We start from the raw sequence: 59,733 nt of genomic DNA on the forward strand, positions 1-59,733 counted from the left end.
TGGTGTTACGACCTGACTGAATGTCCCTAACCGTCTGAAGAGCTTTTGTCCTGGGCTTCTATATATATGATTGTGTCCTTTGGAGTGGGTGGTTGTAGTAGTGGCTAAGCTCGGTCATGAGACAGAGTTCGGGTCTCGTATTTGGTATGCTGGTCGACTCGTGTCCTGCGTATTGGCGTTGGCTTTCCAGAAAAGATACGTATGTGACGGCACCTTCTATGGTTTAATTGTTTTCTCTACGACCTCCGCATGTTATACTATACTAATTGCCTTATTAGTTATAGTGTCAAATATTATTAGAAACGTGCGGCGCGCTGTATATAGTTAATATATGACTACTTAAGGGTCGGGCCACACTATCCGTTTTCACCGGTCCGTTGGTAACCGGTGAAAACGGATACGTTAGCTGATAAAAACGAAACACATTGATATGAATATAATTGGCCACACTGTCCGGTGCGCAACGTTCCGTCGTCCGTCAGCCGGATCGCAACGCAACATGCTGCGTTGAAAACGGATACCGGATAACGTTTTATTTATTGAAACACGTTGTTTTTGATGATAGTGGACACATTATCCGTTTTTAACGCATCCCGCGCGAAAAGTTCCTAGGCGCCAGGCCACATATACATTGGAACGAAAAAGAGCAACAGGAAAAAGATGAAACAGGTAATTATACAATTTTTTATTGAACAAATATAATTATATTTATTTTTTACCAACTAACACAATTAATGTTTAGGGGAGAGGGTATTAGGTAATTTGATGAAAAAAATTAACTTAAGCGAACTTAAGTGACCTACCTATTAACATAAGTGTATATAACTCTAAAAGTTTAATGCTAATGTGGAGACAAATATTAATTCGACTTAGCTAAGGAAAAGTTAGTTATTAATATTTTTTTTTATATCTTACACCTGTTTTAGGTCACACATTTAGTGATAATACATTTTTTTCTAAATTATATTTTCCTTGGTACCTTACTACCAGGGGCGGACTGGCAGGGCGGGTAAGTGGCCATACCCACCCAGGCCCTCTAGAAATTTTATGTTTGGGCCTCGAGCTATAATTGTTATTTTAAATAATTTTTCAATTCCACACCGTAATCGTAATCATTACCTCGAAAACGAAAAATACAATATTACAATAGGTACTATTTACAAAAGTTAAAGAACTGGAATAGTCAGACTGCAATTGCGAAGGCTATGAAAGTTATTTTAGATTCATTTTTGGAATTTATTGTGTAACGAATATGTGTAATTTATTAATTTTTTAAAACAATAATAGTAATAAGTATTAAAAATAGTATTTAAATTAAAAACAATACAATATTTATTTTTGAATTTTTTTATTTTATTTGTATTGAAAAAAATTTAAGATTTAAATATTGAAGTAACTTGTTTTTTTATTATGTGGAACTTGGTTACATAAAAAAAATTTTTAATTAATTTTATTTGTATAATAATGTTTAAAAAATTTAATATTGAAGTAATTTGTTTTATTTTATTATGTTAAATTTAGTTAAGTATAAACCTACAGAATTTTTTTCATTTTGTTATAAGTTCCTTAAAAAGTTATTTTATTTAAAACAAACATTGTAACATGGAGTCTCTTGTTTGGTAGTTTTAAAACTTATACCCACCTGAGCCTTCAGGGCCTCAGTCCACCCCTGCTTACTACATTATTATTCTTTTTAGTATTTTATATGAATATTGAAAATGCATACAAAAATGCATATTTTTTTAATTAATTATACATTAGACCCAATAATGAATACAATTTAAACATTCTTTGTTTTCAAAAACTCAATTTGAAAAATAACAATATCTTCTTACATCCGCAGTACGGTTGAACATGGAACCATGCCTTAAAAAATCTTAATTTGCAAAGTGTGTTGTAGTGCACAAAAACATAGTCACTGGTTATAATACATTAGTGTATACTATAAATACTTATATAAATTGAATGCACTTATAAATAGGTAGGTACTTACCTCAAAGTAACTGATAACCTTTCTTCTACACTGATAGGCATTCTGAGTACAGTAATTTTCTTTGTAATACTTTCACGTATTCGTCCCAATAATTCATCAAAAGTTTTTATACTCATACGAAAATATTCGAAAAACTTTTCAGGGTATTGCCGTATGTTTGAATAAAAATATTGAAATTGTGTTTCACGTTGCAGATTTAATGGATGCACCCAATGTCGTCTGTTTATAGGAGACTTGTCTTCATTTAAAAAACCTTGTGCTTCCAATAAGCAAATGATTTTAATTTTATTTTGTTTATTCATGTTAAAAGATGTTCAAACTAGGTTTAATTTGTTTTTTGAAACAATATGTACGTTAATAATAAAAAAAAAAGACGATGAAGTACCTACAGTGCATAGCACAAAATATCATGACAAATTAAATTAAATTTGTCATGCAAAATATGTTGTGTGATATGTGGTACAACGCTATCACTAACATAATTTTGGTGGGAAATGGGAATAATGTTTTGAAATTTGGCGGGAAAACTTTACGACAATAAAAACGGATTACAAAAACGGATGGTCTGGCCGCCAAACCACAATCCGGTAAAAAAAATGCATCCGTTGATCAACGCGACAAACGGACCGGTGAAAACGGATAGTGTGGCCCGGCCCTAATACGTGGATACGTAACACCTATATCGCAAATCGATAGCGCAGTGTTGCCAGTATGACAACACAGCAGTTAATTATTTATAAAAATCAATTTTTCGGTAGTTCTGTGGAAATCATATTGTTAATCCAATATTTAAAATGTATTATGTAACCTTTACATTTTAGCGGATTTTCGGGGCGATCAGGGCGTGCAGCTGCATACCCTGCACGCCCTGTGGCTACGCCTATGCCCAATATATATCGAATCCGATGAACGAGACGATTTTCAACTTACGACTAGGTATGCACGATTGAACACGAATAAACGCGCATACGCACATTCGGTTAAATTGACGGCACGCGCGATCGAACGCGTTGACGTTTATTTACTCACGAAGGCGACGTTACAACAAACGGCGTCGGGCCCGCGGAAATGCCGTACACAATGCCGAAAGCAACGGCGGACGATGACCACACGTCACAAGTAGTGACTAAATACGGGGGAAATACGTTTGGGCGCTTTTACCCAAAACAGAACACTTTAGGGCGTAAATCCATAACACGTTTGGGCGTAATATTTCCCTTTATAATAGTACGTTTGGGCGCATTTATTTCTTTTCATATATTAACATATTTTACTAAATCTGAGCCTATTAGCGTTACCCAGAAGACACCGCGAGGAGGTTGGCTCAATAGTCTTCCAAAAATAATTAAAGACTTTTTTAAAAAATCTAGTTTAATTTTTTTATTCATTTTTTATTAGTTAATATTGTTCTATATTCTATATTATATTATTCTATATATTCTATATTTTTTTCCCCGCAAAACGTGGTCCTAATTTTTTTATATAATTAAATATATTTTGTTCGACTTTATAAGTCTCCCAACATTGATGGACAAACTTATGTTTTTCTACAGTTTATTTTTTTAATTTATTAGTAATTTTTCTGTCAATGCTGTTTATTTTTAAATTGGTCTCGGTTTGAATTTCGATCAATACGTTTATAACACTTTGATGATTTGGATGTTGTTTATAAAATTGTTGGTTATAATTTGAATGGAAAGATTCCGGGCCATTAGTTGTTCTTGGGTATGTTTGTGGCTCTTCAGCCCAAAGAAAAGGTGGAAATTGTGAATCTTCAGATATATAATTGTCAAGTATATAATTAGTAAAGTCTGTTATACCGGGTGACGCTATAGACATAAGCTCAACAAAACCACATTCAACCTCATCAAATAGTAAAAAACTCAAGCCAAAAAAATATTGAAGCCAAACCCCTGTCTCTGTTTTCTCGGTGTAATATTTCAACAATAATTTGCTACTTTGTATTTTACGAAACCAACTTTGGTGTAAGTGAAATCGGCAACCAATTATTCGACAATTCGGGAAAACATTTTTGGCCGATATATGAGCTGATTTTTCAAAATCCAAGTGGAGAAATTTAACTTCTAAACTTTGACTAAGAAGTTCAAGACATAAATTCTTAATTGTAGTCCAAAATGTTGAATACATTTCAGTTGATTTTGATTTTAAAAATGCATAAATTACCGGTACATAAAATTCATTTTTCCAAATATGCACAGTATACATTTGTAAAAAAAATTTCGGTGCGTACGAAAATGTACCATCCGCAAATACATGACTTGATTCAATAAGCAATTTTAAATTAGAAATACACGTAAAGGCGTTAGAGCCGGCGCAAATTGGACCCAGCCCATGTACACGCCACGCGCAGCACACGCGTGGACTATTTTGTAGAACGTTGATTGAGACGGAGTGGCGCATATTAAACCTATCCCACGTCCAGTACAGTTACAGCCTGTGTTCGCATGGGTGAAGTTGTGCTTTCAACACAGTTTCGTGGATCGTGGGTTCCTATATTTGGATTATATTATAATATAATATTATATTAATATATATTTTCCTATATTTCCTATATTTTGTAAGATGGAAAAATTAATTGAAATTGTTAGAGGCTTTCCTGTTTTGTATGATACTTTTCATGAAGATTATATTAGATCAAAACTGAAAGATGATTTGTGGGATAAGATAGCTAAAGAATTAAATACGTCAGAAATACCATCAGGTGAGTAATCTTATTTGTAATATTTTGTAGAAATAATAATTTCTAATAATAGTTATGTTGTGCGTTTCACATGGACGTATGGACGTCTATGAACTATAAATAGCCAAATAGATATACGATATACGGGAAATATTATTTTTAACCGTCATGTCTTTTCATCGACGATAGGCAATTTCTTCATAATCGATAAACGAAACTAAATAGTAAATAATAATATCTTGTTTGAAAATGTTGTATTTAATATTTTTAAAAACAAAATATAATATTATGTATTTAAAATACAGAAAAAGTATTTAAATATTTAACAAGTATGTATAAAGATAATAATTTTAAGATTTAGCGTGGCATCACAGTTTATTATTTTTATTTTTTATTTATAATATTAAACAATATTATTTTTTCGATTTTACATGTAATTTATTTTTTATATTACATTGTAGTAAATTACATTTTATATTGTATCAACAACATTTTTAACTAACAACATCTTAATTTATATTTTATTAATTAATAACATCCTAATTTAAATATTCTTAAATAATGACATCTTAATTTACATATTTTTTATTCAAAACTGTCCCCTTTGTACTGCTCTTCTTTGCCAGTCAACAGATCCGTAGTTAGAATTAAAACATTCAGTGAAGTTTTGTCGAATTGAAAATGCTTCATTAGAACTTCTACTTCGATTTGGTGCTAATGAACTAAAATTACTTTCATCAAAGCTGTATGCTATTTCATCATCTTCGTCCTGTATACTGGAATTTGAAAGAACATCAGTTCTCAAATAATTATGAAGCACAATTGTGGCCAACACTACTTTATCTATGGTGTCCAATTTGCATTCAAAAGGTCTTTTGTACACACGAAATCTTGCTGTTAATATTCCAAAGCTACTTTCTACTGTTTGTCTTGCTTGGGATAATCGATAATTAAAAACCTTGTTTTCATAATTGCCAGTCACTCTCGCTCTAGGATATGGACGCATTAAATTTGGCATTAGAGGAAATGCTTCTTCTCCGACAAAGACATACGGTGTTCCTGTATTTTGCCCGGGTAACGGTTTTGGTTCGGGCAATTGTAAAGACCCACTGTTTAGCATTTTCCCTAACGAGGAATTGGCGAAAATGTTTCCATCGCTAAACCTACCCATAGAACCCACATTTATAGTTGTAAAACGATAATTTGCATCCACAGTCGCCATCAAAACAATGGAAAAATATTGCTTATAGTTGTAGAAAGAAGACCCACTAAGAAGTGGTTTCCGAATGGTGATATGTTTTCCATCAACTGCACCCAAACAGTTATAAAACTGCCATTTTCTCTCATAATCCAAGGCAATATTTTTCCAAGTTTCCACTGTTGGTGCAGGTATGTAGAAGGGTTGTAAACGATGCCACAGAGCTGCACATACTTCATTTACAATATTTGATACTGTTCTCTCCCCCAATCTATAGCTTAATGCTATAGTTTTAAACATGTCACCAGTGGCCAAATACCTAAAAAAGTATGAAAAAAAATGATATAGTTTCTAAACGGAGTGATAAATGTATTGATTTTACAATGATGTGTGTTTTTTTGTTTATTTTTTTATAATTGACGATTGAATTTGTATTTTATTTTATACGACTATTTTTAATTACAGCCCAAGTTGCTAAGGATCAATGGCGAAAGCTAAGAGGATGTCATAGAGAAGCTCTTCGGAGACAACAAAAAAAAAGTGGGCAACAGGCAACACATGTTAGGCTATGGACGTATCAAAAACAAATGGAGTTTCTCCAACCTTTTATGAAAAACAGAAATACTGTTGGAAATCCCACTTCACTCCTTGAAGAAAGTCAATTGGCCACTTTACCCTGTGAAGAAAGTCAGTTGGAAGAGTTTGATATTCCACCATCTGATGAACCCAGAATTGAAGGCGAACCAACCGAATCTTCTGAAATTGTCGCCCGTAAAAGATTTAAAAAATCCACGATTTCTAATGATCCTGTCATGCGAAAGTTTATTGAGGAAAGTGACAAGAGAGCGAAAAAGAGGGATGAATTACGTCAGAGTCTTGTTGCAGAAACACAAAAGCAAGAAGAATTAAAAAATGATGCTTTGTATCAGTTTTTTATGTCTATGTACAACATCACTAAAGGTCTTCCAACAAAATACCAAAGAGAAGTCAGAAGAAATTTGTTTCAAGCTGTTTCTGATGCCGAAGATAAAGCTGAGGATGAAATCACAGACAAACGTGAAGTTAACCAAACTTATCAGATGAACACACAACGTGCTATTTCAATAACACCCCAGCCTACTAGTTCATTATCTTGTGCCTTAACGCAAGGATACCCTGAATTTTTTTCTGCATCGAATTCAACTTCGATTAGCTCAGTTGACACAAATGAAAGAAACTGCTCAAGACATGAAGACGATTCTTCAAGAACATTTTTTGATTTGTTATAACATGGTGTAATTGAATAATATAATAATATAATAATAATATTTTACAAAAAAAAACATTTTTCTTTACATTTTTTTCGTTTTTAGTTTTAAAGTAACAGCCAAATAAAAAAATTGATTTTGTCGAAAACTAGTGAATTACGAGTACCTACTTTGTAATTTGTTATATTTATATAAAAATCTTAAAATAAAGTTTCAAATTTCGTATCCAAAATCTTTAAAAATGCTACAAAACTGTAAAATGTTCTAAAAAATTAAGAAAATAACCTAAAACCTAAAAATTGTCAAGAAATGCAAAATAAATTTTCCTATTTTCATTAAAAGTACATAAAACAGATAAAAACAAAAACCAAATATATTATTAGATTCTTGAAACCGTACATGATCGCCTACGATTTATTTCAAAACACTAATTTATCGCCAGTCATAATTATTAGTAACCATCAAATGTAATCGTGGTATTAAACGCTTACCTCAGGCATACTGCTAGTTTTTCTTCACTTCCAATAGGTTTTTGTGCATTGCACTCTTGACCAGTGATATCCATTTTAATTAATTCATGAATTTCACTAAACTGTTTTCTGTTTAATCTAAACGACTCTTTGAACACACTATCTGGAACTTCACTGGATAACTTAAACTCTCCATGACTCTCTCTTTTTCGTAAATATTCATTCGTTTTACTTTTTTTTCTTTTTTTGCCGAGTAGGTGTGAAACTATATACCTTTCATCGTCCTCAGATTCAGATTCTAAATCGAGAAGAAGTTGCTGCTGGCTTGTTGTCATCTTATGAGCTATACTGGGAGAAATGATGGAGATTTTGGTATATGTAGGGTAATGGGTATGGGTAAGGCATGGGCGTGGGCTGAGTTCAATATGCGTTACTATTAAAAACGTGTACTTGGACTGGGTTTCGGTCACACGTGTGCTGCGCGTGGCGTGTACATGGGCTGGGTCCAATTTGCGCCGGCTCTTAAAGGCGCGATCGCATGGTCACGGAAACCCGTAACAAAAGTGGTGTGTATATAATATTATTAAAGTCTTTAAAAGTTACTATATGACATAAATTAGAGGGAGTCGTGTAAGATGTTGCCAATAGCAATTAGGACACCGAATTTTTGTTTATTTTTAAATAACATTTGCATCATAATATATAAGTATGCTCTTTTTAACTCAAATATGATGTGTTTTTTCCTTCTGTAATAATTTTTTGGGGCACTAAAATGTTTTCGATTTTCAACTTTAACGTATAATTTCTGGTAGGTAGTTAATACTGGAACTAAAAAGTAATTTGGGCGGTAAAAAGTAAAATCTTCCCAGTAATTTTCAAAGTAACCAGGAAAAACGTGAATTTTACGTAAAACCAGTATTAAAAATTTGTTTTATTTTTTTCTTGTACCTAACTCAAAAAAAAATTTACTAGAAAAGTACATTTAAAAATAAGAAATATTGTGTATTATTGAAATGCATAGTTTAGCTTGTAAAATTATTATTTTGAAAATGAGGCTTTGATCTAAACCTGTAAAATTTTCTCCTTAAAAAAAAATATTGAAATCCGTTTATTCTACAGGGCGTGAAAATATTTTTTGTTTAGACATGTTTCTATACTAAAAACTCACCAGCTCTGACACCCTTAACATCTATCTACAAGATTATCTTTCTTATTCATATAAATAATTTCTTCCATGGTGTCATGAAAAATTAAATACAAAAAATTGTTTGATATCATTAAAAAATAATTTACTTTTAAAGTCTTGTGTTTTCCAATGTTAAACCACGATAAATAGCTTTATGCTTTTTTCATTCTTTACTTTTTATGGATAAGTAAATGATAGGTTGTTTTACTACATCAGTGTTTAATTCTGCAGACCACCTGGTTGAGAAACAGTGAGGTCTAGATTTTTGAAATGTTAACAAAATATATATATTAGTATTTTCTCTACATTGTTTTCAAAATATTATGACTCTACCTGAACTATTTGTAGACATTTGAAATTAAATTTTCTTCCTATAAAATATGACTAAAATAATTTTCGTATAGGTACAATTAATTGTCATTGAATTTATATTTAACACATGCGTCATACATCACAGTGACTTACTCCTCAATGATAAGGTACACCGAATACACTCGACACTAACAGTCACTGTTCAGCAGAGGAATTAACTATTTCCCCCCCCCCACCATTTTTTTTTTTTTTTTTGATTGAGATAGTTAAAATGATAGAAGAGATTATTTTTGAATTAATATACTTTTTGACTAGTAATATTTATTGTATATGCTAACAAACTGATCCGGCGTTATCGAGATCACAGTAACCATTCTAATAAGAATTTTTATCATGTCTTTAAAATCGCATACATCCCTCGACTTGTCATGTAAAACCACCTTGCGGAAATAGATCCACAATACATTCTTACCATATCGACCCGGGTCCTATTTGTTCATAGTTTCTTACACAGAACTATCAGAAATTTGAATATTAACAAATTAAATAATGATATAAAAATCCACGGAAAAATACAATATAATTTTAAATTGACTAGTAGATTACAGGATTGAATACAATTTGAACTAATAAAACTAATAACAGTTTACTGAGGTACAACACAATTTACATTAATGTATTGTATAGAAGTAAAGATATTTTTTATTATATTATTTTCTTATTATAACATCAAACATGATTCGGTAGTTGATAATATTATTATATATACAAATAATAGTAGCAAGTCATGTTATATGTTAATAACATATTTGTATCAACATAATCATCGTAATATTCTTTACACAGAATTAAAACTGAGAGTCAGATCATATGTACCAAACTCGCTAAAATAAATGTTGCAATTTAAGGTCATTTGACGATATGTCTCCTAGCAGTATGCTTTTTCAAATTTTCTGCTAGAGAAAACTCTTTTCTCCAGTATGTGTCCTGGTGACCTTGTATGATGTCTTAAACTTTCTAAAGTAGCAAAGCACTTATCACAGACTTCACATTTATATGGATTTTCACCAGTATGTATCATCCTATGAAGTTTTAAATGTCCTGCTGTATAGAGCCTTTTTTTACAGGTACCACAGTGAAATGGTTTTTCACCAGTGTGTATCCTTCTGTGCACTTTTAAATTTGTTTCTAATGAAAAGTTTTTATCGCAAACATCACATCTATACGAATTTTTTCTAGTATGTGTCGAGGTATGTCAGCTTATACCTTGTGAAAGAGCAAAGCTTTTATCACAGACTTGACATTTATATAGCTTATCAACAGTATGTGTCCTTGTGTGCTTTTTCAAATAAGATGCTTTAGCAAACCCTTTATTACAGAAATCACATATATGTAACCTTTCTTTAGTATGTAATTTCATATGGTTTTTAACAAGATCTTCTTGAGAAAACCTTTTATCACAAATATTACACTTGTAGCACAGAATTCTATTGTTATCGGTATTTTCACGGGTATGACGCAATAATACGTGTATTCTCAAATCTATTTTTTTTGTTATTTGATTTATTACACATTGCACAAATTAATGGCTGTTCCATTTCACTAATATGAATCTTTATATGTCTAGTCAAATTTGCTGTGTTGGATGTTGAAGTATTTTCTCTTAAATTATTGGAATTCAAACGATTAATGATTTCCAAAGAGTAGTCTTCGTTGAGAACTGATCCATCAAATGTACAATGCTCAACAATATCTTCTTCAGTTTTATATTGATATTGGTTGTGTTTACTTCTCTTTCCATTTTCCATATATTTCTAAAATATAAAATTATTTTAAAAATTATGCAAATTATATTATAAAGTTTGTGAATTATTTTATGTTATTCATACAACAATTTTATACTACATTTTAGATGTGTTGACTATTCATTTTTATCTAGTTGTAATTAACCTTCGAGCGGGCGCGCATTTTGCAGTTACACACGCGGGCGCGCGACGGTATTAACACCGCATAATTTAGAGCCACATTTGAATTCATGTTTATTGTTTATATGAATCTTATAGTTTTTTCAATAGACAATATTAATCCGTACGTTAATTTGGAATAAAAAAATAATTGAATGTTGTGAAAATAATGTTGAAGAAACATAACTATTGACTAATATGCAAAGAATATTAAAATAATATGAACATTTATATTAAAAAAAACATATATTTATGAACAAATAAAGTTGAAACCAGTCTTTTATTTTCTATGACGTCCTCTTTTAACACAATAAATTATATAAACATCCTTTTTATACATTTTTGAGTTAATTAAACGATAACTTACTAAAACTTTATAATACATTGGCAAATTATTATACTAACATAAATAAACAAATGATACAATAACAATCTTATTAGACTTTCATATAACATAAGTAGATACAAAACAAAATTACAAAATAAGTGTTTTTGAGAAATAGACTTTAAACTATAACTAAATTTTTTAAATATCACTTTCTTGTGAACAAATAAAATGAGAAATTTTTGTTACGAAAAAATACGAATGAGAAAAAAATATTAGTTATACGTCCTCAAAATATTCTTGGTCGTCACTTTCGGGTTACACACACGAGTTACATCGAATAGTTTTGGTTGAATGATTTTTACAAACGTGATTACCACATTGGCAGCAGGTTGTCGACGTTCTGTTGTTTTTTCTTTTACCACACAAAACGCAAGCTCGACTTTATGATGGAGGAATAGGTTCGGCAGGTGGTTTGTATTTTTCCAAAAATACCTTGATATCTTTAGGAAGGCTTGCAATTTATTGTGGCTCGATAATTCAGATTTTCTCTCATTAGGCTGAGCGCTAGGTTGAATGTGTATATTCTTCGGACAATGGTGGAGTCTGGATTATTGGCTTTAAAAATCTTGTAGGAATTGAATGCTGCTAAATCGAGAAGGCGGAAAAATACTACCATTGGCCACCTACGAGTATTTCTCGACGTGGAACATCTGGCACACATCAAATCTACCGTGTCTACTCCACCTTTAGTAGCGTTATAATCCATTATTTGGTTTGGTTTACCTGTACCTTCATCAGTGAAATTATCATCGTGCATTGAAGACAATACAAGTACAACTTTTTTCTTTTTCGTCACCATAGATACTAGCGTCATGTCTGGTTGGGCACCGAATTGATGTGTACCAGGTTCCAAATTTCTATGCTGAACAATAAATTCGGGAGGTATTTCTTTTTTGTTTTTTTTAGGGTGCCCATAAAAGTTAATCCGTTTTTTAGTAAGTTTTCAGCTAATGGATAACTGCTAAACCAGTTGTCGGTTGTAACGTTTCGCTTTGATTTTTGAATAGGTTCAGTTAGTCTGGTAACTATATTATAGGGCTTGTTCGATGTCGCAAAAGGGCCCGTGTCTTGCTTTCCACAGTAAATTTCTAAATTATACGTATAAAACGTTCGGGCATCGAACAGTGCATACATTTTTAGTCCATATTTCGCCGGTTTTTTGTCCATGTATTGAATGAATCCACAGCGGCCTCGGAAAGCGACTAACATTTCATCAATAGTGGTTAATTCGCCGGGAGAATATTATGACTGTTGGGAGTTAATTACAAAGCAATTCAATAGGTCTCGTATTGGGGCCAATTTATCATTTTTTACCCGATCTGTCCTTGTACTTATATCATCGAAACGTATACACCTCATAAGAAATCTGAAGCGCCTCTCACTGAAATTGGCACGTAAAATCATAAGACCGGTTCCATTTGAGGTAAACAATTCACTCAAATTTGTTCTATTAGCCCTCTTTACGGCAATCAAAAATAAGGCCCCGAAAAAAGCTTGTATTTCTTTTTGATTTGTCAATCTAAAATCACGGTCCCTACTATTAGGGTTTGCAAGTTTTCTCCATTGAATGTAAGTATTTGTGTGTGAAACTATTTTATCGACTATATACAGAGAAAAAAATTGTGAAAAACATTCAATTTCTGTTTTACATTGACGAGCAGCTCCTTTTGGGCCGGGAAAAATCTTGATCATATTTTTTGATTTCGTTTTTGAAATACTTGCTACTGGTTCGTTAGCCCACAAAGTCTCACCATCTTTACCAATAAAAAAACAAAAATTCTCACCTACACTTTCTTCAATTTCATCTGCAGTGGACGGTGAATCTAATTCCTCTTCAGAATCACTGTCATGATCCGAGTTTTCAATTACCTCTAGCTCGAAATCAGGATCATCATCATGATCTGAGCCATAGTCATCAAGTACATCATATTCATTATCCTCATCTTCCAATTCTTGAATAATCCTTTCAATGTCTTCTGGTCTGTTATAGTATTCATTATGCTGTCGATGATACCTGGTAGGTACAAACAATAAACATAATAATATAGTACCTACATAATAATAATAATAATAATAAAATTATAAAATAATAATAAAAAATAAATAATAATTAATTATAATAAAAATAATAATAATAATAGTCATAATAAAATTATAAAATAACACTTACATATTAAAATATTAGCGATGTCAGGCGCAGGTTGAAATAGAAACGGCAATAGGCGCACAACGGTATTTACACCGCAGTTACATATGCATTGGAAGTAATCGTGTTTGAAACTAAATAACAGCGCACCCGAAAATGCTAAAATTATAACAACTGCCTTATCTTACGACTAGATAAGAAATTAGAGATTATCTAATGGATAGGTTCGCTGCATGAAACTTACAACGAATGGGCGCGATTATTTTTAAATGTGCGGTGTAAAAACCGTCCGCGCGCCCGCTCGAAGGTTAATACATTTATTATGAAATGTTTATTGTAATTATCAGTTCATATTAACAAGAATTAATAGTAAAAAGGATATATAATCGTATACAATTTAACATAAGATAACCAAATAATATAGATAGATATTGTGAGAGTTGCTGGAAATTTGTCCGCATCTCAGTATCACCATCATCTACACGGGTACACAACTCCTCAACACGGGTATCAAAAGCTACTAGCCTCTTAGACATAGCGTCAAACTGGAGGGCAAAATTGTCAAACATATCTCTGAGCCTATTGTCTAGGGAGTCGAGAGTGGGGGGGATCTTTTGAGTCAATGAGACATCACATTCTCCGTCGACGGACATGGTTAAATCGAAATCGGTGAGGGGTAAGAGAGGAGATGAATAATTTACTGAAGGGTTATACCGGTTAGGTTGTCGGGTGGTTCTCTTGCCTGCACTTTGCATGAGGGGAAAATGAAATAAGTTTTAAATATTAAAATTTGTACAATCAGGTTCACTGAGTGAATATTAATAATCAGGGAGACAGCTTAGGATATACTAATCAAATAAAAAATATAATGTGGCTAAATAATAGTACTATTGCTCCCAGAGGGGAAATAATATAGGTACTATTGCAACGACAATAGTTATAATAAAGTATTAGTACAGAATAATAAAGAAACTAATTATAATAAGGACCTCAACTGAGGGAGAAAAAAAAACAAAGTTATATATATAGTGACACAAGTCTTAACCCAAAGAGGGGGCAACACAACTGGTCCAAGCACATAAAGCACTATACAGCAAGGTGACTCCCTAGCTAGGAAAGAAATATGTAACACTCACTAAAGAGAGAAAAAAAATAAAATGAAATAAATAATTTAATTTGGTTTGCCCAAAGCAACTTGATAATAATTATGACCTAACGGTACCGATTAATAATAATGATTTAATATTAATATTTAACTGGAATGAGAAATAAATTCAATTTATATTACTATAATATTATATAATAACAGCTGGGATGTCCTCAGACAGTTAATTTAGTTGTAATAAAATAAAATATAGTGATAATCAGCCTCACTGTTATAATAACAAGAAAAAGAAAATTAGAATATTAGTTTATGATACTATGTTAAATTGAACAGAGGCCCTGGTGGACTGGAGCTGCCTACACACACCTTCCACTACAAGCACAGTCTTAGTCGTTTTACATAATTTGAGGGAGTTACAATAAGAATAGGGAATACTATAGGGGAGAATTTTAATTAATCATAATAGGGAAGCACTTTAGTAATTTATAGGGAAACATCTTAATATATTTTTTTTTTTTTTTTAAGGGAAACAATTTTAATATTTAATTTATACAGTGAAAGCAATATAATAAAATTTTTTTTTGTAGGGAAATAACTTAGTGATTTTTTGGTAAAATAAACAATTTAATAGAGGGGAAACAACTTAATCTTCTTGGTAATTGAATTTTATGAGCTTTTTTGCAAGAGAAAAGAAATAATTAGATTTTTTTTTTTGTATTAATATTTAATTTATTATTTTAATAGAGAATATGACAATTTAGTTTATAATAAGTTTTCAGTAATGGATTTTTGTGCCTACCAAGAATAATATATTTTAATTTAATTTATAATAATAATGTGGTTTCACGCATGACAACCAACAGATTTAAGTTAATGTATATAATTTTTTGACCATGGGGTCTTGACAAAATATAAGTAATAATAATATAAAATTGACCATGTGGTCTGGGGAAAAAACAAGAGTTATCGCGTCCTAAGCAGAAACGAACCTAACAGTGTTATGCATGGGAGGAAAAAACGGGTCCAGGGAACATAACAGAGGGGGTTTACAAGGGGAAAAATATTAAAATCATACCAAAGGGAGATAGACGGGTCGTTGCAGTGTCCGGAACTTCGATGCCGCAGCTATCCGCCAAGCCGTCACCGACAAACGCCTCAGCCGCATCCAGAACCAGCACACACCCGCAGGAACAATTTCTGTAAAAAGCATGTTGGATAACAATTGTGTATGGGGGGAAACATAATAAAAATAATAATAATTTAATTTTACCTTGGTAGGGCATCATTTTGCCATATTTAAGGTCCTTTCACACACATCCGATCCGGGGCCGTTCCGAGTCCGATCAGATTTTTTCCATTCCTAGTAGTTTCCGAGGACTTAGTTCATATATACCCGGGCCGTCTCCGTTCCGATTTTAATTTTAGTTGCTGTTTTACACTTCATTTTTACACAGTACACAGTACGCAGTAGTATAGAACAGTTTTCATCAAGAGTTCCTATTCATCATGGTTGAATTTAGCCAAGAAGAGTTAATTATTATAGCACTATTACTTGACGAAGAAGAAGAAGAAGAAAATAAATCTAAAATAAGTATTACAAATAAGCGGAAAAGAACTGTGTGGGTTCATGATCTGTGGAAAAAAAGGAAAACCGAAGGCGAATTTACTTTGTATAACGGTCTAATTGATGATGAACAAAAGTTTTATGAATATTTCCGTATGTCTCAATACAAAAAAAAAGAAAAGTATAAATGTTTATAAATTAGTAATACTCAATTTTGAATCATATTTATGTTAAAATTAGACAGCGTGAATTACATTTTGTTATTAAAAAAACGTGTTATTAACTGATATTAAGTACCTTCTTAATTATTTAAATATTAAAATAAAATAAAATCTGTTAGATAACAAAATAAATCTTACAAATAAAAAAGAAAAATATAAAAAACTATTAATTGAAATTATTAATTTTTTTTTAATGTTAAATATTACGAAATTATTGGTGTTGATTTTCATTTCCAAAGGTCGTAAACGCACTTGGTGTAAATATTGTATTGTCTGGTTGTATAATTTGTGGAGATTGTGACTGAGAATAGTTGCTGTACAATGAGTTAGATGACACTGATGGAGAAGGTTGATTATTAGGAGCACATGATTGTTGTTTGTTTAAAATGTTGGACATTTCAATGTCTTGAACGGTATTAAATATTCTAGATTTTGCCAAATTTAAAGAATAAGGATCAAATGTCTTCAATGTAGCACCAATACCTTTGAGAAACGCATCTACAGGATCAATATCACTTTCTTTACTTGTTTCTTTTTTTTCCAATAAGTATTTCATAAGACTTGTAGAAGCTGTTTCTGGTTGTTGGCAACTTCCAGTAGTCAAGCTTTGTTTCTTTTTTATTGTATTTTGTTTTTTCCAAATGTTATCATTAACACTTTGATTTGTTTTTAAATTGTCATTGTTCATAGAAGTATCGTTTTGGGCATCATGTATTTCTTCTGTGTTTCCATCTTCTTCAGAGCTGTCACTAAGATTACATGATAAATTTGTAATAGTGTCTCGTTCTTGTAAAAACTCTTGTAAAAACTGCAAGTTATCTTCATATTTATATTTCTTAATTTTTTTTGGTGCAGCTTGTCCCGATGTGGTTTTGTTTCGTTTTATTGCTCTCCTATATTGATCTCTTAAATTGTTCCATCGATTTTTGCATGCAATAGCTATTAAACAATTAATATAATTCAAAATCAATAAAAAATGTCGTTTTTGAGAACAAATTAATCTTTAGCTTGGGTGGTCAAAAGTTAAAAATTCCAAGTACTTAAAAAAAAAAATAGGAACTCACTCTGCTATGTAGTAGGATCGTCCTTGAGTAGGTCACTGTGATATATATGAAGGTGTTAAAATTTAATTAAATAAAAAATAACATAATATTTTGAAAAAAAAATCATGCAAAGAAAATGTCACTTTAAACATCTGGTAGAAGTTTCAAGTTATATGACTTATACTTTTTGAATAAAATCAAATATCAAAAATCGTTAGAGGCCTAATCGTTATTTTACTCGACCACTACTATACAGCAGAGTGACTTACCCAGTTTTTTTTATGAGGAACCTTTATTACATTTTCAAGTTCTTTATCTAATAAAAATATTATTTTAAATTATTTTAAAATTATAGGTACTTAGCAACCGGAGATTCGATGAGAAGTATTTCATTTAGTTATCGTTTAGGAGTTTCTACGGTATATACAATTATTATAGAGGTATGTAATGCAATTATTGAAATCATAATGCCCGAAGTCATGGCTGCACCAAATGAACAAAAATGGAAAGAAATAGCTTCAGAATTTTGGACTTCCTGGAATTTTCCAAATTGCTTAGGTGCAATCGATGGGAAGCATGTAACAATTCAAGCACCTCCTAACAGCGGCTCACAGTATTTTTGTTACAAAAAAACATTTTCTGTTGTATTATTAGCACTGGTCGACGCGCATTACAATTTTATAGCTGTAGATGTAGGAAGCTATGGCAAAAATAGCGATGGTGGTATTTTAAACCACTCAATGTTGGGAAAAGCTTTAGAGCAAAATAAACTGGATATACCAGAAAAAGCAGCATTGCCAGGTACAACAAATGAAGTACCATTCGTTATAATTGGGGACGAAGCATTCCCCTTAAAAACTTATTTGTTAAGACCCTATCCTGGCAAAAATCTTGATTGCAATGAAAAAAGAATATATAATTATCGAATTTGTCGTGCTAGGAGAGTCGTAGAGAACGCTTTTGGAATATTATCACAAAAATTTCGAATATATAATAGGCGAATTCAAGCCAATCCTAAAAATGTTGATGTCATAATAATATCTACATGCATACTGCATAATTTTATTAAAAAGTACGATGGTAAACTAACCTATATACGTGATAATCAGCAATTCAATGCAGATCAATTAAGTGTAACTACATTAACAAATATTCCTATTCGAGGAGGAAATGCAACTCGGGAAGCATTTTTTATAAGAAACACTTTTAAGGATTTTTTTAACTCGTCCATAGGGTCAATCCCATGGCAAAATAATGTTTAATTTTTTTTTTAAATTTTTTTTAAATTTGTTATTCAATAAAACAATTAATGTTAAGTATTAGTTAAGATTATAATAGGGTTCATTTCAGTATACAAATTGAAATTGTAATAAATACTACTACACATTTATATAAATTTCTTAAATTAGTAACTATAAATAATAATAATTAATAATATAATTTATATTATGTTACTTCTATTTCTAATTTCTACTTAAATATATATTATATATTATATATTATTATTATATATTATATATATTAATTATATCTATTATATTATGTTACTTCTACTTTAATAAATTACTTATTTAATATTTTAAAACTTACTGGTTTGATTTAGTTCATCAGCAATACTTTTCCAAACTTTATCCTTACATGTACTGTCACTATATTTTGAATGACTCAAGTCATATAGTTCGGTATGCGTTCTTACGAGTTCAATTAATTTTTCGTTGTTCATCTTGAGATTTGTAAAGAAAATTTAGTGAATAGTGTCTTAAAAAAACGAGTATATACTGACAATTGAATGTACTAATTGACGTATACAAAATAATAAAAATTAAAAACTTCTCAATGATAGGTGCCGAACATACACAATCATGCACATTGACTTCGGATGCCTGTTCAGGCATATTCATACATGCATATTCATGGATATGCATGTTCCTACAGGTTCGATTCGGCACCGTTCCGTATCCAAACTTGTCCGAGCTCGGACGGAAAATCGGTCAGCGACAAATTTTTTTTGATCGGATAGAACTCGGAAAGCTCGGATCGGACTCGGATCGGACGTTTGTGAACATATGCACTAGAATACATCAAGTCTATATTTCCGAGTACACGGATGCCCTGACGGATCGGACTCGGAACGGACACGGATCGGATGTGTGTGAAAGGACCTTTAGTTGTTACAATATATTTTTTTTTTTCTTACCACAGGTAAAGTGAGAATTTTAATTTTACCTTTCTCTTGCACAAGAGTAATAGAGAAAAAAAAAAAATTAATTTTAATTGAAAAAATGTGTGGGTTTGGGGGAAAGTTGCTAAGAGGGACGTGAGGGATTGATTTAAGATGTTTAATTATTATAGGGGACTTTTAGATTTGGAGATGGAAATAGATGAAAATTTGCCATGTGTTTGCCATATTTATTTTGTTAATTATTAAGTTTTTATAAATGAATTTTGCCATTTTTGAAGAGATTTTATTATTTAAATTTTAGTTATTTTTACGGGGCAAAGAGAAGAGAGAGAGAAAAAAAACAGTTTATGAATTATAAGGGGAATTTTAGGACAAGTCCTGTCACGGTCGCCATATGTGAGAGTTCGTCGCTTTTTAGAGCTCCGAAAACCACCCATGACGAAAGGGGAACACTTTCGTCATGACCTGTGAGCCGCACCGCGTGAGACCCGAGGGTCAAGTCGGTGGAACTCACAGGCTTTGATACACGCAACTACAAATGAATGTAGAGGATTTATGTTGGGAGAGAAAAAAGAATATGAGTTAATTAAAATAAATAATAATAGTATTAGGGTAATTATGTGGGTATATTTTACATGTCGGTTATAAAATAATAATATAAGGGCACAGGGCAAATACAATAAGTATATAAGTTTGGCAAATACAATAAGTATATAATGGCACATGGCAAATACAATAAGTATATAAGTTTGGCGCATACTTCCCCGGCCCACGGGAGGCGACACGCCATATCACTCATGGTATGCCCTCACAGGGTTACCGGGAAAGCGTGCGGGGTTTACATTAGTCGGGAAACAGGGGGAATACATTTTGTAGGGAATTGTCTTGCGACGCCTCCTCCGGCACACACGTTATACGAACGTGAATTTCGCATAACGTGTGGCCCACGTGCTGGTAAAGGGGGGGGAATAAGGGGAAAGATATGACATATTACGACTGGTTGACTGCGTGGTTGACGTGGTTGACGTGTCCGCTCCGGCCGCCGCCCGGGCCCTCGTGGTTAGTCTTAGCCCATCATTTTGTTGTGGACAGCGTGGTTGACTCTTTTAAGACGGATCCGGGTCGATGCCAGGTGGAATCGGCAGACGGACTGTGTCGGCAGACGAAAACTGTATCGGCGGACGAAAACTGTGTCGGCAGACGAAAAACTGTGTCGGCAGACGAAAAACTGTGTCGGCAGACGATAAACTGTGTCGGCAGACGATAAGTGCCTTAAGTGGTGACCAGTCGACAGACAGAAAAGAATTTTAATAGCCAGCGATGAGATGGTGAGCTGATCGTCCGGCCGTTGCTGGTGTCGTAGCTTTTGTCGTGGTAGTAGGGTGGATCAGTGTCGTCGTTTTGCGGGATTGTACATATTATCGTGGGAGTACAGTATTGTCTGCGGGCCGTACCGGCGGACGCGACGAAAGCGCCGGAGGCGACGGGTGACGGGCAACCGCGACACGTCGGCGACGGACACTGCATGATGACGGGGGGATCGGGGAGCATTTATTGCATAACACTGCGGTCGTTTGTGCATTAGCGCGCGATATCTACTTTTATTACTAATGGTTATAAGAATAACGGTGCGTTGACTTGTCAACAACGTTAGCAATAGGTATGTTCAGGGATGGTTATCATAATTTATGAGGCTGAAAATTCCGTGACGTTACAATATATATATATCAATTATTATGATAATTGTTATGGGATTGCAATTTGGAACCAGCGATTTTTTACCCGTAGACGTATGAAATCGTATGTCAATCGTCAATCTCGTCAATCTCAAATCGCGATCCATCTCAAACGTTCAACCAATTTAACTAGTTATGTGATAAGAATTCCGAAATAAAAATGAATTTATCTTACGAGAACACTATACAGACATGTGTTGTCTCGGTCATACAATTGCGTTCCATACCAAAATGTATGCTTAGATAATCATATTTAGCTCCGTTAATTTCAAAATTAAAAATTTGGTATGTTACGCACTTATAAGACGGAGACAACAAATGTTTGTGTAGGGTACTCTTAAGTCTACTTGAGATATATTTCCCAAATTATTAATTTTAATTTAAATTTCTACTTTTCTAGGTTTTTAGGGAATAAAATCAAGTATAAGAAAGCTTATCTCAAATAGACTTAAATGCAAAATCGAATTGGTTTTTATAGTACACGATGGAAACTATATGATATAACGGTGTACAACATGTTAAGAATTATTATATATTTTGACAATTATTTATTCTATATTGATATGCGAAAATAATAAATGTAAATGCAATAAACATAAAACATAACATTCAATTAACTTAATAAAAATTAAAAGTATATAAACACCTTAATGGTCATAGCGGTCTTTGGATTTTAGTTTCGATTCGATTTGTTGTTTGGTTACCATTTGATGAGTTTCCTGCATCTGTCTTTTCATTTCAAATTGATAATCTTGGTAATTATACTGAGGTTCTGGGGTGCGTGTTAGAGAATTTGGAACGACGATATCCATAAACCACCTCGTGAGGCTGGTATCCCGTTGATGAATGTACTGATGAGTTGTGGCAATACATTGCATAGGGGATGTAAGTGTCCCAATTCTTCGGATTTTTATTAGAGTAGTTTCTTAGATATTCACCTAGAGTTCGACGACTACGTTCTAAGCTTCCGTTGCTCTGTGGGCGATATGGTGTAGTAGATATCTGTGAGATTTAGAGAAGTTTGCAAATTTATTTGAAAATTTTGCTGAGGAATTCCTTTCCGCAGTCTGTTACTAGTGATTGTGGTTGCCCATGCAGGCATACGAATTGCGTTACAAAATGCTGTGATATAGTGTTGGCTTCTTGGTCCTTCATAGGTGAAACCCATGCAAACTTAGAGAAATCATCTAACAAGGTGACAAGATATATGAATTTCCACTGTAAGATTGAGGTAGTGGTCCAACTATATCCATGAATACCTTTTCAAAAGGTTTCGACGCTGTGGTCGTTATAACCATTGGTTCCTTGGGTGTCTTATTTACTTAGCAGTCGGACATTTTTGGATGTACTGCCTGATCTGAGCTCTCATGCCTTCCCATTGGTGCTGTTGCGATATTCTGTTGTAAGTACGGGTGTTTCCTTGATGTCCTCCAAAAGGATTCTCATGAAACTCTTTGATAATCTGCTCTTTGTTGTCTTCGGTTAACTCGTCCTTGATGTATACTTGAATATACACAGAAGAATCACGGAAGATGAATCTCATAATTTTTCGTACTGTTTCCCACTTAAGTCTATCTAAGCCGCAGCATAAACGAGGACTAGCTAGTTTGGTAACTTGAAGTTTTTTGCAGCGTACCTTGAGATTCTGAAGACTTTTAAACAGGTTTTCATATGATGGTCTTTGCCGTTGAAGTTTTTTGGTCAACAAATAGAAGATGTACCGGTTTCCTTCCCGTATGGAAGCGATCTCCGTGACTGAATGGTTTTGGAGTCAGAGTTCGTCGAGTCGTCCATATTTGCGACTGAATTCCAAAGCTATTCCCTTCTTTATTTTTATGTCAACTGACACGCAATGAGCTAAAGAAGTTCCTAACTCCGTGTCCAATATGTCTACTATCAGCTCAACGACGTTCAGCGTTGGGCCTAGCTGTGCTGTGTCGGCTTTCAGAAATTCTGGGTAAGTCTCTGGAAACTCTGTTTCTTCTAGATGTGTTTGATTTTCTTGAGAATCTGTAGGTTCTTGAGGTTCTGGTAAATCTGATTATTCTTGAGTTTCTGGTAAATCTGATGGTTCTTGAGTTTCTGGTAATTCTGATGACCTGGTATGCCCCCTTGTAGAGATAACATGTATACGGCTCAGTGCATCTGCGTTTGTGTTATTTACTCCGAGTTTGAAATGAATAGTATACTGGTACTCTTCCAACTTCAAATGCCATCGAGTTAAACGTGATCCCGGATCTGTTATGTTGAATAACCAAACTAATGCACGATGGTCCGTTATTATGTTAAAATGTTGTCAAAATAGGTACGGCCTAAATACCTTTATTCCCCATACAATACTGGTCAATTCTTTTTCCGTAGTACTGTAATTGATTTCAGCCTTGTTTAGTGTCCGTGATGCGAAAGCTATTGGTAAATCCTTTCCAATAGGTCCTTGAGACAGTTAACAGCCTATGGCGTAGTTGCTTGCATAACACGTTAGATTAAATGGCTTCTGGAAGTCTGGGTATCGTAGAATCGGAGCTTGAGTGAGGAGGTTCTTCAATCTTTCAAACGATGTCTGACATAAATCGCTCCACCTATAAGGAACGTCCTTCTTGAGTAACGTCGTTTATGGTTTAGAAAGTTGTCTATAGTTGTGTATAAATCGTCTGTAATAGCCTGATAGTCCAAGGAACGACTTCACTTCCTTGACATTCTTTGGAACTGGAAAGGATTGAACACATTCAACCTTTTGAGGATCTGGTTTAACCCCTTCATCAGTTATTCTGTGACCTAGGTAAGTGACCTCTTTCCTAAGAAATTCGCACTTAAGTGGTTGTAATATCAAATTATACTGACGAAGTCTGTTAAAGATTTCTGAGAGTTTCTGAGAATGATCTTTGAGGTCTTTTACATAGATTATGATATCGTCCAAATAGACGGAGGCTCTGAGTCCATTTAAACCAGTCAAAACCTTATTCATTAGTCTTTGGAATGTCCCCGGTGCTCCTTTCAAACCAAATGGAATCCTTAAAAACTCGAAATGACCTTTGTCTGTGGAAAAAGCCGTTTTCTCACAGTCTGATGGATTCATTGGTACCTGATGGTATCCATGTGCTAATTCCAGCGTAGTGTAGTATTTGGACCTACCTAGCTGGTCCAATATGTCTACGATGTTCGGAAGCGGAAATGCATCTCCTACGGTGACTTTGTTTAAGCGACGAAAGTCAACACGAACTCGATATTTTATTTTCCCGTTTATGTCCGGCTTCTTTGGGACGACCAGTAGGGGCGCGTTCCATAACGATTCACTATGTGCTATTATGCCTTCACATTCAAGATCTTCCATTTGATCTGTGATTTCTTGACGATGCCGTTGGGGTAACCAATATGGTTTTACATGAATTGGGGGCATCGTCGTTGGGGTCCGTATTTCGTGGGCTACGGCAGAAGTTGCTGTGACCTTGTCTCCTTCCAAGAAGAATACGTCTAAGTATTCGTGACAGACATCTTCTAATGAAACCTTTTCTTCGGAATTTAAATGCGTTGTGCGAAGGGCTTCGTTCAACAGGGAGATTCGGTTCTCGTTAATCTGAGATTCTGATTGCTGTTTGGGCTGTATTTTGTGCACCAACGCTTCGTGATACGGTTCGTATTCGAGATTTTCGAGACTTGGAACTTGTAATCTAACAGCTTATTCTGTTGGATTGATGAGTAGTACCAAGGCATCCTTGTTCTGGATCCTAGTGGCTACGTTGCTACAAATGATTGAGTCAGCTAATTCTTGGTTTGTAATTACTACTTCTTCACCTTCTAACCGATCTTCAGCTCTGACTTTGACCAATTTCTCTGTACGTGGCTTAAGAACTATGGCTGATTTGTTAGGAATGGTTACCTTGTTCGTTTCATAGTTGATGATGATCCGATTTGATGCTAAGAACGGCCGTCCGAGAATACCATTATGAAAGGCGTCGTGTGTGTGTGCGTACGTGCAGCAGCGGCTATAACCGTTTCGGACGGCACTATGTACACGGCGCGGTGGCGCGGACGCTCGATGATGTTCGTGCTATTCCACACCAGTCTATACACTTGGTGTTGGAATATGCTGATTTGCGATATTTCGGGCGGCACCTCGTTCACAATGGCGACAATTTCTTGCAACGGAAATGCCACTCTCGATCTTCTGAATTAAATTTATTAAATTTACTCACGATGGATTTTCTGATAGTTCCTATAATTTTCTTGATGCTCTTGAATTCTGGTTGTTTTGGATTTTCCGTAATTTTTAATATTACACACTTTGGGTTTAAAGATATAGGTTTACTGGAATCAACAGGTGATCCCACCACTGCCACCAAAATGTTATGTACGTCTAAACAACTAAATAAATGAAACACGCAGTGAGGTAGTTAACCACTATATTTTATTTGAACACTATGTTAATACGAAAATACACGGATTTGTGGAGGCTCTGTTGGACTAACAACGACTGACTCGCCTTGGGGACGAGCATGGTCGGGCGGGCCCGCCGTGGCTCAAAAGTGCCCATGCAGCGGAATGCCATATACGCCGGCCGTCCTCGTTCCTACGACGGATACATGTTATATATGTCAAAGAAATGCTTATATTACTAATGAAATGGGTTTATAACACATCAGATTCAGTGACGTCAATAGATACATTATGTAAACGACTAAAAAATTATATGATACTTTTATACGATCCAAGGGATATACCTACTAGATTATGATAGATGGTTTTAAAAAAAATATATATAAGATAATAATAAATAAGGTAAGGTCAGGTGGGGTAAGTGAACACCGAATATACAAGTTCAACTTTAACTGATTAATCCATTTACATTTTAGTATTTATGAACTTAGTAGTAGATGATATCTATTGTATAAAATACCAAGAATCTAAATCTGTTCTTAAAACTGATCTACTTTCATTACTTAAAACCAAAAAAAAAATTTTTAAAATTCTTTTCAATTATGCACTTGCCAGCTTAGACGGGGCAAGTGAAAAATAGTCAACTAACTAGTACCTGACATTTATATTTTAATTTATGGGGTAAGTGTAGAAAAATGTATAGTTAAATTATCACGATTCATAGAAAAATTACAGCACATTCAATATTTTATTTTTTATAACATCAATAATTAATTTACATTTATTCGAAATCGCCATGACAAGTGTCTCCGACGGATGCAGACCGGTCTTGTTAAAAGCCATAAAAACCAAACTACGCGGGAACGCTTATGCGATGTAAAACCAATACGCACCAGACAGAAAATTGTCGTTTTATTAAAGGCACACAGACGGGAAAAACCAACTATTCGACTCATACTCAAGCGAAGTCCGAAACGGTATCCCCCACGGGAGGGGGAGAAAGAAAAAAAACCCTATTGCAACTTCTGCAAGATTCCGGGTCATGACATAATAGAATGTTGCAAAAAGAAAAGGCAAGAGGGGAAAAGTACATCAACGGGCACGTCGGGAAACGACGGGCGCTCGTCTGTGAAGGGCGAACAGACGGTGCGCAACCTCAAGCTCACGGCAGTGGCAAAGGAGTCTACGTCATTTCAATCGGACTCGTAGACAACCACGCCAAAATGGACATTCCCCAATGCCACCAAGGGTCAGCAAGCTTACTATTAGACACGGGGGCTGACCTAAACCTAATTAAACTGGACACTTTGTCTGATAATGTAAAGGTGAATACTGACCGGACCTATAGCCTCCAAGGTATTCATAAAACACCGGTCACCACGATGGGATCCGTCCTGCTGGACATCCACATCGGAAATTCTACACAGCCTACCGAATTCCAGGTAATACCAATGGCTTTCCCGATACCGCAGGACGGGATCATGGGACGACCACTTCTAGATCAACTAAAGGCTGTAATCGACTGCAATCAGGGAACATTGACGTGGGACATTTCCACCAACGAGATAACTGTACCACCGCGCAGCCAAGTAGTGATACCAGTCTGTACCACGAACGTCGTCGGAGACAACCGATACGTTCTAATTCATTCACAACAGCTCGCAGAGGACCTATTTTGCGGAAATGTGTTGAATACGGCACAAAACGGACAGGTACTGATATGCATAGCTAACTCGAGGGAGGTGCCGATACAAATGGAACCACCTCACTTGGACAAGCTATCACACCAGCTGCTCGACGAAGCACAAGCTAAGACTATATTTAGCATACAGAGGGCCGATAACCGACATAACAGAATCAATTTGTTACAAAAAACACTACGATTAGACCACGCCAACAAGGAAGAAAGGAAGTCTGTAGAAAACTTCTGTAACGAGTACGCGGACATTTTTCATCTCGAAGGTGACACCATCTCGTGCACGGATGCCGTGCAACATAAGATTAAAATACCACAAGGCGCACAACCGATTCACCAAAGACCTTACCGTCTTCCCTACTCGAAGCAGTCAGAAATAAATAAACAAGTAAACGAGCTCTTACACGACGGAGTAATCACCACGAGTGACAGTCCTTGGAACGTACCTCTCTTGATCGTGCCAAAAAAGGTCAACGCTTCGGGAGAACAAAAATACCGTGTGGTCGTGGACTATAGAAAGCTCAACAGCCTCACTATCGGCGACGCGTTCCCAATGCCCAACATCAACGAAATATTAGATCAACTAGGTAGAGCAAAGTATTTCAGCTGCCTAGACATGGCTAGCGGCTACCACCAGGTACCGCTACACCCTAAGGACCAAGAGAAGACTGCTTTTAGTACCAACCAAGGACATTTTCAGTTCCAAAGAATGTCTTTTGGACTAAAAGGGGCACCTTCGACGTTCCAACGTCTGGTCAACAGAGTACTAATGGGTATAAATGGTTTCCGGGCCTTCGTATACCTGGATGACGTGATAGTGATAGCATCATCGATCCAAGAACACGAAGAGCGACTCAGGGAGGTATTCGACCGTCTGAGGCAATATAATCTCAAGTTGCAGCCGAGCAAGTGCGAATTTATGCGACGGGAAGTAAATTACCTAGGGCACATTATATCTGAAGAGGGCATAAAACCAGACCCTAAAAAGACAACGTGTTTGACTAACTTTCTAGTGCCACGCAACCCGAAGGAGGTTAAATCCTTCCTGGGACTCGCGGGTTACTATCGAAAGTTTGTCAAAGATTTCAGTCAAACATCTAAACCACTCACCACGCTTCTTAAGAAAGAATCGAGGTTCGAGTGGACGGACTTATGCCAACACTCTTTCGAGACGCTTAAGGGAGCTCTTACCACGGAACCAATACTACAACACCTGGATTTCTCTCAGCCATTTCTGATTACCACAGATGCGTCAAATTCGGCTATCGGGGCCGTTTTGTCTCAAGGACGAGTGGGATCGGACTTGCCAATATCATATATATCAAGAACACTTAACAAAGCGGAGGTAAACTATAACACTACAGAAAAGGAATTGCTGGCCATTGTGTGGGCCGTAAAACAATTCAGACATTACGTATTCGGGCACAAGTTCTACATCATCACTGACCACCGACCGTTAACCTGGTTATTTTCAGTGGCCGATCCAGGCGCGAGACTCATACGCTGGAGGCTCAAGCTAGAGGAACATGACTACGAAATAATTTATAAACCGGCAGTTCTCAATACCAACGCGGATGCCTTGAGTAGGATACCACACATAAAATATTTTAATTACCTGGAAAATGCCTACGATAACTTTGAACGCAACGACTCTCCGGTAATTAACCACCGAGTTATCGAGGTAGAAGTGTTGTTGTTGCTCATGGTTGCTGTGAGGTTCTAAGAACAGTACAGCAGCCGGTGATGGTAATTCTTTAGCCGTCTAGGACGTTGCCCGGGGTACACTGCGTGGAAGCGAATTACCTTTGTACCCCAGGAAACAGTCCTTCTGAGGACTATTTGACTCGAGATCTGGGCAATCAGCTTCGTATCTTTCAACTTAATGTGGAAGGAATTAGCAGTGATAAAAGCAGATATCTCGAAAGATTATTGAAAGAACATAAAATAGATGTGGTCCTGTTGCAAGAAACTCACGTTCCAGATGAGCTACAAATGACACGAAGAGCTACAATTTCTGGATACACACTAATTTCAGCTCTATACCACAGAAGCTATGGATCTGCTACCTACGTTAGGAACGATATAAAAAACTGGAGTCATCTTTTTTCTACGTCGACAGACACCGTATACATTATAGCCATACGTGTCGCTGAGATAACCATCCTCAACATATATAAGCCACCTAACGAAAAATGGCCAACCCCTACACTACCAGTCATGCCACATCAATCAATATATATTGGGGACTTTAACAGCCACCATACTAGCTGGGGATATGATATGAATGATAATAATGGTGAAATATTATACAACTGGATGGATAGCGAAAACATGCAACTGGTATTTAATGCAAAAGATAGGAAGACATTTCACTCAGGCCGGTGGGATAGAGGCTACAACCCTGACCTATGCATCGTCTCAAAAAATAAAAACCAAATGGCTATACCAGCTTACAGAACCGTTTTAAATAACTTTCCAAGAAGCCAGCATAGGCCTATACTCATAAATGTCGGCATTCAAATCCCAATTGTTAAAACCATTCAGAAACCGAGATGGAATTTTAGAAAAGCGGACTGGCATACTTTCGCGAAATCTATAGATGCAAATATCAGGTGGGTCAAACCAACAAGTAATAATTACGACCGTTTTGTCGGTATTGTTAAAGGAGCGGCAAAGCGCTGTATACCCCGAGGTTATAGACGAGATTATATACCATGTTGGAATCCTGAAAGTAATCAACTTTATACAGAATACTAAAAAAATGGCACAACTGAGCTTGCAGACATGCTCCTAACTTCACTTGCAAAATCACGTAAAGATAGATGCATTGAGACGATGGAAAAGCTAGATTTCAAACACTCCAGTAGAGAAGCCTGGAATCTGCTCCGCAGACTTGACCCGAACCTGACAAGAACAAAATCGATACCGAAAATAAAACCCGATGAATTTGCCAACAGAATAATCGAAATGACCAGAGCTCCGATGGATAAAGAAACAGCAAGAAAAGTCACTATGAACCTAAAAAATAAAAAACGTGACACGACGGTCAGATCTAAATGGGCAGAGAATTTTGTCTCTGAAGAAGTACAAATAGCTTTAAAAAGTGTAAAAACTGGTAAGGCGGCGGGACTAGATGGTATTCACCCAGAATTCCTTAAAAACTGTGGTCCCAATACAAGAAAATGGTTAGCCGACTTTTTCTCCGACATATTATGCTCGGGTAAATTACCAAAATTATTTAAAACAACCAAGGTATTAGCGGCTCTAAAACCAGAGAAGCCAAATAACGACGTAAAAAGTTACGGACCCATATCGCTACTAAGTGCAAGTTACAAGCTACTCGAGAGACTAATCTATAACCGAATATCAAAAATCTTAGATGAGGTCTTGCCGCAAGAGCAGGCAGGGTTTCGTCCACAACGAAACTGTTGTGACCAAGTCATGGCGCTAACCACTCACATCGAAAATGGCTACGATAATAAACTAAAAACGGCTGTAGCTTTTGTCGATCTGTCCTCTGCTTACGACACAGTTTGGTGAAAAGGCTTATTATCTAAATTCCTCGATGTAATCCCCTGTAAAACATTACTCAAGCTACTTAACAACATGCTCAGTAATAGACAACTAACCGTCTACATAGGAGAGGAAAAAAGTAAGACGAGAGTGCTAAATAACGGCTTACCACAAGGATCGGTCCTAGCACCACTATTATTTAACCTATATACAAAAGATCTGCCCTCAACATCTTCCAAAAAGTTCATCTATGCGGATGATGTAGCCCTGGCTAGTCAGAGTACCAGCTTTGAGGGACTAGAAGAGCCCCTAACCAACGACCTTAGTAAGTTAGACTCATATTTTAAACGGTGGAGACTAAAGCCCAACCCAACAAAAACGGAAGTAACAGTGTTTCATTTGAATAACAAAAAAGCTAGTCAAGAAATAAATATAAACTTTGGCGGTCAGGAAGTACGAAATACTAAACACCCAAAATACCTAGGAGTGGTTCTAGATAGAACACTCACTTATAGAGAACACCTAACCAGACTATCAGTAAAAGTCAAGACCCGTCAGAGTATCATTTCAAAGCTATCTAGCTCAACATGGGGAGCTGATGCGAATACGTTACGTATAAGCACGCTATCATTAGTGTATTCTACAGCTGAGTATTGTGCCCCTGTCTGGCTTAACAGCGTCCACACAAAGAACGTAGACAAACACCTTAATGCGGCAATGCGCACAATTGGTGGGTTGACAAAGTCTACACCACTAAAATGGTTACCAGTGCTTAGTAACATAGCTCCGCCTAAGTTAAGAAGAGAACATGCACTATTGCAAGAATGGAAAAAGTACGCTAATAACCCCCTCCTTCCCATACACACGGACCTGAATGCATTAGAAGGTGTTCAACGACTCAAGTCGCGTAAACCACCATGGAAAACAGCAAGGGATCTCACCAAAGATAAATTCAATATAAGTTCTAAATGGGAAAACGATTGGACAATAGAAAATCCAGATAACCAAAAACTGGTGACTAACCCAACTATCAAACAACCGGGATTTGACCTCGAAAGAAGTACTTGGGTAACACTAAACCGTATTAGAATTGGTCATGGTAGGAGTGGTCACATGATGTATAAATGGGGACTGCGTGACAATGAAACGTGTGATTGTGGATATAAATCCCAGACGATCAATCACATCATCACTGAATGTCCAATCCGCGCATTTAAAAGCACCATAGAAGATATCCACCAGACGAAGGAAGAAGCGGTGGAATGGATGAAGAACCTGGATGTGAAGATATAGCATGGCCCTCACATTTACCAAATGGGGAACCTCCTAACTATTTTATGTTTTATGTGTTTATTTTTATTTCTATGTGTTGAGTTTTATCACTGTTGACCATCTTTTTATTTTTATTATGTAGATGTTATATCTTTTTATATATTTTAATATTTTAAGTGTTGTTGATGTTGCTCATTGAAGCCATACGAAATAATAATAAATCGAGGTAGAAGGGGATCTATTCGAAGCGACCCAAGACTATGCACTAGCACATTGTGTATCCGAAGATTTAGACCAGTCCCGCGGAATAGCCCTGGAGTTCAATCGACGTTTTGGACATACCGACGTACTCAAGGGACAACAAAAGGGAGTAACAGAAATAGCACAATTGGAACACGAAGGCCAAAAACTGTTATATCTAATAACAAAGGAGAAAAGTTTCCAAAAGCCAACGTACGAAAATATGTACAAAACTCTCCAAAACCTGAGAAGCAAGGCAGAACAAGAACTGATCTCACACATCGCTATGCCACGTATTGGATGTGGACTGGACCAACTCAATTGGGACAAGGTCAAGGCCATGATAAAATATGTATTTAAAGGATCACGAATAAAAATTGTGATTTACAGCCACCAGAGTTATAGCCCCGAAGAGAAAGTTAAAATCCTCGAAGAATTCCATAATGGAGTGCTAGGAGGCCACCAAGGGATCTCCAGGACAATAAGGAGGATCAAGATGCAACATTCCTGGAAGGGACTCAAGGCAGACGTAATAGACTTTATCAAGAAATGCCAATCTTGCCAGGTCAACAAAGCCAGTATTCACACCATGAAACAACCTATGGTCATCACGACTACAGCCAGAGCTCCATTTGAGAAAATATTCATGGACATAGTCGGACCAATCACCACATCCTATAAAAACAACTACTACATCCTCACTATACAAGACGACCTAACCAAAATATTCTTTTGCCATACCGATACCTAGGCACGACGCCAATACAATAGCTAAAGAGTTTGTCGAAAAATTCGTATGTTTCCATGGAGTGCCGAAATCCATTGTAACCGACCAAGGCTTTGACTTTTTGAGCAAAGTGTTCACGTCATGTTGTAAGCTACTAAAGATAGAAAAGTTTCACACCTCCGCGTATCACTCACAAGCGGATGGGGCACTGGAACGCAGCCATAGGACGCTGGCAGAATATTTACGTCACTATGTGGACAAGAACCTTCAGGACTGGGACGAGTACATTCCTTTTGAAATTTTCGTCTACAACACTACGCCACATTCGACAACGGAACGTCAACCATACGAACTTCTTTACGGCAAGCCGGCCGAAATTCCGAATTCTCATTCGCGCACAGAAGAAGTACGGTACAACTACGACGATTACTGCTACGAACTGAAACAACGCCTGCAACACGAACGTTTCCCCAGCCCCCCCCCCCCCCCAAAAAGATTTTTTGAAATATTTTTTCATTTATAATTAGTATGGAATATGTATGAATTTGTACGATGAAAATCAGAATTTGTACGGATTTATTTTATAAGGAAAAAACAAAAAAGTGTGGGGGGGCTGTAGAAACGTTTCTCCAGCCCTCCCAAAACTAAAAAAAGGTTTTTCCAAAATTTTATTTCGCAAATATTTAGTACGAAATTTGTATGCATTCGTACGACCATTCAACAATTTTCCGGAAAATCCCTTCCAACCGAAAAACGGTTTTTCCACAAAGGGCGTTTCCCCAGCCCTCCCGAATACTAAAAATAGGTTTTTCCAAAATTTTCTTTCACGAATATTTAGTACGGAATTTGTATGCATTCGTACGACCATAACCATTCGTACGACCATAACCATTCAAGAATTTTCCGGAAAATCCCTTCCAACCGAAAAACGGTTTTCCACAAAGGGCGTTTCTCCAGCCCTCCCAAATACTAAAAATAGGTTTTTCCAAAATTTTCTTTCGCAAATATTTAGTACGGAATTTGTATGCATTCGTACGACCATTCAAGAATTTTCCGGAAAATCCCTTCCAACCGAAAAACGGTTTTTCCACACTGAGTGTTTCCCCAGCCCTCCAAATACTAAAAGTAGGTTTTTTCAAAATTTTCTTTCGTGAATATTTAGTACGGAATTTGTATGCATTCGTTAATTTTAACGATTTTATCGATTTTGAGAATGAAGTATCGAAAATCGAGTCCTCTAATTTTATATAAAATATCCATAACAACCCCATCAAAAACATTTAAACATAATTTCTATCTATATATATATAAATGAATTGCTGTTCCTTTACTCGCTAAAACTCGAGAACGGCCGGACGGATTTGGCTCAAATTTTTTTTAAGATGTTTGTAAATGCCAGGAGAATGTTGATACAAAAGAAAATTTTAAGAAAATCCACCGAAAAACTGGATGTAAAAAATACAACAGTGGCGCAACAGTGTATTATAATTTATATTGATTGTTATTGGTTAGGTTAGGGCATGTTTGATGATTTGTATTATTGTTTTTTGTCAATATATATAAAAATAAATAAATGTTTGTATGTAGATTACACCTCTGGAAAGAAGACAGGCTAATTTAAAAATGGTTAAATTTGGTTTTTTTTATTCATCTGATATTAGTACGGTTAGGATTTTGTATTTACTGATTATATTAATAATGTATAACTTTGATACTTTAGACTTAAATCATACACTTACGTACTCTTTATTTGGTCAATATTTATATTGTATTGTCCTAACTATATTATATGGTTGTGATAAATTACAACATAAAACTCAGTAGAGGCCTGAATAATATTATCTTAAAATAGCTAAAATAAGATGCAAATATTTTAAAAAGTTGAAAATATTCTTCCAATTTTCTTCGAAAATCATAATTAAATATGTAAAAATATGCTTTCATATTAATTTATTCAATTAAATTAAAAATATGCCTTTATATTCAAAATAATAAAGTACATAATAGAAATAATACACATAGGTGTTTTTTTATGAAAACTCCAATTATAGGTAATGCAGGTATGCCTTTTCTTATTCTGATATCTACATGGTTAAATATTGAATAACTTATATAATCAATTTGAATTAAAACACATATTTTATTAGTTATTGTTACCTAAACTATATTGCTTTTAATATTAAATTGTATATATTAAATATTCACATATGACTTTAGTTGAGGCTTTTACTGATATGGTTTTTTTCTTTTGATCATCCATTAGTTCCCAACTTCTTTCACTGCGTTTACAATAAGCAGTATAATGCCCAACTGATGTCCTCAACCTGCTTAATCCACGTATATAGTTTACTACACCTCTCAGCTCATATGTTGATTCATTATATATTAACACAGGAGGTAAATCAGACAATTTTGTTTCAACAAAGCGTCCTACTTCTGTGCTGTAAGTGGTTTCATCACCTACAAACAAACAAGAAAAACGGTTAAGTTCTTTTATTTTTATATATTTTTAGGTAATTAATAAAACCGTTAACTCACTATTCCAATATAAAATTTCTATTATAATATGCATATTTGAAATTATTGGATCTATACTTTTTATTCCAATACATTCACCATAACCACATACAGTGGCGTGTTTAGTAGGAGGTTTGGGAGGTCAATTGACCCTCCGCTCATTTGAATTAGTAATCGACTGGCCTCTCAAAATTAAAAATCCCAAACCTAGTAGGTAATCTAATTCTTCCTGGATTAATGTCATAATATTATGCTTTACGACTCGTAAATAATATTATGTAGTGCATAATAATAGTATAAATATAAATTATAATATTATTTTAAGTAATATTGTGGACTGTGGTACAATGGATTTGACGGTAGAAAGCAGTTTGATGAACCTAGATGTAAAAAAATAAAAACCAATTTTGGTGAAAGTACAGAAGTTCAGTCAATAAGTTCAGTTGATGAACGATTTAGGATCAATACTTATTTTGTCATTTTAGATGCATTTACCAATGTTTTAAAATATCGCTTTGAAGATTTTTCTAGTATTGTAAGAAAATTTGAAATCCTTGATCCAAAAAAATCTTTTGAAGGTAGACCCAGTAATGAAATTTTAGTTGAACCCCTTATAGAACTTTCTACATTTTATCAAGTAGATGTTGAACAAGAAAATCTTATTTTGGAGTACAAGTCGTTTCGTTCTATTTATAACCAATTAATTGCAGAAATAAAAAATAAAAAGTATTTGACAACAATATGTTAAAATTCATGATAGAAAATGATATGATTTCTTCATATCCAAATTTATCAACATTGTATAAAATATATTATACTCTGCCTATAAGTAGTGCAACTGCAGAAAGGTCATTTAGTAGGTTGAAGCTTATAAGAACATACCTCCGTTCTACAATTGCTGAGGATAGGTTGTCTAACTTGGCGGTTTTAAGCATAGAAAGAAATGTTGCTGAAGATATGGATTACAACAATGTTATTGAAACATTTGCCAAAATGAAGAAAAGAAGAAAAACTTTTTAGATGCTCTGAATTAAAATTTGTAAAAAACGTATTCTATAGAAGAAAATAAAGGTACCGATTTATTTGTTCAACTGTTATTTCTTTAAAAAAAAAGTGTTATCAGTAGTTAATGCTTTAATATATTATTAATGGTTTTAAAAATTTCATAATTTATTATGAAGGTCTTTAAATAATTACCATTTTAAGGTAGTTAGAATTATAGAAGACGTAGAATTATTTACATTTTAAAATTGATAACCTTTTGTATCATTTATTTATATTGTTTTTCACAAAAAAACACGTTTGAGTAGGTATAACATATTTTTTATTTAAAGCACTAAGTCATGATTCGAGTTAAAGAGGTATGAGGACATTTTTGTTTAAATAAATATAACTTACTTTTAAAAAAGTTGCGTGACCTCTAAAAAAGGATGGCCTCTACAAAATGTCTCTGACCCACCGTTTTAAATTCCTAGACACGCCACTGACCACATACTGAACTTTCTTCACATAAACGATTATCTAAGAACTGCTGAAGGTCGTTTATACTACCATCGGTCGTTTGATATGTAATATAAGTGACAGTTTGACTTAGAGATCTTTTACATTCAGAGTTTGAACATAAACTAATTTCATTTATTGTCGGGTTTTGTTTCAAAACAGCTTTTAGAATTGTTCCTGCTGTTGCATCACAAATAGCAAGAGTTGTATTATACTCTAGTTGTTTTAAATCTGGATTAAGCATATTTATAATAAATTTTGCTCTGTCTGAATATGTTGATGCAGTTATACCTTTTGTGACTATGATGGATATAAATTGGAAGTATTCATCATTTTCTTTTATAGCATCAATCTGTTGTTGATAATTATCACTGTCACAATATGCTGCCATAAATATTGAAGCTAATGTGTCAAAAGCACACGTGTTACTAAGAATTACTTTTCCAACCTCAGCAATTGTACAACTTTTCAATTCTTCTGCCCGTGATCCATTTTTTAGTATAGGTAATAATCTTATATTTCTTGGATTATTTATTCCTAAATGGCGTAAAAGTGAATTTGGCGTCAAATATGATTTATTGGCTTGCTTTTTGCTTTTTCTATTCCAATTTTCACAAGCAATGTCTTCTTCGCCTAAACAAGTTTTGTTTTGAGTCTGGGAACAATTTCTGCATATTCTTCTTTCTTCTTGTCCAAGTTCATGAGTGGAGCAAGAAGAAAGAGCATGCACAGGTATACCACATATAATACATTTATGAGCTCCATTTTGCATTGGTAAATTACCTTTATTACATAGTGGACAATCATTACTAATATAGGCTAACATATTATCCACATTTTCCACAATTTGAGTTGAAATGGTTACATTTTCAACTAAAATTGGTAATGGTTCAATAGTTTGGGTATTAACTAAAGACCGAATAAGTGATGCGCCCTGCAGTGACATAATATGATTTTCTAAAAACTCTTCAATGTCCACTGGTAGAGAAGTATGTTTAAATATAACATGTTTTAGCTTTTTGAAACTGGACTCGACAGCAGCTGAACTGGTAGTTAATTCACCATAACCGAAAAAAGGAACCATTAATCCGGACCACAGTGGCAAAAGTTTTGTACACTTTAATATAAAAGGAACTAATGCAGGTAAAAACATTGCATTTATACCATTTCCTTCGCGGATAAATGTTTTACTTTTTTCAAATAAACCTTCAGACCATGATTGAAAGGGATTATCAATGTTTTCTACTTCTTCGCTCTGGCATTCATACTCAAGATCCATGTTTATATTTTGATCATCGCCTGTCTCTTTTAATGTTAATATTTCTTCTAAATGTAATTCAGTACTTACAGCTTGAATTAAGATTTTTTTATGCTGTTCGCATGGTGTGTCTTCAAATGATATTAAATCAGTACCATCTGTTTCATTGGTAATTACTATAAACAATGACATAATAATTGATTCAATAAAGACCAGAGATTGGCTTTTTAAAATAATTCCAATGACACGAATAATAATTTCTCTCACTCTTCTTGGTGCTGTTTTCAATGGTGTCCACTTACTGACTAATTTGATAAAATGAGCCACATCTGTTCGCACAAAACAATTTGGCAACCAATGTGAATTAGATGGTAACTTCTCAAACACAATATCAGCACAAATTCTCAAATAATCTTTCAATGACGAATATTGTGTAAAACATTGTACTATTGCTGAAAGAAGGGCAAGCGATTGATCACAGACAGTTTCTCTTGGAGTTGGTATATCACAATTAATCCACTTAGCTAACCAATTAAATATTGATATATTATTATGCCTTTCACTGATCATGTTAGTTACTGTGAAGCTGTGTTTTTTAATATTATCATAAACCACACCTTCATATAGAAAAAGAAAACGGGTTTTTTGAAAGCCAAATTTTGAAAAATTTTTTACAACTGATCCAGTTGCATCAATTATTAAGCGTGGATATTGTACACTTCGGCAATAACTCCTATATATATGAATTTGTTCAGAGCAGTGGTAGTGAATAAAAAATGGATAACTCCCCATATCCTGCAATATATTTTTGAAGTCTTCTTCGGTTCTCATAATAGCTAGAGCTGTAAGTTTGTCAGTATGCCTTTTGTTTTGTGCCTGTTTACGTGATTTTAATATCCTCAACGCATTTCCTGTTGGGATTATACCTGGATTTGGGGCTCCTACAAAATAAATATATGATAATCAGCAGCAGCTCTATTATAGTATTATATACAATTATCAACCTAATACAACAGTTTTAAATGGACCCACCAATTTAGAATACTAAAATAATTAGGTTCCAAATGGGTTTAATATTTTAGTATACTGATTTTGTATATTACTGACTTATTATCGTTATAAGTTAACCATAATAGACACTATATCATACTGATATATTTCTTTCATGCTTCTTATATCCAAAATGAATTAAATTAAATTAAATTGAAATACAAAAGTTGTACAAAAATATTTAACAGTAAGTATATTGCAAGGCAAGAAATATGTAAAATAAATTTTATCATTCAGTATTTTGTATTTATTAAGAGCGTTAAGTATAAAATGTATTAGAAGTATTAAAGTATAAATTTAAAATTATTAAAAATACCGCCCTCTTCCAATATTAGTAATAGTAAATTATAATTTAAAGTAAGTACCTAATTTTATGTATACATCACAACTTAACTAATGAAAATATTAAAAAAGAAATTTGAAAATCTTATTCTATAAAATATCTAATAACAACAAAATTACATTTTGTTTACTTACCTACTTTCTATGAACCACAATAAAATAAGTTATTTAACTTAAATTTAAAAAATGATTCACAATTTATTATAAGAATTTAAAATAAATACTTATGAATTGCATACAAATTACAAAATGTATAATGTTACCCGTTTTTGTTTTACTATCATATAATATTATAACAATATGGAGTAATATAAAATTCAAATTATAAAATATACAATAGCCATACCTAAATAACTGTTAAGAACAATTAGTTTTTTTCTGATACTAATAATCAATATAATAGTCAATTTTTAACCTAAGGTATAAATTTATGCATTATAACTAGTACCTAAAGTTAATGATAAAAATAAAAGTTTACTTCAACTAACCTATTTTCATTAGACGGCGAGCTTCCATTTCTCTATAACTTTCACACGATATACCATTATTTACTACCGATTCTAATGCTTTGTCAATATCTGATCCAACCATTCGACGCTTCTTAACTTGTCTATGTTCATCGGTGAAATTCCCAATGTATGTGCATTGCATAAGAACTCTATAAATGTATAAATAGGTAGGTAATTAATATTTTAATTTAGTTTAATATAGATTTTATAGGCAAGATTGATGTAGTAGACACAGACTATTAAGATACTAAACTGCAATACTAAGTTCAATAAATTTAAATATTAATAAAATATGATTTAAATTTAATATTATAATAGTTAATCAGAAAAAATTATTAACTTTGTATTAATGGAAAATTGGAAAATAAATCAATATTGTTCCTTTATAGTAATAATATATACTATTTTGTAGTTATTATTATTATAAAGTTACTAATAGGGAATAGGAGTATGAAATAATATTTCGATGAACTATTATGTTATTGGTTGAGTATCAGTACATTGTAAATTATATTACCTACATTTATCGTACATTAGAACCTAAATTTTCAAATATAGTGTAGGTACAATCATAAATTGCAATTTTAAAAGTCAACTGACAACACTAGGTATAACAGTACATAATAATATAATAAAGGTACTAATTTGGTATTATTATAAAAGTTTTATGTTTGGAGCATTATAGTTATGTTTTTATTTTGTTTGCTTACCTAATAATGATTCTCATATTCCAAAGTCTTAAATATAGTGTAAATGTAAATTTAGTTTTCTAATTATGAAATAAAAATATACCTTGAGTTTCCAACAGGTTTCTCTCCAATAATCCCTTTAAAGCTGGACCCACATATAGAACATCTTCCAATGACACAAACATATATAGATCCTTCATTGAACACTTTAGATCTCTTAAAAGAGATACAACAAGGTAGTTGTGTGTGCTCCCAAAAGTGTTCAGCTATCATTGGACTCCATTTTCCTTTTGGTAAAACATAAAAAGAGCGACAACTGCTCATAGGCCTAGATTTATCGTTTAATTTATATACGACTTCCTCAGGCTGAATTTGTTGCCACTCAGTTGACGAAAATGTGATAACAAATTCTTTTTTTGGAAAATTGTTAGAATCTTCGCTGCTATTTGATTCTATTAAAAGAAAATTAATATAGTTAATTAATAATAATTATTAAGTATAAGTATATATATTATAAAGGTACCTATTAGGTACTGCTCATTATTATATTGTTATAGGTAATAGTTTTACCAGAATCATACTGTAGTAATTTGTCTGCAGTTTGTACAGCAGCAGAAGTTATGACTTGGTCTATAACTGGAAGAAGTCCTAAGTGTTCTTTTATACCATGCCTTCCATTGTGGACAAACAAATGTAAAGCCCCTTTACTTATTGACCCATTTAAATGCTTACTCATGTCACTCCATACATCATTTGTCGCAACAGAAATTTCTTGAAAAAACAATAAATAAATATTATATATTATATAATTTAATATTTTATTATAGTAATAGCCAATAGGTAATATAAGTAATTTAATTTTTTTAAAAATAGCATACCTATAAAAATATGTAGATATTCACATTGTAAGTAGGTACCTGTTATAATTATTGTACTAGCAGTTAAAATATGAATGTTGTAAGTAATACATGGAAGTAGGCATATATTTATTTATAAGACAATAATAATAAATCTTAAAAAACAATAATTTTTTATGGCAGGTATGAAAAAATGCAAAAAGACTTAGATTTAAAAGTTTTTAAAAAATATTTTGGAATTAATTTGGTAACTTTAAAAAATCACTTACTTCTTACTCCATTAATTTCCTGAACGACTCTATCTCTGAATCGAAGCACTGTTTGGACTATCTTGTCAGGATGAACAGATGCTTTGCGTCCTCTCATTTTAATAATTTTTAATTCAATTAAATTACGGATTTAAATATATTAGGTTTCAAAAAGTACTTGTTCAATGGACAATGAAACATAACACTGAGCACGTTAAAAATAATGTATAACATAATATTAGAAACAACTAGTTATAATATCATGGCTATTAATATTTAATATGGTTATGTAAATAATATAAAAGTATTTTTAGATTCTTTCTTCCAAGCGGAGCAATATTATCTTATGAACGTTCGTCCGTGACGTATCCCGTCGAAATAAAATTCATACACGTAATTAATGCATTGTCGCCATAATATTTTAAATATTCGCTCAGCGGTCTTATACACCATTTTTCAATTAAAGCCACTGTCTGCCCAATAGTATACCTATTTGTATATAACAATTAACAATATTATCTAAGCTAGAAAATCTAGTTTCTACCGTACCTTTAATTGTTGTCAAACATTTTAAGTTCTAAGGTTTGAAAATAATCTAAGGTTTGAAAATGTAATGCAAGATTCCTTATAAGTTTGTCTACATTTATCAAAAAAATAAAGTGTACAAGAAAGTCAAATTAAAATTTTTATGAGTGTTTTTAGTTAATAATTTTACAATATTAGATTTCGTTCATTTTCATTTTTTTTTTTTTTAACATTCATTCGATTTCTCATGTAGCGATTTTCTTGTTTTGTTGCAATTCAAAAACGAAGAACTGTAGATACATGAAATTTTCGCAGAATGTTTTTCACGGTGCTTTTGAAAACTTCTTTGACATTTTTACTTATGTCCCCCCAAAGTAACAACTAGCACTTTCCTATCAGAAAAGATACTGTTGAAGAAAATCTAAGCATTTTTACTGTCATAAAAGGTGGTGACAGAGACAAAAATAAAAAAATATAAAAAAAAAACACACATCATTGTAAAACAAATACATTCTTTCGCTCCGCTCCGAATCTAATATTATTCGTGGGTACTTGAAAGTTGAAACTATATTACTATATTTTATACAAACAATGATATTTTTAAATGTAACTTTTTCTGGAAAAAATTATATAAAAGATTACAATTTGTCGGATGTCGCAACTCGCAAAGTCGCAATACACTAATTATTTTATGAGATAAATTTAATTTTTATAAATTCTTATATTTTTAACACAATAAATAATATATATTATACTAGCTGATCCAGTGTACTTCGTTACCCGTTAAATGTACAAAATCTATATGACTCAAACTTTGTTCAATTCGTTATTTAATATTAAGTGTATGTGTATAGTGTTCAACATTTATCTTAACTTTTCCGTTGCCCGAAATAATAATAATGATTCTGATTCGCAGCAGTATATTATCAGGTAGGCAATATACCTGGGTAGATCGCGGACACCGTGATGTTTGTACGTAAGTGTATGATTTAAGTCTCAAGTATCAAAGTCATACCTATATGGATTATATTAATATAATCAGTAAATACAAAATCCTAACCGTACTAATATCAGATGAATAAAAAAAACCAAATTTAACCATTTTTAAATTAGCCTGTCTTCTTTCCAGAGGTGTAATCTACATACAAACATTTATTTATTTTTATATATATTGACAAAAAACAATAAAACAAATCATCAAACATGCCCTAACCTAACCAATAACAATCAATATAAATTATAATACACTGTTGCGCCACTGTTGTATTTTTTACATCCAGTTTTTCGGTGGATTTTCTTAAAATTTTCTTTTGTATCAACATTCTCCTGGCATTTACAAACATCTTAAAAAAAATTTGAGCCAAATCCGTCCGGCCGTTCTCGAGTTTTAGCGAGTAAAGGAACAGCAATTCATTTATATATATAGATAGAAATTATGTTTAAATATTTTTGATGGGGTTGTTATGGATATTTTATATAAAATTAGAGGACTCGATTTTCGATACTTCATTCTCAAAATCGATAAAATCGTTAAAATTAACGAATGCATACAAATTCCGTACTAAATATTCGCGAAAGAAAATTTTGAAAAAACCTACTTTTAGTATTTGGAGGGCTGGGGAAACACTCAGTGTGGAAAAACCGTTTTTCGGTTGGAAGGGATTTTCCGGAAAATTCTAGAATGGTCGTACGAATGCATACAAATTCCGTACTAAATATTCGTGAAAGAAAATTTTGGAAAAACCTATTTTTAGTATTTGGGAGGGCTGGAGAAACGCCCTTTGTGGAAAACCGTTATTCGGTTGAAGGGATTTTCCGGAAAATTCTTGAATGGTCGTACGAATGCATACAAATTCCGTACTAAATATTCGTGAAAGAAAATTTTGGAAAAACCTATTTTTAGTATTTGGGAGGGCTGGAGAAACGCCCTTTGTGGAAAACCGTTTTTCGGTTGAAGGGATTTTCCGGAAAATTCTTGAATGGTCGTACGAATGCATACAAATTCCGTACTAAATATTCGTGAAAGAAAATTTTGAAAAAACCTTTTTTTAGTATTTGGGAGGGCTGGAGAAACGCCCTTTGTGGAAAACCGTTTTTCGGTTGAAGGGATTTTCCGGAAAATTCTTGAATGGTCGTACGAATGCATACAAATTCCGTACTAAATATTCGTGAAAGAAAATTTTGGAAAAACCTATTTTTAGTATTCGGGAGGGCTGGGGAAACGCCCTTTGTGGAAAAACCGTTTTTCGGTTGGAAGGGATTTTCCGGAAAATTGTTGAATGGTCGTACGAATGCATACAAATTTCATACTAAATATTTGCGAAATAAAATTTTGGAAAAACCTTTTTTTAGTTTTGGGAGGGCTGGAGAAACGTTTCTACAGCCCCCCCACACTTTTTTGTTTTTTCCTTATAAAATAAATCCGTAAAAATTCTGATTTTCATCGTATAAATTCATACATATTCCATACTAATTATAAATGAAAAAAAATTTTAAAAAATCTTTTTGGGGGGGGCTGGGGAAACGTTTGTCGCCTGCAACGCGCACACGACACCGCACGTGACACTATCGTGAAGACGAAGGAGAAATCTAAGGCACTTTACGACCGGAATGCAAAACCAATCACAGTGCATGTTGGGGACAAGGTGTTAACAAAATGGCATGCGAAGAAGGGGAAACTCAGCGCGAACTGGCAAGGCCCATTCGAGGTAGTCGGACGTACGAACACCTAAAACATAATAATAAAGAAGGGACGTCGGGAAGTGAAGACGCACATTAATGACGTCAAGCTTTTCCACGAATAAATAAAACACAAAAAAAATAACAATACTAATCTTAGTTCTTCATTTTATAAAAAAAAAATGTACATATAAAATCTTTATACTAACCAGTAACATAAATTGGATGGTGAAAAATTCATAGTATTAACACTCGCTTTAACTATTCGTAAAAATAACAAAATTCTACATGAACTTCAAACTCAAAATTTTGCAGGATAACAATCGTCAACGGACTGATCGCTTTATCGAGCTGCTCCGACCAATACAACATAACGCAGTTCGATAGCCCACCGATGTACTACCACGCTATGGGAAACCTATGTATCACGGACTCTTACTGGAATCTACTGACCTATGTAAATCTCAAAAATTACGACGAACAAACGCGGATGATCGACAAGGGAATAGAACATGTAACCCAGGAATGCAAACAATTGTACGGGACGACAGCTGCCTGTGAGCAATTTGTAGTCCAGGCCAGTGCCATTATGAAACAAATTGAAAGCAATCGTCTACGTGTTTTATCCTCAGTTCATAAAACTGCGCACGACATAAAAAAGAGGTTTATTTAACGCTGTCGGTAGAGTAGCTAATGTACTTTTCGGTACATGTGACGATAGTGATGCTGAAAAGTTCTACAACCAAATAAATGAGTTCAACCGATTCAAGCTGTCCACTTCTCATCTGATGCAATCCCAGACCACAATAATTAGAAACACGGTGAACGACATCAACGAGACAATGCAGAGTGTGACGAAACAAACCGAAGTTGTCGACGATTTAATAACTCACGAACGGATAGCAGAGATGCAATCAAGCCTTATACTCACAATCAACCTTCTTTCGATAGAGGTAGAACATTTGGTAGACATTGTTAACTATGCAACGCTCGGACATATCCACAGTAGTATAATGAGTCCGAAAACCATCATACAACAAATGAATAATATTAAAAGCAAATCACCGCCAAATTCCGAATTTCTGTTAGAAATAACTACCAATAGTATATCAGATTTTTTCAAATTAGCTACGGTTACAGCGATAAGTGAAGATGACACATTAATTTTTTCTGTCGAAATACCCGTAACAAATGGGATGAGATTTATGATCTATGAAGTCATACCACTACCTATGCAGTTAACCCAGGATCAAGTGATTATAATCGAAGTTGAATCAGCCTACTTAGCAGTGGACAAAACGCAAAAGAATTTTATTTCATTCGGGGAACATCAGCTGACAAAATGTATAGTTCTGGAAAACGCTTTCGTTTGTCCAAACGAACACCCCATCAATGTCAATGACCAATTGCAAAATTGTGAGCAAAATCTTTTCAATAGTCCACCTAGTATACCCAATAATTGCAACAAAAAAATTCTCCTTTCAAAACCCACAGTCTGACACAGACTAGCAGGCGAAAATACATGGCTGTTCGTAGTTCAAAACGAAGCCATTACAATACCATGCGAAAACGAAATACAACCTATAAGAGTAACATTAAACAACACAGGGAAAATAAGTATCAACCCCAAATATAAAATATACACAAAAAATACCATACTGATTCCCACGCGAAAATTTAAATCAAAAGTCTTCATTGACTTTTTCCCTAATATTCCTCTAAATGTAATTCCAATTAATTTTAAAAATACCGGAGGCGTCGATAGACGACATATTTCAACTATTAAGGGCACTCAGTATAATTTCAAGAATTTAGCTAGGGACGCGGGAGATTTAAAATCCTCACAGGAACAGATAAACGCCGAGCTAAATAGTAATAATAATCAACAAAGGCACACTTACACCACGACAACGGTGACTATAATTGTAATAATAATAATTCTAATTATATTAGTTATATTATATTTATTGTATAGAAAATTAAGTACATTAAAAAATAAATGGAAACCCGGGGGGAGCACCGGAAGTCCTAACGTCCTATCTTCAACAGCAAGCACCAATACAGAGGCATAGCCTATAGCTTGCACAACAACAGGCGCAAGAGCGAAAAGCCTATTGCCCGAAATAATTTAAAAATAGGAAGTCCATAGGACAACAGGGCTTTCGTTTAGCCCCGGGGGTGTTGTGAACCCCTGCACGCGCCGCACGGTTATGCACACTCAGCATATCGGGTATGAGCGGCCGTGTGGGTTCACACGATCGTCAGTCTGTATTACGTAGAGCTACGAGATTGTCTTTATTTTGATTATTATAACGTGTACAATATAAACCAGTAGTTAGAACCAACAGTCGAGTGTAAATTTATTTAACGGAAACCTAACCAACGTTGTAATAAACGTCTCAGTTCGAAAGTACTAGTTGGCTAAACCCAGACAAACGCAAACCGCGAACTCTGTAAGCACGGATTCAACTGGGCTTACAACAGTATATCAAGTCGGTTGATCATAAATTCTTTGGCAAGTTCTTGACCCAAACTTTTAAGGTAATTTCGACGAGTAATAAAATTGCCAGTATTTTCCCGATAAATTATTTGGCTATTGATTCCCGCAATATTCATTAGAGAGAAAAATATTGTCAATGGCCATCTACAGCTTACTCTAGAAACAGAATATTCTCCCTTCAATTCGTCAACAACATCTACTCCGCCTTTTGTAGAGTTGTAAAAGGTAATAATTTCGGGTTTATTTTGGTCACCAGAATCTGTATCTATAACGCCTTGATTATGCATACTAGATACCAATATGACATTTTTGTTTTTACGAGGCGCGTACGACGTAATCATTAGATTTTTACTATATCCAAATAAAGTTGTATTTTTTCCACTACGTTTAGTATCTAAAAAGCAAGGTGGGATTTATTTTTTATTTTTGCGTAGAGTTCCAACAGTTGTCAAATTATGATTTTCAAGCAACTCATTTACCAATGGTATGGAAGTGTACCAGTTATCTATCGTGATATTTCGACCAGTTTTAGAAATTTGAGTTATCATCCTTTTTATAATACATATGAGGGTTTATTTTCAAATTTGAATGGGTCGTCAGGCTGTGTTCCTACATATACCTCCATGTTGGAAGTAAAAAAAGTACGTGAATCCACCAATGCTTGAATTTGTATGCCATACTTATTTGGCTTGTTCGGGATATACTGACGAAAACTACACCTACCTCTAAATCCTTCGAGCATTTCATCGATAGTGCAGTTTTCCCCAACAGTATATACAGCCTGACAACGTTGTACAAATCCATCGAATATCATTCGGATGGCGGCTAGTTTGTCATACATTTTTCTTTCAGTTCTTGTATTTATATCATCGAACCTAAGTGCACGAAGCAACAGATAAAATCGTTTTAGGGACATAACATAACAGCACGAAAATATTCGAGAGATAAAGGATCGTCAGACCAAAGATCTTTCAAATTCAAATGGTTGCTAAGTAGAACACCTGCCAAGTACAGAAGCCCAAACAACGCTTTTATTTCCTCTCTAGTCGTATCTAACAATCTCTTTCCCGTTGAAAATTTGTACGAATTTTAGTCAAATAAATATTAGTACATTTTACTATTTCATCAATGACCATTAGGGTGGCCCTTATTTTTTGATTTTTGATTTTCTTCAGTCTTACCCCCTAAATTGGTTCCAATATGTATACAAATTAAGTACACACAATTGCATGTCGATAAGTTAAGTTTAACCCGTGCCCCCCAACCCTCAAAGTTCAAAAAATGTTACAGTTCAATTGACCACAGTTTTTTTTAAATAATTGACTGATATCTTGTTGTAATCATTTCATATAAAAATATGTGTACGACATTATATATAGAAATTAAATTTTCTAAAACTATTGCTCTAAACATTTTTTTGATTAACGTAATATTTATTAATATAGTTGATAATGAAACATAAAAATATATAAATAAAGTAAAAATTAAACATTATTATTACAAAATGTATTTCATATAATAACTCGTTCTTAAAAAATAGCTTAATTGGATCGATAAAACAAATAAGTAATTATTAATTACGTCATTTGTTTAAATTTATATTTTATTGTGAACAAATAAAAATACTTAAAATTGTTTTAAAACTGTGCTTTTTAAACTGTTCGGGTATTTACGGCGATAATCTTCGACAACTTGAAGCACGTATTGTTTTTGATCTTCATTTTTTGTTAAGACCATACTATAATACATACTCCTCCATGAGCTTTACCCCTCTTTCTGCCGTATCGTTTGTAACATGAAATGTATTTACAATTTCAAGGCCTTTTTGAAAATCTTCATTTGTATCCCACATTGATGGATGTTGCTCCAAGAATGTTGTTGGTATTCCAAATCGCGAAAAAAATGAAGTAGATTCAATGTATATAAAATCGCTTATTTATTTTTTAATGAATTGAGCTACTTCATTTTGCGAAACAATGATTCGTTTTTGATTTCAGAACTTAAGTTATTTAGTTTTATTGCATCAACCATTTTAATTTTTGTTTCAATTGTTAAATTAGTATCAAAAAATGCCAATGCTGCTGTTTCAGGTGCTGAATACCACAAGTGTCCACATAGTTTTTTTAAAGTTGATTGGGAAATGTTTTTATGTATTTTTTCATAATCAATAAGACTTTTCAAAAATTGTAAGTCTTGAAATGGTGCTAACGAAGCAATAGGTGCACAAAACCAAGCTTTAATATATAATCGAATAAGAAATACGCAAATTGTACGAATTGAGTCTTCTTCATTTTTTTTAAATTTAAACTGATTACGGAATATGAATATTTTTAATGAATATAATATGGCCTTGGACATCCAACGAGCGTGGTGCATTGCACCAGGATACTGAAAAGATATGCCACGAGTAGGGGTACCACCAAGAAATATTACAGCTAATTCCAACAGTTCTCTGTAATCGTCCCTGTTGTGAGGTTTGCGTAATTGGTCCATATAAAAAAATAACATAACATTAGATACATCATTTAATTATTCACTGACAATTAAATCTTCTAATCCGGTATTATAATTATTGACATTAACTTTTGTCCAAAATTGTTGAAAACGTTTAAAAATATGAATATCTGGACCAGATGTAACTACAAAGTTTACTTCAAATGCAGATCTAAGTATAATTTCATAAATGTGATGCCTGCAAGGAAAGTATAATATATCACGTTCTAATAGCTGTTCCAAGATAATACATGCTCCTTTTAGACGACCCGTATTTGAAGCCGTTGTATCACAACATAGAGCTTGGATATTATCGACGAGGCCCCATTCTTCAAGTGCTTGAAACACTGCTTCCGCTTGATTTTTTCCAGTTCCAGATATGAGCTTAGGAACACTTAACAACTTTTCTGAATTTTTAAAAGAAACAATAACTGGTAAACGATCAACAAGCTCTTTTCCTGTTAAATCTGGGAGCAGCTTGCCATCCCAGTGAACAACAACTGGACCTATTTCTGATGTATTGAATTCATTTCGAAGTTGATCTGCTCTATTCTTACGTAAACGCTGGCGTATTCGATTAATAGATGTCCGGTTTAAAATTAAATCACTTACATGTATACCAAAAGCTTCTACAGTAGCTGTTAATATATGAACTGCATCGCGATCACTTATTTTACACCTGTCCAATGCGATTGCAAGTTTCGGTGTTATAAAATTGTTCTCACCTCTATTTTGAAAAGTAGGAAAGTCTGGGAGTTCGGATGTTTTTTCAACATCTGATTCAGAATCACTATTAGAACTTGGAGAACAGATTACTTCGCTGTCAACAGTACGTCCTAAAATAAATTAAATTTGTACAATAATTTTAAATGGTTTGATAGAAAAGTACAAACTTACTTGATAGTTCAATTTCTGTATAAGCTCGCTTTTTTCTTTTTGTAACTGCTTCCAACCGAGTGTTTACTCTTTCTTCAGTTTTCTGTAAATTTTTATCTCTACCGAGCATACAACCAATTCTGCCTTTTTCTCTTTGAGAGAGTAAAAACTGTCGATCTATTTCTATTTTAATAATATCCAATGCATCCATATGTGCAATATCAAAAAGGTCATCCAACTCATTCACAAAACATTCTTGTTTTTTCTTATTTACTTCGGTTGTTCTCGATGCATGTTTCTGTAATGTTCTCCATTCTTCGTATAACGATTCCAGCTTCTTAATGTTATTGTATTCTTGTCTAATAAGTATACGAATTTTTTGCCAAAATACAACTATTTCTTGGATAACAAGTTTTGCGCTTTCGTGTAGGTTGAGTTTTACTTTACGCATATTAAAAAAAAGTACACGTAATGCCTGTCTTTTTGACGGCAATTTACTACCAATAATTTGATTGCAATCACTACCAATTAAAAATATTTTATGTTGCTCACGAAGAATAATATTTGATGTAGATGTTGAAGCCATGATGAAAAAAATGTACAATATTTGTTTGGATATCGATCGCGGTCCGCAGTGTACTGATTAGTATTACTGATTAGTAAATCGACCATCATATAAGATACAAATATCTAAACATTTGCTAACAGTTTTAAAGTTTCATATATTTTTAAAATGGCTTCGAATAGTTATAAGATTAAAATATAGTCAAATAAAATAATTTCATTATAGTGCGATTATTTCAAATTTCAGATAATAAATAAAACCAGTTTTCCAAAATGAAAAAGACAATAAAAATATAATAATATGTTAGATATTTTATAATTTTGTTTAATATTGTTACGTTATTTATACACTTTTATGTTTCATTCTCAACTAAATTAATAATTATTACGTTAATCAAAAAAATGTATAGAACAATAGTTTTAGAATATTTAATTTCTATAAATAATGTCGTACACATATTTTTATATGAAATTATTACAACAAGATATCAGTCAATTATTTTAAAAAAACTGGTTAATTGAACTGTAATATTTTTTGAACTTTGAGGGCTGGGGGGCACGGGTTAAACTTAACCTATCGACATGCAATTTTGTATACTTAATTTGTATACATATTGGAACCAATTTAGGGGGTAAGACTGAAAAAAATGTTAAAAAAAAAATCACCTATATGACGAAGGGCCACCCTAATGACCATATCCGGAAAAAATAGCTTCCAACAATCAATAATAGATTTTGCGTCTCGTGCCACTCTTTTTACGCCGGGTAAATGTAACACTATATTACGTCGAAGTGTACGACTATTACTTGGAGTACAACTTTATGTATACCATTTTGTCTCTTTATCCTTACCTAAATAGTAACTGGAATTGTCTCGTATGAGTGGACTTCTAGATGGCGATCTTGATGCAGCTGAGGCGTTATTTATTCTAGATGAAGACGGATTTATGTGTACATCAACATCTGTATCCGACTCAGAATCAATTTCATTGTGCGTATTTGTACATACAAAATCCGGATCAGCGTCAGTGTCATCAGAACCATATATTAAATTATCTTCTTCAGTTTCATCTAACCAATTACACACATTTTGTATATTATCAGACATTATAACGCGAAATTATAAAAAAAACTATACGAGAAAAATGCATACACCAACAGTCGCGTATGAGCGCGCCGCTCACTTTATCAGAACTGACAAGTTTATGGACCGGGTTATTTTATTTATAGAAAAATACCTTGATAAGGTATACATAGTTTTCAACAATTTAAAAATTAAATTGAAACCAGTGGTAGCTAAAATAATCACGGAATGAGCGCCGCGCTCATACGCGACTTCTGACGGGTTAAATCTACGTGGGACGAATGCCCATCATAAATGAAAAGTATGGGGTTTTCTGGAGAAGGACTTGTTGTTTTTAGGAAAGATTTTTCAAAATAATTTAAAAATACTTCCTTTTCCATCCAACCATTGTTTGTGGCTGCATATGTGGTTCCTGTAAAACTTGAATTATCTCCAATCCACTTATCCCAAACACTTTTTCCCTTAAATATAACTAAAGGAGGACCTTTTTGTCCAATACTATTGCATGCCATCAAAACAGAGGTGTTCTCTCTTCCAGAACTATGTGTGGTACGTGTAGCTGCTACACCAATTTCTCCAACATTTTTGGTTTTGGATGGGTCCAGGCAGAATGAGGTTTCATTTAAATTCCAAATTCTGTCAGGTCGGTCTTCCATCTTTAAGTCTACCATAGTTTTCCATAATAAGTCAAAATAATTATATATTATGAAAGAGTCGAGTGCTTTTTTCTTGAGTGTTCGACCATTTGTGGTTTTTTAATACTCAAATTATGTCTTTTTGAAAATGAGAGCCACCAGTCCTCATTAGGAAATCCATTTTTAAAAGGGGTTTTAATTTTATTGTAGTTTTATAATTGCCAACTAAAGTTAAAACATCTTTTCGGCTGAGACCAAATCCATACCTTTCCATTGTTTTTAATAGATCTGATTAGATTCATTACTCGGTTTTGGTATACAATGTGTTAACAGATGCTTTTTCATAGATTTTAAGGTATTTTGTATTATAATACTAATATAGCTGTGTGATATCCGGAAAGCAAAAGATAAAGAACGGTACGTTTCTCCAGAAGCTAAAAATATGAAAAAAAAATAATATATATTATAATATTATATGAATGTCATTTTTTATTTATTTATTTGAATCAAAATACACTAATAATACAATAGGTACTAATAACTAAATAACCGTCAACAATTTATGTTATAAATATTTTATTTTTTAAAGTTAACGAAATATAATTTTTAGATTCTGAGCGGAGCGATGAATGTATTGATTTTACAATGAAGTGTGTTTTTTTTTGTGTCTGTCATCACGTTTTTTTTTACTAACGTTGATAAAAATTTTTTCCCTCGGTCAAAAAACTTAAAAAATGTAATACAAGACTATTCATAACTTGTTTTAAGTGAAAATAAAAAAAAACTGATCGTAAATGTTTGATTGTTTTTTATTAGCGTCTAAAGTTAGAAATTTGAAAAATACGTAAAAATCACGAAATTTTGTAGTTTTTTTTTATTTAGAAATTCATAAAATTTTTTTGGTTAGAGTCTAAGATTCGAAAATTTGACAAAAGATTCTCCATAAGTTTTTCTACCTTTCTAAATAAAAAAAATCTTACCGGAAAGTCAAACTAAATTTTTATGAGCGTTTAAAATTAGAAATTGGGTGTTCCCTCGTTTTTTCCGTGCACGAATTCCTTTTTTTTTTATGTAATTCAAAAGTCAGTCGCGTCACGCCAGTCGTGCAGTGCACACGTATATGCTATCACTGTTATGTATAACTTAATATCAACGGAATCATACGGGCGCTTCACCTTCCGAAGCAGTTAATCGTGCTAATTTGACGTCGCAACCGCAGATCTGCAAGTCATCAACACCACCCTTTTCCGAGGATAGTAATTATAAGTCTCTTGTTTTAAAACAAAATTAATATAAATTATATTATTCATATTATTGTACCAAACTACAATTATCAACAACAACTAATATACTAGAATATCTAATTATACTACTCCAAGGCACCGTCGCACACGGTGACCTTTGGACTCCGCGATTAGATTAAACCGTCGCATCATGCCGCAAGGTTGCTCCAATACTAATAATAAATCCGTATCGCCAATTACAATTATAAACAAGCAACAGGTAGTTAAGCAAAAAAAAAAAAACGAGACCTCAACGCATTCAAACAAAAGATCCCTACCTACATCACCAACGACACCAACAATGCCGCCCAATGTAATCACCAAAAAAACAAAGCTATTTGCCTCTCCTAATCGCTATAGCGTTCTCTCCAACACTGTTGAATCTGATGATAATGACGACCCACCTGAGTCTCTTAGCCAGGAGCCATCTGATACCACCACACATGCATCAACGAAAGTGTCATTGCCGCCACCCATTTTTATCAAAGGCGTATTAAATTACTCAGCCCTACTCTCTGAACTTACAGAACTAATCGGGACAACCAGCTTCGTTTGTAAATCGACGTCTACCCACTTAAAAGTACAAGCCGAAAAATCTGATGACTATAGACAAATAATCCATTTCCTAAATGAAAATAACGCATCATTCCATACCTATCAGCTTCAATCAGAGAAATCTTACAGAGTTGTCATAAGAAATCTCCACCCCTCTACCCCTACTGCTGATATCTCCTCGGCAATTGAGGAAATTGGGTTCCCAACCAGGCAAGTCACAAATATAATCCACCACCAAACAAAAATGGCTCTTCCCATGTTCTTCGTTGATCTTGAGCCTGACCCCTCCAACAAAGACATCTTCAACATCAAGTCAATCCTTCACACTTTAGTCAAAGTCGAAGAACCTCACAAACGCCGCGATATCCCTCAATGCCTAAACTGCCAATCCTACGGGCACACAAGAGCTTACTGCTCCTACCCCCCACGCTGTGTTAAATGTGGTGAAGACCACCCATCTTCACTATGCAAAAAAACGCCTGACACTCCCGCCACCTGCGCGCTGTGCTCCGGCAGTCACCCAGCCAACTACAAAGGTTGCACTGTCCACAAGGAGCTCCAAAACCACCGCCGTCAGCCTCTCACCTCATCCAAACTCACTCAGAAACCCCATCAAAGGCAACCTCCTCAATGCCCTGCTCCACCAACCAGCTCACCATCTTCCAATCTTCAATCAAACACACGCCTCAGATCCTATGCCAATGTAACAGGTAACGACACCACTCATAATCAATTTTACGACAACCACTCCCCCAAAACTGATATTGATGTTTTCTCTAAGTTTTTAGATGAACTAAAATCTGTTATCAATCCTCTAATTACTCTCCTCACCTCTGTCATCACTAAGCTCCTTGATACTAAACAAAATGCCTAACTCCTATACTTCTAACTCTCTCCTCACCCTTCTATGGAATGCTAACGGACTAAAGAATCACACAAATGAACTTCTCCTCACCCTTCAGGAAAAAAGAATTGACATTGTCCTTATATCTGAAACCCACTTCACCTCAAACTCGTACGTCAATCTCCCTGGTTACGATTCCTACCGTGCAAACCACCCAGATAACACTGCTCATGCAGGAGCAGCAATATATATAAAATCTTCACTTAAATACATACCACTCCCAAACTTCATAACCGACGACATCCAATCCTGCGCTATATCTCTGACACTTAATAACATCCCTATTACATTCGCAGCTGTTTATTGTCCACCGAAACACAAAATGTCTCCGGCCAGATTCACTGAAATTTTCTCCACACTCAACAACAACTACATCATAGGTGGCGATCTAAATGCAAAGCACCAACAATGGGGCTGTCGTGCCTCAAATCCCAGAGGAAATTCTCTCCTCCAATCACTACCATCTACCAACTCTACTGTCATTGCACCTCCAAATTACACATACTGGCCTAACTCCCGTCGAAAAATGCCAGATATCCTGGATATCTTCGTTATTAAGATTCCAAGAAACCTCCACACTCAAATATTTAATCTCATTGACCCATGCTCAGACCATTCACCAGTCATGCTTTCACTAGACTGTCTCCCTCAAGCTAAATCCAACGCGTCAGCTCTATCTCAATTTCCAACTGACTGGGACAAATTCAGTACAATCCTATCGGGAAAAACTTCCCTTAAACTCCGCCTAAAGACTCCCTCTGATATCGATGACGCAGTAAACCTACTCACAACTAATATTCAAACCTCTATTTGGGACTCAGCCAAACCTGTGCCCTTGCACGCTAAGCCTTCCCCTCATCTCCCCTCCTACATACGAACTCTCATCTCACAAAAACGTCGCGCTCGGGTTATTTGGCAAAGAACTCGATATCCTATTGACAAATCCCTTTACAATGCACTTACCCAAAAGTTGAAACGTCTACTAGCTAACCTTAAATCGGAGTCTTACGCAAATTATATTTCTTCTCTCACTGGCATGGATGGCTCCCTATGGAAAGCCACTAGGAAACTACTACGAATTCACAATTCTCCCCCTACTCTACGTAATGCTGATGGTAGCTGGGCACTGTCTGAACAATCTCAAGCCAACATATTTGCCAACCACCTATCTAACACATTTCAACCACACCACAATATTATCTCTTCAACCACAATCCAAGAAGTTGAAAGCTATCTTAACTCTCCTCTTCCGATGTATCCTCCTCCTAGAGCTTTTTCCCCTAGTGAAGTTGAATTTAATCTTAAGAAAAACTCACCGAAAAAATCTCCTGGTTTTGACTTAATTTCGACGGAAGTGGTCAAACACCTTCCTAGAAAAACCATAATTTTCCTAACACAAATTTATAATGCTATGCTTCGCTTATCATACTTTCCTATATTATGGAAATATTCTATCATTATACTCATACCAAAACCAAAAAAACCCCCCGACTGTCCTTCCTCATATAGGCCTATAAGTCTCCTACCAACTCTCTCCAAACTATTTGAAAAACTTCTTCTCAAACGAATACTGCCAATAGTTGACGAAGCTAAAATACTACCAGACTCTCAATTTGGTTTTCGCAACAGTCACTCAACGATCCATCAGATTCACCGCCTGGTTGACAAAATTTCATTTGCCCTAGAGGAAAAACTATACTGCACTGGTGCTTTCCTTGACGTCTCCCAAGCTTTTGACAAAGGCTGGCACTCAGGCCTCCTCTATAAATTAAAACCTATTCTACCTAGTCATTACTATCTGATCCTCAAATCCTACCTCGAAGATCGGTTCTTCTCCGTACGTGTAGGTTCTTCCTTCTCCTCTCCTACTGAAGTAAAAGCAGGCGTACCACAAGGCGCAGTAATTGCCCCTCTACTCTTCAATCTCTACATCTCCGACCAGCCTACTTCACCCCATACCTTAGTCGGTGATTTTGCTGACGACAAAGCCATACTAGCAACCAGCCCTGATCCTGTCTTAGCCTCCTTCTACATACAAGATCATCTCTTATCCCTTGAATCGTGGTACAAAACATGGGGAGTAAAAATGAACGAAACCAAGTCCATCCACGGTACATTTGCTCTTCGCCAAGGTGTATGTCCAACACTTTACCTCAACAACCAACCACTTCCCCCTGCGCAATGCATACGCTATCTCGGTATCCTTATCGACCGCCGTCTCACTTGGAAACCTCACATAATTAGCAAAACCCGTACACTAAATGACCGCTTCCGACTCCTTCGTCCACTTCTAACATCAAAGCACATGAAACCTTCCAACAAACTCCTGCTTTACAAACTCCTACTCAGACCCATCTGGACTTATGGGATTCAACTATGGGGCGCTGCCAAAATCTCCAACATCAACCGCATTCAAAGATTCCAATCCAAAATTCTTCGCACAATTCTAAAAGCACCATTCTATGTCTCTAACCACACCCTCCACACTGATCTCAAAATACCATTTGTCTCTGAACTAGCCAAAACTCATTACAAACGTTTCAATAGCCGCCTAGCTCACCATAAGAATCCGTTAATCTCCGACCTATCATCTATTTCTATCCCAGGTAACCCAGTTAAAAGACTCAAAAGACAGTGGTGTCGTGACCTACTAGCCTAATTTAGTCATACTCATGTCGTAGTACCTCCGCTGGGAGGCCTCTACATACGGGATAATCTGTCATTTATTTTTATTTTATTTTATTTTTTATTTTCATCAATTGTTCTTATTGTTCATGTATTGAAACAGATTGAATAAAAATACTTTAACAACAAAAAAAAAAAAAAATTCAAAAGTAAATAATAGTAGACATTTGAAAATTTGACCAATTGTTAAGATTACCATTTTATATACACCAAAAAAATTTTAAAATAATTTGATAAATTTTGGGCTAATTTAATACGGGACTCCTCACAATTTGGTTAAATATTGGATCAAAAATAATAAAAATACATAGGCACGATTTTTTTTATATAAGCATTTAAACTTCGAATTTTGACCAAAATTCATCATTGAAGTATGATAGTTTAGTAGCAAATAGTTTTGTAGTTAAAAATTCATAAAATGTTCAGTTTTTATATTTAAGGATTGAAAATTTAATGCAAGATTTTTTGTAATTAGTTTATAATGTAACCAAAAAATCAGAAAAATATATTAAAATTATAACAGCAGAGCGACATACACATACCCGCTTTTTATTTATAAATTATGTTTTTATTATTAATCAGTATTTTAATAACTCTTGTTCGAAATCGATTACGAATATTTATTTGTACCTACTAGATGAAGACTGCAAGAGAAGGTACAAGAATATTAAAAATGCCTATTTAAAAAATAAACGGGCAAGA

At 34.2% G+C, this 59,733-nt stretch overlaps 4 protein-coding genes and 1 pseudogene across 4 annotated transcripts; 1 reads left to right on the forward strand and 4 right to left on the reverse strand.

The window, feature by feature from the left end:
- Window positions 1-3,547: 3,547 nt before the first annotated feature.
- LOC132951565 (uncharacterized) lies at window positions 3,548-4,141 on the reverse strand. The gene has a single exon (XM_061023339.1). The coding sequence runs from the start codon at window positions 4,139-4,141 to the stop codon at window positions 3,548-3,550; it is 594 nt and encodes a 197-aa protein (XP_060879322.1).
- A 1,142-nt stretch (window positions 4,142-5,283) lies between these two features.
- LOC132951575 (uncharacterized) lies at window positions 5,284-6,192 on the reverse strand. Its single transcript, XM_061023350.1, has one exon. It carries the CDS (start codon window positions 6,190-6,192, stop codon window positions 5,284-5,286), a length of 909 nt encoding a protein of 302 aa, XP_060879333.1.
- Window positions 6,193-16,706: 10,514 nt separating this feature from the next.
- On the reverse strand, window positions 16,707-19,354 carry LOC132951583 (transcription factor Adf-1-like). The gene is made up of 2 exons (XM_061023363.1): window positions 19,129-19,354; window positions 16,707-17,434 (listed from the first exon to the last, which is right to left on the reverse strand). The coding sequence occupies exons 1-2, from the start codon at window positions 19,259-19,261 to the stop codon at window positions 16,707-16,709; spliced, it is 861 nt and encodes a 286-aa protein (XP_060879346.1). The 5' UTR covers window positions 19,262-19,354.
- A 26,886-nt stretch (window positions 19,355-46,240) lies between these two features.
- Window positions 46,241-47,584, forward strand: LOC132934605 (uncharacterized; annotated as a pseudogene).
- A 5,606-nt stretch (window positions 47,585-53,190) lies between these two features.
- On the reverse strand, window positions 53,191-53,640 carry LOC132951613 (uncharacterized). The gene has a single exon (XM_061023426.1). It carries the CDS (start codon window positions 53,638-53,640, stop codon window positions 53,191-53,193), a length of 450 nt encoding a protein of 149 aa, XP_060879409.1.
- Window positions 53,641-59,733: the final 6,093 nt, after the last annotated feature.

Source organism: Metopolophium dirhodum, chromosome 1, assembly GCF_019925205.1.
Source record: "Metopolophium dirhodum isolate CAU chromosome 1, ASM1992520v1, whole genome shotgun sequence".
Taxonomy (NCBI): Eukaryota; Metazoa; Arthropoda; class Insecta; order Hemiptera; family Aphididae; genus Metopolophium; species Metopolophium dirhodum.

Excerpts from the sequence above, each read along its gene's own strand:
- LOC132951565 (XM_061023339.1), bottom strand. The coding sequence starts at position 4,141 with ATGTATTCAACATTTTGGACTACAATTAAGAATTTATGTCTTGAACTT.
- LOC132951575 (XM_061023350.1), bottom strand. The coding sequence starts at position 6,192 with ATGTTTAAAACTATAGCATTAAGCTATAGATTGGGGGAGAGAACAGTA.
- LOC132951613 (XM_061023426.1), bottom strand. The coding sequence starts at position 53,640 with ATGGTAGACTTAAAGATGGAAGACCGACCTGACAGAATTTGGAATTTA.
- LOC132951583 (XM_061023363.1), bottom strand. The coding sequence starts at position 19,261 with ATGAACAACGAAAAATTAATTGAACTCGTAAGAACGCATACCGAACTA. Across the intron at positions 17,435-19,128 it reads TGATGAACTAAATCAAACCA|CTATTGCATGCAAAAATCGA; the intron begins GTAAGTTTTAAA and ends ATTGTTTAATAG.